This window comes from Cyanistes caeruleus, chromosome 5 (assembly GCF_971803275.1).
Source record: "Cyanistes caeruleus chromosome 5, bCyaCae1.hap1.1, whole genome shotgun sequence".
Lineage (NCBI taxonomy): Eukaryota > Metazoa > Chordata > Aves > Passeriformes > Paridae > Cyanistes > Cyanistes caeruleus.
The window spans coordinates 39,307,421-39,379,509 of record NC_141705.1 but is presented as its reverse complement, the minus strand read 5'-3'; the positions used below and the strand labels follow the sequence as shown (position 1 = coordinate 39,379,509).

Sequence of the window (72,089 nt, the reverse complement as noted above, 5' to 3'; positions counted from 1 at the left end):
GTGGCACAGCATTCTGCACTGAATCTGGAACTTTATCTCTGCCCCCTCCCACAAGCTAAATTTACTGTTAGTGAACCTTAGGTTGTGGTGATTTATTGTTAGTGAACCTTAGGTTGCGGTAATGAAAGTAATGCCACTTGAAATTCACACAAGTGGGTTTCAAACGCAACTTCATATGGCATTTACCCCGAAAGCTGTAAAAACATTGCCCACTAAAATGTACTTCATTAGAAGTTACCCTGAATAGGTGAGCTTTTGTTCCGAAATGATACTCGATATAAATCTCTCTGCCATGTAAGTCTCTGGAGAAGAACTGTCTTTGTCTCTCACTGGTGACAGACACCCTTTTAACCAGCCACATGCTGGGCACCAGAGCTGGGGCTGCCTCCTCCCTAGGGGTGTGTGAGGGCTGGGCTTGCAGCTCCAGCTCCTCCTGAGGGTCAGCCAAAGGATGACCATGCCAATGCCATGCCTTCTCGCTGCTGTCAGGAGCTAACCCCAGCTGGCCCTGCTGCCTCTTTCTAATCACCACAAGGCTACATGAAACTGTGACAGGCAATGTAGCTTGCCTCTGAGTGACATTTTACTGCGAGAGTTAACAGCAATGATTTCAGACACAAGACTTCTCTGAGGTTTGACTACTCTGATTTTCAAGCTATCTAGGTACACTCCTGAGTATTATCTCTCAGACATTCTGCCTTTGCTAACTAAATTTATCAGATCTAGTCCACCAAATCTGTTTCAGGGTCCAGTAAAGAAATTTTTACCCCCAAGATCCCTTGAAGAATCACTTCTGTCACAGCCAGAGTAGGTATTTTACCCAAACGGAAAGTGTGTGGAGAGCCAGGGCTCCTCAATTCCCACAGTGTAACTTTATCACAGTCTGAACATCTAGATTTAATCATGAACTCCACCACCACTTGTATAGCATGAGGTGGGCACTCCAGCCCTGTGACTTGATGGAATGATGGCAAGAGCAGGCAAGGAGCCATGTCCTGCAAGGAGGGAACTGGGCAGGTTCTTTCACCAGCCGGGACCAAACTGCCCCCAGCAATAAGGTGATCAGTGTTTCATGCTCTGGGTTTTTCTACTCCCTTAGCCAAGCTCTGCTCTCACTTATTTATTAAATATCAAACTCAAAACCAGAAAATGCTACTGCTCCTTCTTCCCTCTTCTTTCCCATAGCAGAGACACAACCCCTCTGAGGTGTGCAAGAGCTTATCTAGGAACCAGCCCAGAAATACAGCACTGCTGTCCAGTGACAAGGAGTTCTTCTGCAAAATGGACCAGACAACAGAGGGGCATGAAGTTCAATCTCCCGGACAGCTGCACTGTTGCTTGTCTCCTAAACCCTCAGCTCCCAAATCAGGAGGGAGATCCCTCCCCACTCTGAGAGATGGCTTGGTGTGGGGAAAGCCCATAGCTCTGCAGATCTCTCTGGGTGATTGTTTTCCCCTGCCAAGCACACCCTCTCGACTCTCCCTGAGAGATTTTGGTCAAAAGTTTAGCACCAACAGACAAAAAGGGTGAAATAACGTGCTGTGAGGTGAATGGAAATGCAAAGTAAAACTATCAGAGCAGTTCAAAAGCAAGAACAAAATGCTCTCAGCCCAAGCTGATGGTTTACCCAGCTGCTCAGAAGTTCTACCTGGAGCCTAACCCTCCCTTGGATTTTGTCACCTGCACCTAAGACAGCAAACAAACACCAGCCTAGCTGGCACACAACCACCCAGAGCCATGGAAAAGCAACCACGGGGGAAACTCACCTTGCAACTGCTCTGCCCGTCTTTGGTCTGCTCAGGGGCTGGCCCAGGGAGCTGGACAGAGAAGGAGCAGGGAAAGGAGAAGAAGCCTTTGGTATTTCTCCAGTCAGATCCCAAAGATTGGTGAGGAAGGCTGGAGACTCCCCCTTAAAGCTGAACTCCACCTTACCCCAGTATCACATGATGGTGCTCTACGGAGTAGATCCTGAAAATCACACTGCAAGCACATCACCTTTAAACTGCACAGCTGGGGGTGGGTTGCCTAGTAATTCCGAAAGACATGCAATTAAATATTGAAACAAAAGAGGGGGGCTGGGGGCAGAGCGCAGGGAAAAGCTCAGGGAGGGAGACAGTTTCAAATCGGTCTGTTTCATTTTGTCTGCAAGTTATTGCCATCTTGTGGTCAAATAAAGATGGAAATAGAAACTGTTGGAAAGGGGACGAGGAAGAGATTTTAAGCACACGGAGCAAGTCACGAAGTTTGAGTTTGGCTTTTTAAACCAGTAGCTTCTGGTCTGCGTTTATCATGAATAGCTATGACTGGACCAATAAAAATTGCCAAGTTGCTGAAACACCTTGCTGTCTCACAAAAAGCACTGCCCTGATCTACTTCAATGGGCATAAAAGACACAGTAAGTTGGGAAGTCTGTGAGAAGTTACCCTGATAAATGTAAGCAATACTTTGAAAATGCCTTTACAAAAACCTGTAGACTGTAATAGGAGTTTATATTTCCTGGAAAACAGAAGTTCTCTAGTTCGTCCAAGGTTCCAGACTGAATTTTCTTGTGTAAGGAGCTGTATGCTCTTACATTCTTACCCTCAGCCATGCACCTATTATATGGCAACACAATTGTGTAATGAATAACTCTCAATTGAGAAACTAGGTTAATTATAACTAAAAAATTAGTTGCACAGCATCAATGCTTGCGACGTTTTTTTGGTAGAAGAGCTGCACAGGAAGAGTTGGGAACCCAGAGTAAGGCTGACGTTTACGCTATATTTATAGGAGCTCAGCTCAACTGCATTGTAATTGCAGTCCTCGAGGTACAAGAGAAAACTGCAGGCACACTGCAAGGTTGCTGTAAACTAGTAGCTGTGGTGCTGCTGACATTTTAAGAGCAGAAGCCAGAAGGAAAGTGCAGGCTGTATATAATATCTCTCAAGAACTACAGTCCTATGTGGGTCATTAGCATGTGTCTGTCTTTGAGCAAAGCAAAGGTAGGTATGCTCAGGCAGGGATCCAAGCTGAAGGTCTCATAAAGAGCATATTTCTGTCTGAAGCAGTGACACTTTTGAACATGTATAACTGAGACCTCTCATTGCTATGGATGTGGAATGATTCATCCATACTACAGAAAAAGAGAGTTGTCCAATAAAGATATTTTTAAGGGCAATAGGCTATTGCAAGGCAGAGAAAAAGCCTTTTTTGTTATGCCAGGATGTTCCCACTACTTCCCTGTAATGTTCTCACCCATATGGTCAAATCAGCTATTAAAAAAATAAGAATAGGCATTCAGAATTCTGTGATACAGAATTGTTGTACTCTGCCAACAGGTATCCCAGGCAGAGATACATTTTTAAGACCAGTTCAGAACAGGAGACTCGAGTTTACCTGGCAAGCTGGAGAGCTGCAAGGGTGGCTTCTGTGGGAAGACTACACCCATGTTGAACAGAACATCTGACCAAAATGGACCCACTACTGGCCAGAGCAGAGATTCCCACCCTGCTACCTGTGGTGAGAACCATGGTGACAGAAGTTGCTCCCCTGCAGCCTATGCAGGGCCTGCATTTGGTGGAGCAGTTATCCTTGCTGTGGTCCACAGGAGCAGTCTGTTCCTGAAGGACTGCAACCCATGGCAAGGACCCATGCTGGAGCAGGGGAACATCGTGAGGAGGGAGGAGTGGCAGAGACAAAGGATGAGGAACTGACCAGAACTCCCATTCCCTGTTCCCCTGCACCACTCAGAGGGGAAGGAATATAGAGCTATTGGGAGGCAAGAGTGATGTTTGGGAAGACAGGGATGAAGGGAACTGGGAATTTTGCCTTTGTTTCTCACCATCCTATTCTAGATATAGATTTCAATAATATACAACAGAGTCATTCATTTACTATCCTAGCAAAATGCCAATTATTCAGAAATTTCTGAATTTTCAGATACATATGATCTTCTTTCTCCTCCATTTTGTCATTAGTCATGAAGATCTCCCTTTCAGCCACAAATGAAGTGATTCAGAATACTTCACTTTTTAATGGTTAATACATACACAAATTTCAAACTTTTTAATGGTTAATACACACATGAATTCCAAACATTGCATAAACATGGGAAAAGCAAACCTCTGTTTCTCACAATGCCTCTGTTACACCATACAAATATAAGAATTACCTATAAAAGATCAAAGATAGAGCCTATGTGTCACTCAGTGACCTGAACTCACAGTGATAACAACAAATATTCATAGGATTATTCCCACTGCAGAAAGATGCAAGGTCAGGCTTTGAACAGTGCAGTGAAGCAATGGAAAGGGACTGCCTTGGTCCCTGAGTCTTTCAAAAATGTGCTTGCTACATATATGTATATATGTATATGTATATTTATATATACATAAATATAAATATAAATATAAATATAAATATAAATAGAAATAGAAATAGAAATAGAAATAGAAATAGAAATAGAAATAGAAATAGAAATAGAAATAGAAATAGAAATAGAAATAGAAATAGAAATATATGCACACATGCTATAACCCCAGCCTTGCTACAAGCATTCTGCTTCACCATACTGTTGTGTGTCCACCTCAGATGACTAAATCTGTTGGAGCTATATCAGTCTTCTCTGGAGCATTTCACATACATGTGAGCAGTAATACATGTCAACACTAAAATATAATCACTCTAATAAACAGATACTGACTCTTTCCAAACTTTCCATTATAGCCATATAAAACACATTTTGTGCATCAGATATGCTCCGCAGGAAAGTCAGGCATTAGCAGGTCCTGGCTATTCTGTGCATCTCCAGTCTCAACAGCAAGCTGATGGTCTCTATCTGCAGCTCCAAGCTCACAAAGATGTCAGATAATTCCTCCTAACTCTTATTTTACTGATGGTGACTGTCAGGACATGAGAACACTGGAGCAGTGAGACAACCATTGTGTTAAAGATTATCCTCTTCCAGGGAATAAATTTTTCAGTACGTCAAAGGCACCCTGGATTGGAAGACTGTGTGTATGTTTGTTTGTTTGTATGAAGGCATGGCATCGCAAAAAGAGAGTAAGTACAATGAACAAGTATTTCAACAAAGGAAATAGAACAGTCTGAGTAAAAGAATACTGAAATGTTTTGAAGCAAAAGCATTGAGAAGCGAACGAGACATTTTTTAAAAAAATATATAGAAAAAATAGATCAAGACATAAATCCATTAAAATTCTTTCTCATTGCAAAACTCAAAAATAGAAAAGATTTCATAAAGTGAGGCTGTTGCTTTCATTGCCCTGTCTTGTCATGTGTTCAGGCAATGCAATCCCTCCTTAAAACTTAAAATCCAGTAAGTGCAAGAACACCAGGAGGGTCATTTGTACCTTCTGCTCTGTATAAAACAAACTGAAGTCACTACTATGGAAATGAATGGAAACACTTTCTGAAGGGTTTTTAAACTTTATTTTTTATTGTTTTTATATTCTAATAATGAACATCATTGTCATTGCCATTTAAATGCATTTCACATTACTCTGTTCAAAGATAAGGGAACTTACAGTCATTGGGGCAAAATTCTGTCATCAGTAGCCTTAATAGGCCTTTTGCTGTTGAGCATAATTTGAATTGCAGCAAATTCTCTCTTTGGCTGAAGAAATGTTTATTCTGACATAACTGCATTTGACACCAAACATAACAACACTTCATTTGACTGCTAATGTCACAAACCCAAAAAAGCCGCATGAGTGATTATGTTGTTTATCTCTGCTGACAGTCTTGCTGCTACAGCTCTGTCTTCAACAATACAGACTAGCTGACTAGTGTAAATCTATCCTGATCACGTGAAATTTTGCTTAAAGGCTGCTTGAGCTATAACCTAAATTATGTCCACCTGGCAAAAATACTAAGTCACGTCTTCTGCTATGGCCACCCTACTGCATCCATTCAGGACTCAAACTCCTGTACACTCATACACAAGGTCTCATCTGGCTTCAGATGAAGCAGAAATAGACCCCACACATGAACATCCAGACAGTCAATGTGTATAACACCAGCCAAAAAATGTGATGACACATTAGGAAACAAAACTTACTAATTATAGGCTCACCCTTGGAAGTATTTTATTAGCTAACCATCAGGTGTCCTGCTTTCATTACTAAGACATCTCAACCATTGCTGCCTTCCCAGAAGTCCAAGGCTTGCTGCCTTATGCAAGCTAAGAATCTGTGGAAGGGATGGAAGAAGCCAGACATTAGTGGTATTTTTTAATTGTGTTTTATTAGAATTTTTCTGGGCATGAAGTGGCCTGGTGAAGGATTTTAACCAACACAAATGCTTTTATGTATCTCACAAAATCTCTCAAATTCTGTAGTAGCTATGTCCTACCACTTACACTGTTTTGCCCATGGATAGGTTCTCCATTGTTAGCAGATTTTCTGATAACATTAGACTTTGTCTCATGGCAAACTTTGATGGTTGACTGCATGCTGTGGAATTGGATGTTAATTACTTTAGACCTTCGGTTTTGTGACACTTACCAGTTCTTACAGATTTCCATTGGAGCTTTGAGACTTCCTTTTTTCCTTTAGAGGCTAAATTCTCTTAGATATTGGAATGATTCTCCCAAAAGAAAAATACATTTGGTACTGCTGTAAGAAACATGACAAAACTAATTTGTATTCATATAGACACAGAGTTTTCCCCTGTGTTTTCTTTTGTGTCCTTCTGACTCAGGAATCCCAGCCTTCTCTCTCTAATGCACCATTTTCCCCCAGCTCCTCCAGAGGTGGCATCTTTCATCACCATCTCTTACTTCCTCGAGGACTCCTCTATGGTTTTCACAACCCTATGGTAGCTTGTTTCTAGGGAACTTGTACTATGATTTGCTGTCACTCCTGATACTTCATATCTCTAATGGCCATACCTTTTCTATCTCTAGATTACTGATTTCATTATTCAGTGGTATTACTGGCAAGACAGAGGTACACAAACAGTGAAAAGGAAAAAATTATAATGGTCTGAATTGTAATTGTCTCTGATGTGTGCAGGTATCAGGGGTGAAATGTACAGATACAGTTGAGAAAAATCTGGTGCTATTTACAGGTCTGTGGGGAATAAAACAAACAAACAAACAAACAATCTCACACCTGCCAGTACATTACTGGCTGATGAACCCTCTTGAAATAAGATAACCAACAAAAAAAGTACAGTATTTTATTCTTAGAGAGAATTGCTTTGAGGAAGGAATACTCGTCTTACTGACTGCTCCTGCTAAGAAGCACATATTTTCTGGAGGCTCCTTGGGAAACTGTACTAGGTGAGCTTAGAAATGGCTTAACCAGATGGCAGGCTGTTTGTACCTTTATGAAGGTACAATGGCATCCCACATAAATCACACTTGTGCAGTGTAAGAAACTTTAATTTCCCACTGGGCTCTGCCAGCAAATTTAGATATCTTTTTAAAGACAATATCAGTCTTCTGTAGCCAGCAGTTTCCATAGAAAGATGTAGTGTCTTAAAAACTTCATTTTTTTCCAGGTGAGACCTTCCACTTCAAGCAGTGGGGCCAGCAATGTGGGAAGCTCCCCTAGAACAAGAGAAGTAGGGAAAGTCTAAATCGCCCCCATCATGTGTTAGAGCCATAGCGGGTTTCTATCTATAGGTCAAAAATTTGCGTGAAAGGCTTCAAAACCATCAGTGTTAGGTGGGAAGATGGTCAAAAATGCTAAGAACAGCTGCTCAGGCCTAAAAAGGATTAATTCTGTTCTCCGTTGTGACTAACAGGGGAGTTGTGTTAATACGATGAGATGGATTGGCACGTCACTTCCACCCGGCAGCTCCCTGTGCTCCACTTGCACATGCAGTGATTCACCAGCAGTGGGTGGTGAATTATGCAGAAGCAGGCAAAAGAAGATGGGATGAAATCTTCAAAAGAAGATAGGGTGAAATCTTCTTTGCCATCCTGAGCTCATCTGCTGAAGATGATTTGTTCCTGCATCTCCCCATGAGTATTTTCCCAATACCCAAGTTAAATAAGGAACCTACCTGGACTTTAGATAGGTTATTTTACAACATGATTGATCTAGTTATTTAGTCTTTGTGTGGTACAGTCTTTCACAGGCTAATTATACCCACAGCTTTTCTGCAGTGCCGTGTTAATATCAACTGTCAAAGTAGCACCTTGGCAAATGGGAACGTCATTACACTTCTTTGTCGGATTCTGCCACTTGTGCTCCCAAGGACCTGCACGTCACTGAGTTCTCCTGTAGCTCTGTAATAGGACTATGATCAACGACTCTTCTTGCGCTAGAAGATAACAGCTGGTGAGAATAGCAGGGTTTGTCTTTCCATGCTTTCTACTATGACATACCAAACAATTTTTAGGCTTTAAAATATTGCTCAAGTAAGAAAATGCCATGCTTTCCCATTGATTGTTCAGATAAAATTAAAACCACCCTTCAGATATTTTGCTCTATAAGAACAGAACTCAGTTTTTCGGTAAGAAAAACTGTTTGGGGGAAATCCATCTCCTTCCACCTGTTCTAAAATAAAAATTAAAGGGCATTTGAGCAGCACGGACAAGAACCTCGGGAGCTCCGCTCCGGCCGAAGCGAGGGGAGCTCTGATCAGCGCTGCCAGTCTGCGCTCGCACCTCGCTATGTCCCGAGACTCGCAGCGCGTTTCACCTTTGCACAGCGCCGTGCCCCGAGCGCCGGCTGAGGAACCGAGAGCATCCCGCAAGCACCGGCGAGCGCGGGCTGTATTTACCGTCTCGCTGTATTTCCATGGAAACTCTGTTTGTCACCCCGTGCAGCGCCGAAATACCGGGCTCCGGGGCTGCCTGGAGCGGCCTCCCGAAACGCGCCCGCGCTGCAGCCCCAGTCCCGGCCCCGCCGAGCGGGCGGCGGCTGCGGCAGCGGCGGCGGCACCCCCGGCCCCGGGGCCCGGCCCTGTGCCGCGGGCGAGCCCCGGCGCCGCCGCAGCCCCCGCGTAAGATGCGCCGCCAGCCCGGGGGGCTGCGCGCCTCCCCCCGCTGCCCGCTCCGCCCGCCCGTGCCGGAGCCGTGCGTGCGGAGCGGAGCCGCCGCCTCGCCGCGCCCGCCGCCCCTCCTGCCCGCGGGGCGCCCGCAGCGGGACACGCGCGCAGGGAACGCGGGGCGGGCGCGGAGCCGCCACGGCCAGCTCGGCTCGGCTCGGCTCGGCTCGCTCCTGCTCGGCTCGGCTCGGCTCAGCCTGGTCCTGCTCAGGTCGGTTCTGCTCAGCTCGGCGCGGCTCCCCTCCCCTCCCCTCCGCTCCCCTCCCCTCCCCTCGCGGGGCGGCCGCGCAAGTTTGCGCGGGGCCCCGCCCTGCCAGCAAGCGCGCGGGGATGCGGGGAGCGCAGCAGCGCCGGGGGTGCCGCTGCCGCGGGGCGCCCGCGGCTCGGGCTGCGAGCGAGAGCGCGGTGTCGGACGCGGGGCGGTGCAGAGTGCTTCCCAAGGGAGGCGTAGAAAGGCAAAAATAACAGTCGTTCCCCTTTTGGGGTGGTTTGGCGCTTTTGCGAGCCGGGAGCTGCTGTGCTCCCTGGGGAGAAAAAAACATAAAAATTTAACCGTGCGATTCAAGTTTTCTGTTCTGGCCAGCAAATAGCCCGTTACGTTCCGTAGCATTTCCTTGGAGCTGGACGTACAATGTTATTAGTCGGCCTTGGCACAATTTGGGAAGTTGTATTCTTCTTTTTCGGGATAATGTTGCAGTTCTTTTGGTGAGATAGAGAAATAGGCATGCCATCAATGTGTACAAAAAATCCTTTTTTCTGGACTTCTGAAGTAACTTCAATCTGTTGAACACTTCCAGGTTCTCGGGCTAGTTTTTGCTGTTGCACATTATGAACAAGAACATGAGAATCAGCAGCTTTTCATCTTTAGCTTGTGAATGCAACCCTTCTGAGGTTTCAGATTTTGTCTCGAATGTTATCCGTCTGTATTGATGTGAGGGCTTTATTTCTCAGGTAACAACACAGCTCAGTGCTTTCCTAAAGCTTTGGTGGTCGTGCAGTAACTGCCACTCACATTAACTATTTTCATCTATGTAGATGCTTAAGAACCTTCTCTGACTTTTTCTGTGCAGTCTTGGTACTTCTCCAGCATTATGAGGCCAGAAAGGTTGTACTTCTTACAAATTAACACAATGTGCTTCCTCCTTGTATGTGCTCACCATGGGGTTTTTGGGGATATTTTGCAGGGTTTTTGTTTTTTGCGTGTTTTGGGGTTTTTTTTTTCTGTTCTTTTTCTTCTTTTAACATAGAGAAAGGTCATCCAAGACTGTAAATTGTTCCCAGCTATAAAGATTAATTGCCCTGTTGCAAGGATTGAACTGACTGGACTGCACAACGACCAGCCAGTCAGAGATAAGTTAATAGGTATTCATATTGTGGGATATAAGCTCTTATCCATGAATAAACCTTAATATAAGTATCTCATCTAATTGAAGGAACATTTCCTGAAAAAAACAATTGCCTTTAGAGGATGATGGTTGCCTGCCTAACTTTTGTGTTCTTGAAAATTTCCCTTTAAATATGTAGAGGAAAAGAAATATCCGGCCTGTTAACTGTTCTAAATGATGATTTAGGGATTTTGTGATTTAAATGATAGCTTTAAGTGAAAAAATGATGTTCAGTACAAGATATTAGACATGTTGAATTAGCACAGGTTATCTGGTGCCTCTAACTCATCTAAATGTTAACTGCAATCATTTGACTCTTGCAGTAAATATTCAAATCTATCTCAGATCCTGCCACAAAACTGCAGTCTCTCCTAGTCTTGTGCAGCCTAGCCTCCTTCCTAAGGCATTCCACTGAAACTACATGAGACCTAGGCAAGCCCACACATGGGTATGGACTCCCATGGGTGTAGCTGAGCACAGTCAGGAATGTGTGGTGTGCAGACCAGCATTACTGGACCTCGTTTGCTTGACTGATTAGATGCAGGAGGTGAAAATGACCCAACTTTTGGAGCTGACAGCTAGAAAACCTCCAGCAGGTACCTTCAGATTGACTAAATTTGAGCTTTGAAAGCAGGTGCAAGAGCACCCTGGCACTATCGTGCATTTAGTTTAGAAATATACTTCAAATATGATGTGAAGGTTTTGAAAAGAGGCTGCATTACTTAATTCTGTTTTCCACAATGGGATTTTCAGGAATTTCCATTTCCCTGAAAGTTACGGCCACGTGCTGCACCAGGATTGACCAACCAACATGAGGGAGGGTGAGCGAATCTCCAAGAATAGAAGCAGCTGTTAAAACAAAGCAGGAAAATAAATGTCAGTAAGTGCACACAGCCTTGTGAAATCAGTGGCATGCTAAGATGAGTTTGGAGACTTGAGATCAATGATATGGGAGGAAAAATTCTGTTTGCATCTTTACTGCTGCTGGCACTCAGACTGACAGCAACTGGTTTCTTTTTGAGCAGGAGAGAAAACTCAGAGAGCAAAGAGATTGGCATGTTTTGAAATTAGGGGGGAAAGTCTACTTCCTTTTTACACATTCAAAATTAAAATAAAATTCTCTTTGGGCATTTTTTGCAAAGGGAGCTTGTACCAGCACAGCAGTTGTCTGTTGAAACCTGCAGATTATACTGTTATTCCTTCCCTCTCTGTCTTGCTGTCACTCTGGAACTGTGACTGTAGGAAGATGGTGCAGAAGGGGTTTCTGTGCACCACAGACTTTTGTGGTGCCCTGGGTGTCCAGCCAGGGTCTGAAGAGATGATTTTGTGACTTCTTCCAGTGCTCCTTCCTCATGGAAGTGAGGACACGTGGTAGGGAAGAGTTTGTCTGTCACCCAAGGCAGAAGGCAGCCATAGCACAGAAGGAATGGAGCTGCCAAGCCCATGCTGGACTTCAGAGGCACTCCTCATGCTAAACTTCTTCAGTACTGATGCATCTCAACAAAACATGTCTACTTAAGAAAACCAGAATATTTGCTTTTTGTTTTTAAAGAATTCTATTAAAAAACACAATGAATCCTTCTGCTAAATCCATACTGCAAGAGCTTTATGTGGAGGTGTAGAAATCCACAGAACCTGGCAACAATCTTTCACTTAAACCTTCAAAAAGAATTCAGTAAACATTAATTTATTAAACATGTTACAGTATAACACTATATAAATTTTTGTTCCTTGATCCTATTCTTAGTATTATATTACCTTATCCAGGGCAAAGGTTATGTAAAAAAAGTTACGTAGAGTTACATTTAGGAAATAGAAATTCCAGCAGATTTGGGAAAGACACTGTGGTGCACAGATCATACAATTTTCAGTTGGTTACTAGAAACTCAGAAATTAGCTCAGAAAAATTAAGTAATGAACTATCTACTGTATCAGCTAAGAGTTGTATAAGGAGAAGCCCACCAAAATTAAAACTTCTGATAAAAACAATGTAGAAATAGAGAAATTAGATCACTTTCAAAATCTCGAGTCTGCTCCTTTAAACTTGGTCTAGAGGCAAATGTAGTCTCAGCATTGTTTGTCTATCATATGGTTTTCCACCATTTCATAAAGACTAGAAGAAACTGAACAGAAATAATATGGATTAATGCTTCTTCTCATATGCACAAAATTATAATATTTAGGTTATCTAATTTCCTGTATTCAGTTCTTAATTCTATTTTAGCTGTTAAAAAGCACTTTAACATTGAGGCAAATTGGGAAGGCTGACTTCTTTTCACTGTTTTCCAACATAGTACCTGCAAGATCTTTTTATAGATATATACATACATTTCTACTCTTACTTGGAGGACCTTCACATCACAATACAGTTAGTAAACATTCTCAGGTTATTTTATGGTTTGAGCTTCCCTTTGCCTCAAACCATAACAGTAGGAACACATATGATATGAAGGAAGGAGCACATCTGCATGTGTGGAGGGAACCAAATAATACTATTGCACTTGGAAAATTTCAGTATGGTACAGCTGACAGAGGATTGCTACAGTCTTGAAGAGTCCTGCCTTTTTTAGGTGACAGATAAAGCCTTCTGCTCTATTTATGTGTGCTTTGGGTTTGTAGATCTTTTTTGTTTTCTCTTATGTAAGATCTCTAAACGTTAAGCAGTTTTGTAGAAGACATTGGCACTCTGGGGAATTTTGACTTTGAAACTCTAGTACATGCAAGTGCTTAAGATAAATGGAGGTTTGAACTGGATTCTCATGTCTTCCTCTTTGTTCTAAAATGAAAACTAATATATGAAGATTCAGTAGACAGAATAACTTTATGCTGATCTAGGTTTAACTCTAGATGATTCTGTGCTGAATAAGTAGCAGTTCACTGAATTTCCAAATGGCTCTGTGGAGTTTGCTTCCAGTTAATGCTGTCCTCTCTATATTACATCCAATTATTTGAGGTGTTTTTGAGTTTTCCTATCTGCTTGAGCACAGTTAAACTATATTCAGCACTTAGTAGAATATGTTTTCTATGCACACCACATTAGGAATTCCATCTTGGATTACTGACAGTGGATTTCCTGATCCTTTTTGAAAGCTCACACCTATTTTGTGTTAGTTCTCTACTAGCAAGGTAAGAAATACTGCTGCAGTTGTTAGCATATGCATTTTCAGGTTCTTTATAATTTGCAATGATATAATGATTAGGCATCTGCCCAGATGGTGACTGTAATTTCCTTACTCATATCAATGGGCTGTTATTCACACGAGTAATCTCACCGACTCGAGGTGTATTGCTTTTGTAGCTAACTGCTCCCTCATGGAAAGCCTGACAATATGTTCTGTAGCAAAGCACCGTTAAAAGGCAGCATCATAATGCAGACCTGTAAATTGCTGTTCTCCCACGTGAGCATCTAGGTAGGAGGCCTAGGAGTGCTGAACACCAAATGATAAAGCCTACTTAGCTAATTCATGTTGACCTGAAGTTACGCAGTATCTGCCTCACACTAGACTAACATCACAAGTAAATTATTTGCATTGAGGTGAAACAAGGTAAATTTATGTATTTTTACATTCTGATTAACAGCAATATCATCATTTCTTCAGATACTAATTAATGCCTTTCTCATTCTAAGCAGGACTATAAAATGGATTTAGGATTCAAAGACCGTAACAACAGGACACATACCAAGAACAACTCTGCTGCAACAAAGAATTTTTCTGCCTGGGAAGACTATAAGAGTAGTGTTGATGACATGCAGTACTTTCTTATTGGGCTGTACACACTTATAAGTCTGGCTGGCTTTGTGGGAAATCTTCTTATACTAATGGCCCTGCTAAAGTGCAAGCAGAAGACAGTAATAAACATTCTCATTGGAAACTTGGCCTTTTCTGACATCTTGGTTGTGCTGTTTTGTTCACCATTCACGCTGACATCAGTCCTGCTTGACCAATGGATGTTTGGCACTGTCATGTGCCATGTAATGCCCTTCCTCCAGTGTGCATCAGTCCTAGTTTCAACTTTGATGTTAATATCTATTGCTGCAGTCAGGTACCGTATGATAAAGTATCCCCTCTCTAGCAACCTCACAGCAAAACAAGGCTATTTCTTAATAGCGATCATTTGGGCCTTGGGCTTCACAATTTGCTCCCCTCTGCCAGTTTTCCATAAAACTGTGGACCTCAGCAAAACTCTGAATTTAGAGGGACTGGAGAACAGGCTGCTGTGCATCGAGTCGTGGCCTTCTGATTCCTACAGGATCGCCTTCACGATAGCCTTGCTGTTGATGCAGTACATCCTGCCGCTGGCGTGCCTGACCGCCAGTCACACCAGTGTCTGCAGGAGCATAGGTGCTAGGCTGTCAAACAAGGAAAACAAGTTTGAAGAAAAGGAGATGATAAACCTAACTCTTCATCCCTCTAAGAGCACTGGCCCACAGGTTCAACCCTCCAGATATTCCAGGTGGAGCCGTGCCTTTGGCAGGAGGCACCACAGAAGATACAGTAGAAAGACTTCAAGTGTGATGCCAGCTATTTCAAGGCATCATCAGGATACTCACTCCAGAGTTCCCCCAGAAACCTCTGACACAGAAAAAAGCCAGCTCTTTTCCTCCAGTAAATTAATCCCTGGGATCCCTATCTGTTTTGAAATGAAACCAGAAGAAAATACAGAGATCCAGAACATGATTACAGTATCCCAGTCCATCATCAGAATTAAGACAAGATCGAGGAGGGTTTTTTGCAGACTGACAGTGCTAATACTGGTTTTTGGCTTCAGTTGGATGCCTCTTCACCTTTTCCACATTGTGACAGATTTTAATGCCACTCTCATTTCCAACAGGCACTTTAAATTAGTATATTGCATATGCCATTTGTTGGGTATGATGTCCTGCTGCTTGAATCCCATCCTCTATGGGTTTCTTAACAACAGCATAAAAGCTGATTTAATGTCCCTTATTCCATGCTGCCAAATACCATGATTTTATGTGCCCCAAGATAAAGTAAATAAGTATGGCTTTCAAGCCTAGTGGCATATATAGTTGTAAAAGCTAAATTAGTTTAGTTTAGTTAGTCTGACTTGGTTGTGATTAGTGGCATTTTTTTGTGGATGGATAGTTCTACGGCTGCATGTATTTCTTGCCTTGGGCAGAAATACATGCATATGTTATAATGATGTTTTATCTGTTACATGTAGGAAATCATGCCCAGTGTACAAAACCAGAATACCATTTTCATTATCCAAATTGTTGGCAACCTGTACTTTGGAATTATACAGAATATATAATGAGTAATAAATGTGAGACAGACTACTTAGACATATCAGTATTAACTGTCATAAAACTATAATAAAATACATATCATTTACTAAATAATTATTGTTGAGACTATTTCAGTGCCAGCTTTGTTTTCTAATACAATTAAATCTCTCTTTCTGGATGTGATTAGGAAAATGTTTTTCCTTAACTCTTTGACTCATAGTTTGCAATATCTTTGCAAGATGCTTTATTGCTGATTCCTAGGTTGCCTTATTCCCTGGTATGGGTTTGAGGGTCATTGTTCTTGTCTAGATTGTTTCCATCACACTGTTTTTATCCAGTACAACCTATCTTTGATTTCCTCAGCCAATTTTCACTCTGGCTTGTCATTTTATGTAATTTTCATCCAGCCTGAATTTATCTATAGTTATGTCTTTATCCTAAATAAATGACACCCTGACATCAACACAGGTGATGACACCCCTGAACATACAACACATTTCTGATCAGAGTAAGCCTTCATTATCTAAGCAAATGATAGTGGAAAGAAAAAGAAAATGGAAACACAACAGGAATTTTTCTCTTCCTTTATCAAAATGCAAAAGCTTACTTCACTTTATTATAGTGGATCCACTTGGACCCACAATGCTGCTAAAGCTTACTGCACTTCATTATAGCCACTTGCTTTGGAAAGGTATAACAGCTTTCAAATAAACATGTGCTTGTGTGCCTTGACAGATTGGGGGTGGGGGGGGGGGGGGCGGGGGGAGGAGCAGAGCAGAGTATTTTTAAATTCAAGAAAGGCAAGTGCAGGGTCCTGCCCCTGGGGAGAAATAACCCCCTGCAGCAGGACAGGCTGAGGGCTGAGCTGCTGGAAAGCAGCTCTGCAGAGAAGGATGTGGGGATCCTGGTGGACAAGCTGTCCCTGAGCCAGCAGTGCCCTTGTGGCCCAGAGGCCAGTGGTGTCCTGGGATGCATTAGGAAGAGCATTCCAGCAGGTCAAGGGAGGTGATCCTGCCATTCTGCTCAGCTCTGGTGAGGCAGATCTGGAGTGCTGTGTGCAGTTCTGGGCTCCTCAGCACAAAAGAGACATGGAGCTTGTGGAGTGGATCCAGTGGAAGGCAACGAGGATGATGAAGGGACCGGAGCATCTCTCTTACGAGGACAGGCTGAGGGAGATGGGATTGTTCAGACTTGAGACGGGACAACTGAGAGGGGAACTCACCAATGTCTGTCAGTATCTGAAGAGAGGCTGACAAGAGGATGTTTCCAGGTTCTGCCAGTGGTGCAGAGCAATAGGACAAGAGGCAAGAGGCAGAAACTGGTGCACAGGAGGTTCCACCTGAACATGAGGAAGAACTTCCTTACTGTGTGGGTGACAGAGCACTGGAACAGGTTGCTCAGAGAGGCTGTGGAGTCTCCCTCACTGGAGATACTCAAGAACTGTCTGGACACAATCCTGTGTCGTGTACTCTGGGACGACCCTGCTTGAGCAGGGAGGCTGGATCAGATGTGACCCACTGCAGTTCCTTCCAGCCTGACCCATTCTGTCATTCTATGTATGAAAACACGTGTGCAAACACACAAATACACACACACACATACACATACGTTTTCTGCATGTCCCCTCCTTTTCTCCTTTTTAACCAGACCAGTACTTTTCCTTCCAAATTTAAATCACAGGTATTTTCCCTAAGTCATAATATATTTCATAGCACAAATGCAGTGTGTGTGTGTATATATGTATATACTTACCTGCCCCAGATTACTCTAATTTAATAATCCATCTCTGCCCTCAGGATTCAGTAAATATACAAAGCTTTTGCTTTGGGTTTTAAGCTGTAACACCTCTCCCCACTTATAGGTGGTGATTATTTCCTTTTCTCCACTAAGACTTTTTATCCAATAGGCTTTTTTGTATATAGCTTCTACTGAGAAATAAATTTATTATTTTTATAAATGGGTGGTTGGAAACAGTCATTGTGCACTTTTTTCCCTCAAGATATGTTGTTTCCAGATAGTCTTTAAAGTGAAAGCAGTTCTTTTATTTTGAAGCACCATCAACTTATTTTTTATCACAGTGTTATAATTCTGAGACCCTTCCTCCCCAAGCCATTAACTGCTACGGATTATTACATGCCAGCAGGTAATAGCTTCTCTCCTTAAAGAATTTTCTAACATCTAGTTCCCAGTAAACCATTGTTCTTTGTTGTCAGTAGTGATATACTTTAATAGTTTCTTCCTGGACATTGACTATTGCATTTTGCAGATTATTATATTCTAAGACCCTACCATATGTCACTTATCAGAGTACAAATGGTACAGAATAGATACTGCTGGAACAATAGATATTAAAATAGCTTTTTAAATGTTTTAAGTACTTTAAAAATATTTGTGACTAATCTTAGTATATAAATTTAGGAAAAAGTTAACTAAATCTAAACTCAGAACACAATTATGTAGTCTTACAGAAGTTACTGTAGCTTTTGTCCTCTTTCTGTCCACAAATTTTTGCATCACTGTAACATGTAATCTTATTTATACCATATGATATAGCCAAAGAGTATAAAAGGATAAGAAAGCAGTCACATTGTTTCAGCTTGAAATATTCCTTCTGAATTAATTTTTCCCAATTTACTGTTATCTTCCTTCCTATTTGCTGTTTATTTTCTATTCCTTGCATTCTTTCAGAATTTTAACTGTTTTAACTCCTACACTATTGACTGTTATTTATATATAAATTAAATGTTTATTTAGTAATTACTCTTTCAAGATCAAATTCTACTCACTCTGTACGGAAAACAGAATCATGCTAGGACTGTAATAAGGCCTTTCTCTAGTTTCTGAGTTGCACAAAGATCAGTCTGTATATTGGAGAGTTTACATTTATATCTATTTGCCTGGATGAAGTCAATAACTGTGCTCCCTACTCTTTACACTGATCAAAGCACAGCAAATTGTAATTTGGCAATAGAGAATTAAATCAAGACAGCTATTGAACTTCTTTAGTCCTGTGCCATATAAATCTGTCATCTTTTTTTAAGTCAATCAATAGTGGGAGAATGTGTATTTTCTTTTTATTTATAAAGCAATCGTTAGCATCCTATTTGGAAATTTCCAAAATATCCCTGTCTTTCCTCTGAAATGTTAAATAAAAATAAAACCACTTTTCTACCTTCCACTTTACTTCAACAGCCAGTGTAGCTTGGTCCCAGTATCAGCAAGGAATACATATGAAGCAGACAGGAGCAGTAGCAAGTGAAATCAGGCATTAGGCAATTCCCAAAGGAGTGACTTCTATGAAAGGGGTAAGAAACAACTGAACCATCCATTTAACATCCTCCCAGTCTTGAACATTTAAAAAAATAAAAAATAAAAAATTCTAAACACAAGGATATTTCCCCCCTGCTTCCTTATTAGGCCTCATCTGGTCTGAGCTGCAGTAGATGCTCCTGTGGCTTCATATCCAGCTGTGACTGGCAGTGTGGTGTTGTTTCCACATGTGTTGGGAAAACATTATCACAATATCCAATGACATTTTATCATTCTTACATGTGGACAGGTACATATACAGGTACAGAAATAGATAATGCTCACTTCCTAGAAAGCAAGGCACATAACAATGGATTTTCAAGTAGCACATATAGCCAAGTCCTTTGGCCAGCTACCCCTTATGTAACTAAAAATCTAAATAAATGGGAAGATAGGAGTTTTGTTTTGATGGCATCCACTAAATGCAATCAGGAAACAGCAGCTGCAGAGCCATGTATCCATTGGAGTTAGAAGAATGGATTGTAATGGTAGAGTAATTCTGCTCTATTAATTAGAAGAAAAAAAAAAAAAAGGCTCTGAGACAGCTGGTCCTTGTGTATGATGGATGTTAAAATTCTTAGGAAGGCTCACATAACATAAATTGTTTTTCTAGTTCTACAAAATAACATTGACAAAGTTGACTTTTGGCAGATGTCAAAGATTAAAATTCCCCTTTGCCCCTTCTCTTTCAGTGGAGTAAAAACAGATGCCCTGGCATGTCCAGGTCACTCCTGGGCCAGCCAGGCCAGTGACCATGGCTGATGTGAGATCTGCACGGGCTGACACTGCAGTGTATTTAGTGATGTTGCTGTGAAGAGGTTGGAGCCTCTGTGCTTCCTCACAGTGCCATGGCAGCAGAGTCTGGGAGATCTGTGCATGGCTGCCACAGGTTCAGAGCAGCTGCAGCCTCAGCAGGCAGCACAGAATCCTTACCCAGGTGGGGTACAGCCAGCTTTGGGCAGGGCTGTGGGGACTGGGGAGCTGGCACAGACACAGTGGGACAGGAAAACCACAGTGCTGCTCTACTGGCAGTTGGTTGCCCTGTTCCTGGAGCCTGGAAGCTCTCATGACCAAATGTTTCCTTTTCAGAAATATGAACACCTGAGAAAAGGGGAAAAAACAATCCATTGATCTGGAGATGTGTAAGAACCAAGCAAAGGAGCATAGTCAGGAAGAAAAGCATTCACTTCCAATCATGCTGAGATAGGACCCAGTTCTGTTGTGCAAAAGTATTAACAAACTAAAAAAGCCCTTCTGTTATCCATAGGGGTCTGTCAGCTATTACTGCACTTTTGAAAAAACAAAAAAACCAACCCCAAAAAAACCAGACATCAATAGATTTTCACAGCAGTCCCAATATCTCTCTACAGCATACAAGACAAACAGTATTAAACATCAGTCTCCAGAAAAATGGCTTTCATAAATACTGTTGGGTCCAGGAATTTAACCTTTTGTTTTGTTGAAAGTAAATTATGCCTATGCTATTTGGATTTAAAAGTTCTTGCCAGAAAATACATTAGTGCAATCTGGAACTGTCTTAGGGCAGTGGCAGGACTCTTGTCCTAGACATGTTGCTTCCTTTTTCCCCCACATGACTAGAATAATGGTATAAAATCATGATCCTCATGATTTTAAAGACAATTAAGTAAATTTTTGAACTGTTTTTGACCATATGAGGTCTCTGAGGTCCAGTTTCTTGTTCTTTTATTTCATGGGGTTTATTTTCACATACAATTAAATACAAACCCCTCGTATTCTTTTTTTCTACTAGAGCCTTTTACATGCAATATGTAATGAAGACTCCTGCAGTTGCTTGATTTTGATCAAAAAATACCTCTTTCTCAAAGGCATATTGCTTGAGAGTTGCCCTTACACTGAGGGTAGGTAGTGCTGTTGTTAATGTTCATATTCAGTTGAAGTAACTTTTCATAGGAAGAGAAACAGAAGAGAGAAAGAGAACTGAAAGCAGATCCACACTAACACTGCTTACCCACATTCTGCCAGTGACAAAGGAATGAATCAAAGCCAGGATCTTTTCAAGCACCCGCCACAAACAGTGAGTGTGTGACAGTACGACTGAACATTATTAATCCCACAGGTGACCCAGAAGCCTATTGTAAGTTCTTGAGTCTCAGGAAGTAACAGTTGTATGGGTTTAAGTGCCTTCAAAATTACCCCTCTCCAAATTTTCCTTTAATGCACAAGCATTTGCTTCCCAGCCATTTGATAAAGATAGGCTTGCTTAGATCACTCAGGGTGCTGAGTCATCATGCTGTGCCATTAAGACAATCTGTGTCATCATACTAGAGCATACACTTGGGCCAATGAATCTTACCACAACATCTATTTTTAAATCTCTCAAGCCCAGAGATAATAGAAATACGTGCTCTACCATGTTACCAGGATCTCCTGGCCCCCTTATTAAACTTCATCTCAATTGAAAAAAGAAAAAAAAAAAACACAAAAAAACCTGATGCTATTGTTACGATTTGCGACAGCAAAATAACGATACGAGACTCCGAGCCTCCATTGGAGGGCACACAGCGAAGGTTTATTAGAAACACACCCTTTTTATACAGTACTTTGGTACAATGGATATGATTGGTCATTTAGAACAACACCCCTTGACTGTTATTTCCAGGTAAATAACAAGTTAGAAAAACACCACCTGCTAATGGCTTTTCACCTTCCAAGGACTGTTTGGATTCCTCCTTATGATTTTCCAGGCCAGAGTGACAAAGTTGTGTACTTGACTTTCCCACATGCTCAAGCTAGTGCCTGAGGCCTGAAAATGTTTTATTTGACCACTGTCAATTCCCACATGATACAGCTTGTCCTTGGTAAAAAGTCTTAAATCCTGATTTCCTCAGAAAGACTATAACTGCAGGCAGGAAGATGTGGTCACAGTGTGTTTCTAAAAGCTGAGTTATGCATCAAAATGACAACATTGTTAGGAATCTAACATAACTATACAAGTGAGAGTTTTATTAATCTTGTTTTGTTCTAAAGAGAAAATATTGTAAACATTTTTAAAGTTATTAAATTACTTCATTACATGCTAATCTTAGGAAATATCATAAAACAAAATATTGTTACAATTCCAATTCAGTTAATTTGAACAAATATGAATGTTTCATTTTTCCCCTGTAGTCACATTAAGATGATCCTTTTAATAATAAGGCTTAAAAATAATCCTCTGGGAAGTTATTAGACTAGTGACTTGACATCTAAGACTCAAGTAGGTTGGCCCTACTCTTATATTCAGTTCATCAAATACTTGCTTTGTCTTAGCAGGAGAAGGCTCATATCTGTATCACTTGGAGATTAATTGGACATTTTTTGAGCAGGAAATATTTATTACTGTCCCTGTGAACAAAATTATTTTAAAGACACTGCTGGTGCAAAATTTCTCCAGAGGAGTAATGCTGTGATACAACAAGTAGCTGTTCATCTCTTCAGACTCAGTTGGAACCATAAAGACACAAAACCCAATTTATGAAGACCGTTAATTATAATTTTAACTATAAATCTATTTGGTTTTTTGGTTTGTTTTTTTTGTTGCTGAGAGAAAAATAGATAAACTAGGAGATAAATAAAACCATCCCTACTACAAGTAATTTTAGTGCCTCTTTCTGCCAGATTTTCATCTGATTTTCATCCAGATTTTCTTATGTTGAAAAAGGTGGTAATCTTACTCTGTTTTAACTCCTAATAATTCCTTTGGATGTATGAGGCTTTCTGCCAAATTGAGGTTCACTTAGAATTCATAAAGATTTTGACCTCTTGGCCAAAGGATTAAGAAGCTACACAAGAGGTCAGGAAATAAGCCAAATTTTTACTTTCTGCTGGCTTTGTGTTGTTTTTTGTTTCTTTTCTTTTCTTTTCTTTTTTGTGATGCTAGCACAACTGGGAAAAGTGCAAGCTGTTTACTGCAGGAAAATTAAACTTATTTTTATGTAACTACTGGGACCAAAAACAGGCGAAACAATTACGTATTTCTTAAGACTCCATCGGTTCCAAGGCACATCTCATAAAGGTAATTGTCTGAAGCCTCGATGATACATTCTCTTAATTAATATCCTGGAGTATGAGAACACATTTCAGATAGCATGGCCTGATCTGATCCTCACTGCAAATCACAATGGGTGAAATTCAGAACCTCATTCCTTCTGCAGAACTAAATTGCAATATGCTCGACTTGAGATTGCTCCTTAAGACCATTCAGGGACTGAAGCTTATTCAGGGCACAGTTTGTATCTTACTGGTTTTGTGGGATTCTGTTCCTCAGAAAAGCTGCTGCAAGGCCCTTTATGTCAGAAAAATTAGTTAGTTCCCAGGAGCTCTCAGGAGCACGCAACACCAATCTCCCCCTTGTACATCATCACACCTGCAGTCAGCAGGGGTCCTCAAGTGTTGTTCCTTTCACAGAAGAGATGGATGAAAAAAGCACTGAATGAGCCTGAAAACTCTGTGCTACTTGTTTTTCCTCTTGATCTGAAATAGTCTAAAATTGGAGACCTTCCAGAAAGTTGTGGAAGACACCTGTATGAGACTGCTACAGAGGGAACAAGGAATCACCTCACAGAGATGAAGTGGAATGAAGAAATCTGTCTATGCAGACTAGATAGTTAATTTAACTCATCCAGGATCCTAGAGTCTTACAAATTGTATGGGAAACTAATAATAAAAAAGAGAAGATCTTTGGATATGCAGTTTTGATTATTTTAAGACAAATTTATTTTAAGTCCTTGGAGTCTTATACATCATATATACGTATCTGATATGTGCTCTGACCAAAGCAACTTCACCTTGTGACACAGCTCCAGCACTAAACTACCCTTTGCTTATAAGCTATTCACTCCATTTTTGTTTTTCTATGTAGGGGTTTAACCCCAGCCAGCAGCTAAGTACCACACAGTTGCTGCTCACTCCTACACCAGTGGAACCAGAATCAGAAGGGTAAAAGGTAGAAAACTCACAGGCAGAGATGAAGACCTTTTTATAGGGAAAGCAAAAGACACACACACAAGCAAAGCAAAACAAGGAATGAATTCACTGCCTCCCATGGGTGTTCAGCCAGCTCCAGGAGAGCAGGGCCCCATCACATGTGTTGGTGATTTGGAAAGCCAAGCACCATTACTCCATATAGCCTCCCCTTTCTCCTTCCTCCCTGCAATTGGCATACAGAGCATGATGTCATTTGGTCTGGAATGTCCCTTTGGTCAGTTGGGGTCACCTGTCCTGGCTGTGTCTCCTCCCAGCCTCCCATGCACACCCACCTTCCTCACCAGCATGGCTGTACAAAAAGCAGAAAAGGCCTTGGCTCTGTGCAAGCCCTGCTCAGCAAGAACAAGAACATCTCTATGTTATCAACTCTGTTCAGCACAAATCCAAAACACAGCCCCATACCAGTCACTGGGAAGAAAATTAACTCTACCCCAACCAAATCAGCACATTCCATTACATGGCACAACAGGTCTGACCCTGATTAAAGATTCTGTCGAATTACTACCATGACAATGATTCAAGAGAATAGACCTAGAAAAAATTTTTTACATCTGTCAGAATGAGAGATTGACTAGATCATGATATCCCTAAAAAGCTATAGGAATACTGCAATGAATGTAGCACTTGTTCAAATACCTGAAAGGTAAAGGCTTCTTTTCCATACTTTGGTGGGTTTTTTTGCCAAAATACAACTTCCAGCCTGTGCCCTTAAGTAGGAGCATCTATAAAAGACAAGGCTATACTAAGAATTTTATGACCAACAAAAACAACACACAACCCTCCCCCCGCAAAAAGAAACCAAAAAAAAACCAAACAAAAAACCCCAACCAACCAAACAAACAAACAACAACAAGAAAAAAACAGGCTAGAAAAGGCTTTCATATAAAAAACACAAAATAAATTGATAATGATTTCTTTTCTTAGGTTACATTATTTACTGCAAGCACTGTAGCAAACGGATTTCTACTTTCCATGTATGGATTTCATGAGATAATGCTTAAAGTAAACCCATAATTTACAATGGTAAACAAGAACTAAAAAGCAGAGTTCATTCAGCTATTGCTAGAAATGCAAATAACCTTGCTGTTGATTGTTTACAGAAGAAATGAAGACAGCATCTGTTACTCTGTTTATGCAATAGCATTCATATAAAGATTTTATACATTCATTTTTAACAAATAAGAGGTAAAGTAATCATTCCTCATATAATTAGCCAGGCTGATTCTATGTTTGTATCACTTTATAAATTTATTCTTCATGATACATAATGTTATTTGAAGGATAGCAAAAAAGTAATAAATAATATGAAGGAAAAAAATTCCTGTTTCCTCCCTGAAACATTAACTTCTATTTTCATATTGTGTTATCAGTGTTTAAACCACACTAAGCACCCCAAAAGAAAGGGTCTTCATACATCTCTGGGATTTCCTTGGCAAAACCAATAGTAGTGCTAATCTGCATGTTAGTGGTGCTGTACAGAAAGTTGATTTCTATAATATTTTAGTGCTGTTTAACAACAGCCCTCCTTGCTAAGGAAGAAATAGAGCTAAGCTGCAACAGCATCCTTATTTTTCACTTTTTCTTTTTAAAAGTATAATCGGTCTTATTTATTTAAGATTAACATTCATGGTATCTATAGCACACTGGTAGGCATAATCTGATTTAAGCAGGTCTTGCATGACTTTTTCTGTAGCTTCATCTTCTGATCTTTCTGCTCCCAAGTTCACTAATAACAGAAGACTGTGAGAGCCCTCTCCTGGTGAACAAAATTTATCTCCCTGCAGATGCTGTTTGCCAACCAGAGATTCTGAGACAGATACTCCAGCTGTAAAAGAAGATAGCAATTATAATGTACTCTGAAGTTTTTAAATAATACTTTTCTTAAGTTAAAAAGTCACAAAACAAAGCCTTTATTTTCCAAATGCCATCTTATAAAGTGAAGCAGAAAGTCAAGGAAAATACTTCCCAGAAAACTGCAATCTACAAAGAAATACTACCTTCAATTTACATTCACACCACTACAAATTTTGCATGGCTAAGGTTGACACCCATCTGGAATGTTTTAAATAAAACTTCTTTAAAAGATTTTTTCATTCATGATAGGTATTGAGAAGGTTGTGTGCACAGTCAATCCCCAGACATGGAATGAATGAGTGAGCCAAGTCTGAAAACCCTGAAGCATCTAAAGGGAGCCTTGGGATCTTCTGAGGTTGGCAGTGGAGAGGAAGGCCCTAGGGGAACACATTCTCTTTCTCCTGCATAACCAACTAGAGACAGCCTGTGCTGAGTGCACAAGTTATTCTTTCATGCTACCAAAACTGAACCTTTTTCTAGGCATTCCCCTTTACTCCTAGCACACGTAGCCTGCCCACATTATTCAGAAAGGGGATATATTAAACACAGTATCCTTTCCCTGTCTATACTTGCTGTCCTTAATACCTATACTTGCAACATGAATTTGGCTTCTTCTCCTGCTGTGCTCTCCCCTTTCCCTGTAGCAAGAACTCAGTTTGGTTGAAACACTGTCTCTTTCACTTGCATTTCTTCTGCTGCTTATCCTCTTAGTCTGATTTAGTGTATTCATTATTTTAAGGATGGATGTTGTGTCTCTCTATTCCACCACTTTTGAGGCCTGAAAAGAATTTTAAGTTCAAACAATTTTAAGTTCAAATCAGACTGAGTCAGGGAACTACCAGACATGCTTGGGTCCAGCTTACTATCTAGAAAGCATCTCAGTACAGAGGCAAAGGCAGTTGAAGTAATGTTGACACAGTAAGAATGCACACTTAAAGTGAAGTTCCAAGTTTCTAGTTCCTAGTTTGAGAGCTTTGGGATATTCAGAGTCAACAAACACCCTTCCATCGCTGTGGCAGTGAAGCATTAAAGCAGTGATCACACCCCCATGTCTTGGGACCAGAGGACTCCACACAAAAGTTTCACAAATGTTCTTCTGGGAAGCAATGATGGCCCAAGCAGCCTCAAATGAACTCCCTGACCATTTGTATCAAAGTCACCTCAGCTGAAAGCTGAGCTTTATCCAGATTGAAAGGAACCCAGAGAGGTTTATGGGCCTGTTTTTCTGTGCACTAGCATAAATTGTGTTGCCTTATCTGAACAGTTTGCATGGAGATGGCAGAGGCTGGCTGTGTAGCAACTGCTAGTGGAAGAATTGTTCAGAAAACAAGGAGTTTAATATATGTACTTTGCTCTTGATGTTGACTCATGGTTGGTTAAGGTGTGGTGTGTAGTCAGTATAGCGAGTTGGAAAAGCTGTATTCACTGAAACTGTTACACACTGGATAACTTTTATGATAGGCAATATTCAATCAGTTATAAAAACAAGTGTTTCACAATATAAATTTTTCTGCTTGAAAAGGGAAGTTCTAATTTTTAGCTAGCACACAGTTGTTTTCCTGTGCAAGAAGGAAAACATGAGCAGTGAGTTATTACGTGGAAGAGCCTACCATGATTTCAGAGCCAAGCACTCCCAGTTCAGTTTGCACTAGCACTGCTATCTCTTGAAGAGCTCAAAGCAGCTGAAATACAATAAGGCCTCATTAAAAAGGAAATGCTTTTATATAAATATATAGCTTAGATTCCTATTTCAGATGATCTAATACAAGATCTCATATCCTCTGTTTCTTTTAGAGCAGCAAAGCACGTTAACCCTGCTATTTCTAGCTTCAGCTGTAAACTAGAATCCAGTGGTAGCAACAAGACATAGATGTCACTGGAAGAAGTAATGTTTGGAGGCAGCATAGTGCTGGCCAATTTGATCCCTAGGCTGCTATAGCTGAAATGTGCTGTAAAGATTCAAACTGACAGCTAGGAAGACACTTTTGTATGAAACAGATTTCAAGATTACTTTTTTTGTTTCATTTTTCACTGCCATTTTTTTTTTTCTACCCTAGAATTTTCCTTAAATAAACAAATATATTTTTGTCTTTGAAATTATTTGTAATTAAGGTTAAGCTCAAATGACACCAGTAGGTAGAGGGCTCATTGCTTGTCTGGAACTGAATAATTGCAGTAAAATATTGTACAAAGCAAACCACCTCAGAGAATTTGTAATCTAAAATGGAAAATGGGGCATATACTGTGCAAAGCTAAAAAAGATCAGTCTGAGGACTTATATCGCTAAGTGAGAGAACTCAAGAACTTGCTCTCAGCCATTAACCAGCCTTCCTGTATCAAAAAACTAACAGACAGATCATTGGTAATACTGAATAATTTCCAAATTATCATAGGAGCTTTGAGGACCCTACATTAATACACCTAAGGTGGGACAAGTTTTCAGAAATGGTAAATGCTCTGCAGACACCCCTGCAACCAGGCCAAAAGAAACCTTTGAAAAACCTCAAAGAGTGAACATATTTTTTGTTGACCTTCATTCTGGAGTTGAGAAGAAAGAGGCAGGCTCTGTTGGCTGCCACTTGCTTTTTGGAGCTGTGCTTACAGGCTCAACTCACACGCTTCACAGGCAAGTAAAGCAAAGTGAACGTTAACTTCCATTTTCCCACTTTCTTGAGGCCCTGGAGAAATGAAATCCAACTGTAGAAGTTTTGTCCCTCTCTCTCTGTTGCTGCACTACATCTAAGGGGAAATACTTGGGACCACTTCCCAGGTCTGATCTCACCTTCTTGTCACATCCGAATACCAGACCACAAGAGCAAGGCATGGAAGGTGATACAGAATAACAGGAGAACAAGACACAAGACATGACACCTAATGTACCATTTCTAAGTACAGCCAAGAAACCTAGTTCCAATCCCATTTATTTAATCTAGTAAAATTATTTTGGGTAAATCAGTGGAAGCACCAACTCACCTAGGTAGCAGGTAAAAAAAAAGAAAAAAGAAGTGACTTAGTTCCTTCTCTAATTCAGTAAACTCATAACAGTCTCATTCAGTAAACTAATGAGGTGTGTTATTTTAGAAGGGATTAGATGGGATTATTATTTTTAATCAATTAAGGTGTGGCAAATATTGTGCCATGCAGTCCTTTAAATTAATTGTATATTTTCATCTACAGTCACATGGGTCATGCTGATCATCTCTATTTATACAGAGCAGAAGAGATGATCTCTAGTTAGTTGAAACATACATTGCTAGCAAAAAGTTGGTGAACTTCATAAAAAGACCATGTTAATGAAAAGTTAGTAGAAGGCCTTAATTATCCCTTTGAATGATAACTACAGAAATGGGCTCTCACAGAAACTGCAAATTGCAAAGGGACACTATTAATACAAAGCATAATTATTCCGTAAATTTATTGTTAAAAGTATTGCAAAGGTCAAAATCTTTGTGATCTGCATCACTTAATAACAATCACAATAGCAACACAAGAGTACTTTCACACAAACCCCTTTTTTACACTTGCTAAGTGATAAAAGTACTTAATCATGATGTCACAGGCTCAGTTGTAAATTAGTCTAAAAAAAACCAATGCATGAATAAAATATTCTCTGACTGCCGCTTGGAGATTCTAAGCCACACCAGTTCCTGGTCTGATCCATTTATAAATGACTGCAAAATTCCATCTGAAACAGTTGAAGTTTTAAGCCAACACATGTTAAAAAAAACCCCACCATGTCTAATACTTTCTGATACAGTGTTTACAGAAAGCTAATGACAAATGACCAAGACAAAAAATATGATCATGATAATGAACTATTTCTCTGTGCATTTACAAGTTCAGTTCCTCTGAACCAATTAACTTAAGATAACAATTGGGCAGATTTGTCATAAACAAACAGCTATGCTGCTCATGGTACCTGCCTAACAAGGTCTGCCCAAGGATTTAAAATTTAACTCACTAAAATAATTCTTGTTTTGGAGTAAAATAGGGGACAAAAGTGTACCATTAAAAGCATTTTTTTTCTTGTAGAAACCAGTATAACTGGATGCCAGTGCAAGAACTAGATAAAGGAATTTATAAAAAAATTCTCATTTCTATCATCAATCTATTTCTGAATTAGACTGAGGTATTGCCCTTCTAATATAAAACATTTGAAGTTTAATGTCCAGTAATTCTATTTTAGGAAGCATTAGGCACTGTAACCCAGACTTTCAAATAGGGATAACACAAATAGGTTCCTTAGATATTTTTGAAGAAGTTTTAGATCAGTCACTAACCAGTAAAAATCTTAAATACCTTAAAGCTACATGGAAGTGGAGAGGAGAGGAAAAAGTCCCTATCAAAGATCCTGCTAAAACATAGTTTTAAAAGTTCACACAACAGCTATCAAACATATGAGACTAGACAGCTCAAGGTTTCTAGAAAATTGCTTCATTACAGATGAAAAATAGCACAAACAAAAAGAAAACAGCTATTTAAAGAGTGAGCCTCTTGCAGTAGATGATGTTTTTCTTTATACCAAGACATTCACTTCTTAATGGACGGGCATTTCAAACTGCTTCTTCCAATTACAGTACCCCAGTGAGAAGCATCAGGTAACATTAGAGAGAGCTTCAGCTGGTCTTCCCATTCCCCTCAGTGAAATGTATCCACCACAATTCTGTCTAACTGAATTGCTCAACAGAGCATCAAGAACCAAGCTGGGGCAAGTCATAGTGGGCATGGAAATGCCTTTTCATTTAAATTTTTGCGTGACAGGTATTCCTTGGTGATTCAAGGAAGCCATAAAGCTCTCCTGCCTCCTTGCAGTCACTGGTACAGTGCAACACCAACCATGGCCCACCCAGCTTGCTCTCTCCTTCTCACACCCCTGTGACCATTCAGGTTACATATGGCAATGCTATTTCTCACTCAGGTTCCTAGTTAAGCTGGTATTCATTTTAAAAATCCACTTTATTATGGACTTGCAGACTTCCCTTCTACCACCTCTGAAAAGGATGTTTTGCCATATTCGAATTGTTCAAAATCTGTTTGTTATAAGTTCACAAAAATTGCAACCCCAAAATATGGCTCATAGCATAAATGTTTATCTTTTAAAGTGCCTATTTTTGCCCTATCCTTAGGTAAACTTGCTTAAATTTTTCTTTTGCAATGGTGGATGGTAATAGCTGTGGATAAATGGGTTATTATTTGAAGTGTCAGATGAACGAAAAGTTTCATTGTGAAAGCAGCAAATGCCCACAAAGTAGAAAACTGGTTTTAATACATCAGTCTTTTACAAAGTGAAACCAAGTGTTCTTGATAGAAATTGTCACATTTAGGAATAGCCTTTCCTTGTAAAATCTGAAAATAAAAATATTGTGATCTATCAAAGATGATAAAACCAGCACCTTCCCAAACATCCTTATTTCTGAAAGAAAGAAGGCAAAATACGAAAAACCAAAAAATTATTAGGCAATTATTGAACTTGCATAACATTGTGTGAAACATTAGGGAAATTCTTTTCTAAGATGATAAAGTTATGTTTTCTCTCTATTTAGAGTAAAACACCTGCAATACCTTTATGCTCTTTATTATCAACAGAAACTCCTGAAATTATGCTGGTAAGTTGTTTCAACAGGATTTTTTTTAAAAGATGACAAAAAATATGACCAACTTCCCCTGCCAAATAGGGTAAAACTTCTCTTTCAAGTTAGTTAACCTGGGTTTTTAAAGGGTATTCCTCTGTTATAAAAATAAGCTTTTGTCCATCTCCTTCTAAGAACTCTGCCTGCAGAGATGTCACCTCCCTGTTTTCTAAGAAACATGGTCCTCATGACCTAAGAAAATGCTTCTCCTGACCATCTTGGAGAGAAATGTATGCACCTTTTTCAGTAATATAAATGCAAAATCTAATGATCACTACAACCACAGGAGCTAAATACAGAGAAAAGCCTCTCTGCACACTTCCTAGGGGCTGTTGTGACTCTTCAAAAGCCAGGAGCCACACGGAGTCACAAAGTCCACAAGACACTCTGCTTACATGTGTACAACAAACAGTAATATCCACACACTTCATCATGAGTCCTGTGTATTGATTATTTCTACTTGCCAACTGCTAAGTTAGGAGTAGCTGAAGTTGAAAGTAGAATCAAGCTGAAAGCCTGACAAAGAGAACTAGACCCTTGGTGAAGCCATGCTGGCTGCCTCAAATCACCTGCCTGTCCTCTATGGGCCTCTAAGCAGAGCTTCTAGAAGGATCTGTTCCATGACCTTCTCAGGCACAGAGAAGTGAAATGCATGCAATAGGATATAACACTGAAGCATCAGAAACAAAAACAAAAACAAAAAAGAGTTAAAACTTTCACAAAAAAAGTGAAAAAACACTCCTTTCAAAGTCACTCAAATTCTATTGTGTTGTAATTAAAAAAAAAATTTTAAAAATCATTAGAAACAAGAATAGCAAGTCAATTTAGCTCCTAGATTCCACATGATGCCATCCAATAAAACTGTATCTTCCTGCTCTAGCCTTGTTTCACTATACACTGATTGAGACTGCAGTATGGCATATGCCATTTTGAAACTCTTCCAATTAACTCTGGGAAATAAAAAAAACCCAAAAGGCAAACAAACAAATAAAAAAATTGAAGAAAAAATCAGATTATCTGCTTTTTCTTCTCATTTTTTGTGATAAAATGTACAGTCTGACTAATTGATCTGGTTTGCTTCTCTGCCTATACAAATGAAATTATTTCCAGAAGCTCATTAGGAGTAATAGCTGTCTGTAAACCAAAGGAGTGAAGGGTCAGCCAAGGTAACTGGTGTTACTAATTAGAGCCAAAACAAAAAAGTGAAATTAAAATTCATCTATGCATGTCTACACTTGCCCACACAAATCATTATTTAACAACAATATTTAATCATTAGTGTGACTTGAGTAGATTGTACACTTCATTGTACTTAAGTAGACACAGAACACTGAATCTAACTACCAGACCTACCTTTTAATGAAAAATCACCAAGAGTTATACAATTAATATGTTTCACAACAAACTTGCATTTTGGAGACATCCAGACACACAAGGCAGATTTCACAATAAATGCTTCTCTTTCTCAGGAGCTCTGAATTTTATTCTGAATATGGTATAAACTGATGGTGTGAATAACTAATTGAAGACTACTGCCTCTGTTCATTTGTCAGTAAAGCAAAGAAAATGATGATGCTGAGCATGATGAAGTGAATTTCAGGATTTCTTGGGGACAAGAGTACAGCTGAGTGACTACACAACTCAGTCACTGAATGGTGGACACTCCAAGATGGGTACATTGTTCACAACCTTGCGATGAGTTTCAAAGCTGACAGTTTCAAGACTGACTTGTGCTACAGCTTTAACTTAGGTAATTGTGATGCTTAACAATCCAGCTAGATTTATGGGAATTGTATTTCTCCCCTATATGTGAAAAATAGAAAGCAAATACAGTTTGAAGATATGTGATTTTCTGTTTTCTTGACACACCAGGAATCAAACGGACAATGTGGTTTCAAATAAGTGTTTGCTGTAAACAAACAACAAATTTCAGCTACAAGTTTCTAGGCCTGAATTTAATTGCAGAACTCAAACATCATTTGCAGGGAGTTACTAGATTATTTGCAAATCTCCTGGCAAATTTACTGTAGGGCCTTTCTGTGGATTGTTTGTACCTGATAACAGCAGACCCTCAAAACCTCGGATAAACTTCCAGCACCTCCAGATACAGTAAAGTCTCCCACAGTTGCCTGATGTCAGGAGACTTACAGATCACAAAGAATGGTGCCTGTGGACCCTCTCCTATAGGTTACATTTCAGCCTCATGAAGACACATAGTCGTATTCAAAATAGATTACAGGTTATCACTGTGTGGAACATTAAGATTTCTGAATGGGATGAACTTGACCCTTTCAGTTCTCAATAGCCCTCTATTTCCATATATGTTGTTACTGGACAGCATTCTGTCAGCCATACAAACCAGCTCTCTGTGATCCAAACACTGGGGGAAACACCTACACATGAATGGGTTTTAAATATGCTCTGGGGCAGGATTTTTTGTATCGGAAGGAGTAAGAGTTTTGCTGAAGGTGGTTCCAGACTCAGCACTACATAATCACTTGTAACTTCCACTTGTATCACACCATGATATAGTGCAGCAATTGTCAGTAACATTTTTGCACAGCTCCAAAAGAAATCATTCAATTTCACGAATTCACATCAATGGACAAGCACAGCTGGGTTGGAACCAGAATTGGCTTCAGCATTCAACAATTCAACACAACACACCAGCTTTTCTGCCCTGAAATACTGTTATGGAAGATGGAACTCAAAGTCATGGACTAAACAAAGTCAATGGACTTTTATAAGGATGGTCCATAGACTAAGGGTATGATATCTGTTTCTATAGATATAGATACAGATATAGATAAATACAGATATATCTCAAATGGCCAGAAAGATTATGGTGGTTAACTGGGATGTATTGGGACATGGGCATGATGCAAATGGTATGGAATAAGGAGTGGATACTGTCCTGGATTCATCTAGAATATAATTTTTTTTTTTTTTCCTAGTAGCTAGTACAGTCTATGTTTTATATCTAATATGAAAAAAAAAAGACTGAGGGCACACTGATTTTTTAGTTGTTGCTAAGTAGTGCTTACTTTATGTCAAGGACTTTTCAGTTTCCTGTGCTCTGCCAGTGACAGTGACATGCAAAAATGGTTCTGTTCTCTAGACATATAATTGCCTATCATACTATTTCAGTTAATGTCACTTCAGCTAATGCTGTTTTAGTTGCTTCTTATCCCCAGTTTTAATTATTTTTCCCTCTCCTGTCATTCAAAAGCAAAAGGCAAGGTAGAGAAACTAGCATCTTGAAACCATAATTATATTCTCTCAGGAAATACTGCCACCAGTAGCTACCTCTAGTTTTTTTAAAACTCAAGACATTTGGAATTACTAGAAAATGCAGTAAATATTTGGTTATTTCTGTACAGTTTTATGCAGTGGTACTTAATTTTAAAAACAATTTAGTTTTTTATTTTGCTTTAGCTCGAGTAGTGGAATTATGTTTCCCATGCATGCCATATTACAAGACAAATAATAAGGACCTGAATCCTCAGGAGCTGTAACTTGAAATACTGTCTTGACCGAACGCTGTCCCTAAAGAAAAGAAATGTTAAATCTTATTCCACACACATTAGTGCTAGCTTATGAAAGCTGAAAGCCTGGCTGGAGAGCTTTTTGGAACAGACTTTCTCTTGTAATGTTTTGCCTTTCTCCCACCTGTGTCAAACCAAGAACTTCTGGGTTCCTGGCCTGCCATGCAGGTAGAATGGTGAATTCAATACTGATGTGAATGCTTCTGAGCTTGCAGCCTGGAAGGCCATTTAGCCAGAAAAAAAACCCCAACAAACCACCAAATAAGTAACCTTTTACTTACCATGGCAGGAAATATATACTGGAGACAGGATTGCTCACAAGCAATTTGGGGCAGGGAACATGGTTTTTCCAAAGTCCCTCCAAAATAGCTTCCAAGTCTCTGTAGCAGTAAGCAAGAGGACTCAGAAACCTGATTTGTGTGACAAGCATCAGAGTTTGATTTTCTCAAATGTAATGTTATTTAATATAAAGACCTTCTATGAAATGAGTTTCAAATATTTCAAAATTGTTTTTATAAATAACTTCCTTTATTTTGTAAAGAAATCTCTTTTCCTGCTTTTTTATTCCAGAAACTTCTTGTTTGAGATTTCATAATTTCACAGGGAAGAAAACTAATGATGAATAACAACACCAGAGATCAGAGCCATAGCCTATTAGGTGTATCACTTAGTACAGCTGTCTTTTAATACCGTGAAAGTGTTTATACTAAAAAAAAATTTCTTCTTATCCTATTTTAAATACAAGAAGATACACAACAATTTTAAGTCTACTGAGGGTTTGTTGTTTTTTTCCAAAGTAATTCTCAGTAATCAGTAATACTCCAAAGAGTACCTTGCAAAAGATGTCATCACATTTGCTGTGTCAGGCCTTAGCTAGTGGGAAAATTGCCTTTGGTGGATGGGTGCAGTTATAGCACTTCAGAGCTATTCGGGAGCAGTTCTGAACATGGAGGCAGGATTTTGCAGGATTTCATCACCATCATTCAGTGCCATTAAACAGTGACACAGAGATCACTGAAAGTCTCTGCCTTGAGACAATTCCAGCTCCACACAACAGAATTTCATTACACAGCAGTCACTGTGGTACACAGTGATGGCTTTTACACTGGTAACATTCAGTAATGATTTAGACCACACTAATTGTTAAGTCTGTGCTCCCAGCGTTTCTTGCAATACAATCAATAATATTACAATTTTTTTTCTTTTCTAAATATTATTAATAAGGAGCTACTAGTACCCCATTTTTGTTACTGAGACTCCTCTGACAAAACAAATATTACTGTTTCCTAGGGTATGATATTTTTAAGGAATAAACACACTATTGAAAATGGGTTGAGCTACTTCCAAGTCTAAATGATTTTAGAGATTTTTTTTTACACTTTGCAGAGGATGAAATGATCCAAACTCTACCAATTATACACACCAAAAGCTGAAAAGAATGCAAGCTCATCCTTAGCTTCCTGTTTTTCTGAAAGGTTAATTCCTTTAAATAGGCACTAATGAAATCATAGGAAAAAAAATAGAAAACATTAGAGAGATCAAGGAGATAACCAGAATTATGATTGTTAAAGGTTTACAAGGAGAAGTTATATTTATTTAATAAGGAAATCCAAGCAATCAGCCAAATACGCCAAACCAAATTTAAAATAATGTGATTTTTGATACAGGTATATAGCAGTAAGCATGAACATATTTACCTAGACTATGCCCAGATCACTCTTGCAGACTCAGTTGGAAACTCAGAAGTATGCAAAATATCTACTGAAAAAAAAAATTAAATTGCAGGAGAGGTGAGACATGCTATGCTGCTACAGAATTTATGGGGATTGCGTGCTTTTAAACTGAAAATATCAGATAGCTGTACACATGTACATTTAAACTTTGCATAACACTGTGACATGTTGTGACAGTAGTAATGAGAAAGTCTATTCCAAGTTTCAAATAAAAAGGAATTAAAAATTAGTATGAAGAACAAAATCAGAAATTATTTGTAGCTTCACAGGCACCTGACAACACAATATGCCTGCCAGAGGAGCTGAGGAAAGCCTCCTGAGACCTGATGAAATCCCAGACAAGACTGAATTACTGGAGTCAGCTCATCTAAAATATTATACAGTATGTTCATGTAATAGCCTCAACTGCTGCAGCTACAGAGCCTGAAGATTGAAAAGGACAAGAAGGAAAAAAACACTTAAATAAGACAGATAGATTAAAAAATTATATGCTGTCCCTCAAATTTTAATGAAAACATTGAGATTTCAATCTTTTCATGTTTTTCTGTTTCTCACAGAACTATGATTATTTTTTAGCCTAACTCAGTAACCATCTTTGTATTGGCAGATAATTTTATCCTTATTTTTCCATTAGTGTATGTACAGTGAAAATATCCTGATATATCAAGGACATGTCAGATAAATTTACCGGAGATTAAATTCAATTCACTATTGAAAAAAAAAAAAGTCACAATAAAGTCTCACAAGAATAAAATTGTGAATTTTGGTTGCAACTTCACTAATGAGTATATTTGAATGGTTATAAGGAGGAATTTTTCAAATGGATACCCAGACAAGCTAAACAGAAGTTTAAGCAGAGGCAGAAGGGTTTATTCTCTAAGTTTCAGGCATGTTTCCCAGATATATCTGCCCCCACACTGAACTTCTGATCATTTTATCTGAGCATTAAGCCACTGGGCACACCACGGGCTCCATGGAAACTGTGGGTACCAGAGAATCTGCTGAAAATCTTTGTGTATTGACATTCTCACATGCAACCTGACTGGAATAATTTGGTCCAGAAAGGTGTCTGCAAAACAGAGCACCTAAAGAATCTAGTACAAAAGATTCTCTTTTCTTTGCTGAAGATGCCATGCTATACACTGACAGCATGTTATACTGTAGCCCCATTTCTGATTCTTCTCTCCAGAAAGTTTTAAACCTACATATTTCTGCAGACGATATCTTGAAACTGGAAACTTGCAGAGTATGCTACATAGCTCCTGTGTTACCATGGACTTGCAAAAGGTGAAGCATGGTACAGTGCACCAGAGAGCCTCTTCAAAATCTAAACAAATGAAGCAGCCAGAGCTCTCATTTAAAAAGGTTAAAGAGATGGATAAAAGGAGGCCCTGTCAAAAGGAACAAGTGGTCTTCTGATGTACTGATTAGCAGCAGGAATCCATTAGGAAGAGCTTGAGTGTAATTAGAATGGAGAGATTAAAAGAAATACAATAGTAGAAGCATTTAGAAAAAAAAATACGAATTGCAGAAATAGGTAGCCTGCAGCATAATCAAAGGACCATGTAGTAGGTGTTTTTAGTAGTTTCTTGTGCACTATAGATTAGAAATGATTGCAAACCATGTAGGAAAGAGTGAGTTATATAAATAGGTGTTTCTATCATACCTTTTCTTAGTCTGTAAGCAGAAAAATTACAGGTATCAGTGAAAAATGCATTAGTATCTATGGCATAAGTAAAACCAAATGTACTGATCATAAGAAATGTAAAGAAAATTTCAGGTAAATGCTAGAAATTCTGGAGCACAGGTTTTAAAACTTGGATTTATTTCAAGTTCTCTTGAGTCATTTAAGTTGAAATTTGTAGAAATACTACCTCAGCCATGAGTGTTCACAGTCTGTAAACTGTGGACATAAACAATGGCATTGAATTGACAGGATTTTAATGCCAAAGCATAAGCCTAACTAAATGAAAAGCAACCCGCATTCTATTTATGAACTCAGTATACAGCAAATATTAATGAATGCACCCTCAGATTTGCTGAAGCTCAGTCAGACACCCACCCGTGACAACAATGAGCTCAACTGTCAGCCAATTTATTCTCCTAAAGGTTGATTTAAAAATAACACAAGTTATGTATCAGTTTCAGTACTTCATAATTCTTACCCAATTTATTTATATTTAAACAATACCGTTTCCTTCATATCACCATCACTTGAGAAGATCTGACCTTGGCATATGTAGGAAGAGACTGGAATTCCTAGGAACATATCATTAATGTGGAAGTTTGAAATTAAATATACATTAAGTGAATCAGGGGGCTATATCCTTTATTCATTAAGATAACAGAACATGCAAAAAACACCAATTTAAGCAAGGTTATCTTAAAAAATCCATTTCACAACTGCAAGCATAACTGCTATTTTCTATTTCTACTGTACTGCTTGGTCTTATTGATAACATGGAATATACTCAAGAAACTCTACATGTGTCTCTCCACTAAAGCCCTGCTACAGATGCATTCAGACTGTGGCAGATCCTGAGACTGACTGCCCATTGTCCTCTCACTGATACAGTGTCCCTTGTGTGTTATCTTTTTTTTTCCTCATTTCTAAATGCAGTTGTTAACTGCTTTAACCTTTAGCTGATTCCCTTGAACTCAGGAAATTTGTATTTTGTTACAACTAAGCTAAACACAATTTTAAATTCCATTTTTATCAATGCAGTTATAACACCATAAATGAGATTTTTAAGAATATTCATAAATCAGTCTAAAACTTATGTCAATTGGTCTAATTCATGACGTAAAAATGTTAGAATTTCTGAAAAGCTGATACATGCTATTGTAGTTGTAATAGGGCCTCCTTCTTAGAATTGTATGGCTACTGTATCCCAAGTACTGTACTGTAGTCACTGCTGTATAATATTTAATATAATATTTTGTAGTAAATAGAATTTAATAGCAAATCAGTTCAAGGATGAAATAATTAAACTGTACTTGGTAAATCTACTTTATTTTGCATCACTGAACACTGTAAGAAGGACTGTCATAGCCAGATATCCCTTTATTATAATTTATGCATTTGTAATAGCATCAGTAAAATTAATGCAAAAAATGCAAATTAAGATCCAGTTATTAACATGCCAAATTTGGATTTGTGTATCCATATCTGCCACCTCCCCAGGATAAATACATGACTTAGGAAAACTTACACAGCAATTATTCCACACAGCTGTCAAAACATTTTGCAAAAGATCCTTTTTAGATGGAGACAGTGAAGTACTAAAAAGCAAAAAAAAAAAAAAGTTTCCAGATTACACACTATTTAAAGAACAAGATCAGACTGGAAATCAATGCACATTTAGACTGAGTACTTTTTGGTTTGTAACTAGGTCATCGGATTAAATGCATCATCACCCAGGGGTCTCATTACAGTCAGTGGCAGAAGACCAGCTGAAAGGCCCCTTGGAGCTGCCCATTAAGTGTGTCTTCAGAGTCTGGGTTTCCTTCTCACAGTTACAATTTAAAATTTACTGTGGGTACCTTTCAGCTCCAGGTTCTGCATCAGCCATGACCTGCAGCTCAGAAGTAAATCCAGCTGTACATCTGCTTCCAACCTAGCATTTCTTTGTGAAATGAAAGCTAGATGGAGACCACAGCAGTTTCTCTGTGGTGTTTTGATGGGAAGGCCATATCTATTCACATTCCCAAGCATGCATGCTCTAAAGCCTCCAAGCTGTTCATGCAAATGAAGAAAGAATCGACAAATTATATTTTTTCATCTCTCATTTGCACTCATGAGTGGGCCCCATAGTCACAGACCTTATTGCCTGACTTCTTTCAGCACCCCTCAGTTAAATGTGAGTTTCTGGTCCCAAGAAGATTTGAACAGTATTAAAACAGACCTATTCCCCAGTTTGCTACTATGATTCCTGTGCTGTTTGATGGCATACCTCAGAATCTATTTACTCGGATGGACTATTTAAAATTCCATGCTCAGTTTCCTGTCTGTGACTGCTACATCCTAAATTATTAGATTAAAAACCAAAATTGCTGCTGTCACTGCCATCTGTAGCAGTTCTGTAAATCTATGAAAGTTTTATTGCAAGTGCACAAACAGGTAATGTTCCAATACAAGCTGAATGAAGACTTTGCTTTAGATAATACTACTTTCCTTGTATGTATTTCAGTAAAAGATTTGGGGGCCTGCTGCTTAGGGCCAACCTTTAATATGTTTCTTTATATATTGTAAGAGTTAACAGCATCTGAAGAGCAAGAAGTGCTAAGAGCTAAAGATGGTGTCTCCTTCGAGCGTGTGGTGTCTGGAGCCGAACAGGCACAAGTGGTTTTGTAGGTGATGATCTGCTCTGAGGTGCCACAGCAGCATTGCTGCCACAGATCTTTGGGGTTTTCTGCTTTGGCGATGTCTGCAAGCCTGAGAGTTACACTCTCCGGTAACTTCTGATTTTGGACTTCCCAGAGGCTGTTTCTGCTCCCAAGGGAAAGGTTTTCTCACACAGGTTGGCACCTTTTTCTTGACTTTGTTCCATTTTCTTCAGCTCAGCAAGTCTCCTTCTTTGCATAGGCACCACTTGATGGAATTTCTCCATCATAATTATCACCAGGTTCTTGGACTACTACTTTTTCTTTTATCTCGACCTCATGGGTTAAGATAAAGATTAAGCCCCATTAATTTTAGCTGCCAAAGCAGTCACTGTAGCTGCTGCCAAGAGATTATCCAGTCCCTGATCAGGTTTCATCCCGTGCTCTGGGGCCGCACCTTCGCCATGACAGCGGCAGCTCGGAACCGCGGCCCGGCCCGCTCGGGGCGCCGCGGAACGCCCGGAGCGCCGCCGCGCGCCCGCCCGGAGCGCTGAGGCTGCTGCACCGCGGCGCCGGAAGGAGGCTCGCTGGCCATGGTGCGTGTGGCGGGCCGGGGATGGGGACGGGCATGGGGGCAGGGACAGGAGAAGGGGCACGGGTGCGGTTCCCGCAGCCTGCGCTTCTCCGGACGGCGGTGGCTGCTCACGCCGTGCTCCCCGCCCCTTCATTCCCTCCGGGAGTGGCTTCACCAGGCCGCGGGAGTCTGCAGCGAGTCCGCTGGCGGGCCGGTGGCCCTGTGGGCCGATACGGGCGGTGAGCCGACCTTGCATTTAAAAACTGCTGCGTTTCCTCCCCCAGGGGTTTGCGTCCTTTTGGGCCTTCCCGGCAGGGCGGCCCCGGGTGGGGGGAAGCACGGTCCGCTGTGGGGCAGGGGGGAGGTGCTGCCGCCGGAGATTTCCCGAGGTGCTCAGAGTAGTTTTGCCTTTAACACCATCTCTTTTTTCCGCATCCCTAAGCACTGATGTTATCCTAGAGAACTGGATGTACTATAGTCTCCGTTTGTTGATGGCAGGAAATCCCCCTTGCTTTCAGGTGTTTCTTTTGGGTGCAGTTAAATAGCATATTATTGCATAAAGCCTTTCAGTTCTGTTCAAGTACTTTCTTACCAGAAAGTAGGATAACTTAGAGTAGCATTGCTGTACTTTGGAAATTCGTGAATGGTATTCCCTCTCTGTGTAGTATGAAAGGGAGGAGAATGAAAGCCTCTGGCTGGTCTCTGGTGTGAGGCATTCCAATGATCCCTTGGGAGAAACAAGAAAATTGCTTTTATTACGTTGTATAAATTACATGAGGCTCTTGTCAGAAACCCAGATAGAAGCTTGAATGGGGACATTTTTCGGCAAAGGTACTGAGAGCTAACCTTAGTTTCCTAGCTGTAGAGTTCTACAAAGTGGGTATTTTGACAGTAGTCACTATGTCAGATTTCCTGTGCTCTAGGGGTTTTGTTACAGCATGTACTGGCTTCAAGTAATTTTGTTATTGAAGTGGGTGAAATTGATAATGTGTTACTGAAAGTTAAGGGCTTTATTAGATATCAGTGACCTTTTAAGTCTTCACCAAGCTGTGTATGTCTTTCTTCCCTTTGCTGTTTTACCCAGCCTTAATAGTGCTTAGTATCTTTGATTTCTTTTCAGCCAAAGTTACGAAAACCTCAAGGAGGGAAGCAAGAGAAAAAAGTTATCCATCCCTACAGCAGAAAAGCTGCACAACTTGCGAGGGATGTACACAAACAGGAGAAGAAAGAAAAGTAAGTTGACTGCAAAACCTCTGTACAGACCAAAGAATAACATCACAAAGAATATTTCTTATTTGTGGTAGTTGACATGGACTGTTATGCTGATAGAACCATAAATAACAGAAAGGCCTGCATAACTTAATACTGCTGCTGGGCCATGTGAAATGGCAGGTTTACATACATTAAATCAGGTTATACAAAGTGTGTAGTTCTGCTGCTTGACTCTGGGTGTTGTCCTTAAAAGCTAGATTTCTTGCCTTTGGTAATCTGAGTAGCACAATGCTGATGATTGCACATGAAGGTATGTCACCTACTTTGACTTTACTTCAAGTTCAGTAAGAATCCTGTTTAGGGGCTAGCTGCTTCTGCTAAAATGCTGAGTGAACAGAAAAAAAACCCCAGAAACCTTCCTGCAGAAGACAGACTTCTGAATAAAACTGTATAGTTAACTCCTTTTTGGTGCTGTTCTGCTGTTCCATGGCAAGTTTGTTTTTCTGCTTTTGAGTTTTACTTCCCCCTCTCACAGAGGGAAAAAACAGCTGGTGAAGACTGGTCTTTAATTTACATTGTCTCAGCTTGCTTGCTATGCATAACTGTGTTTATTTAGGAAGTTACTCAAGCTAGCTTAAGCATTTTCCATCTTAGTATAGCACTATATAAGCTGTATTACGCTGTATAAATTGTAGTGTCTGGATGGACTGTGTGAGCCCAAATACTCATTTGTCTGAAGGTGTCAAAATGGAAACTCCTGGTCCAGAGAGTGTGCAGTTTTGTTGTTAGGATTGATGTAGAACCTTATCCACAGCAGTTGCACTGTTGCTTTCACTACAAGGAGGGGCCTTTGCTGCCACAGTGGGGTCATGTAGCCTCCAGCAGAGATGCTGCAAGAGTTCACAAGTAGCATGTATTGAGGATTGGGCCGTTCTTTAATCTGCAAGTTTACCCTGCTTTTTTGTATTTTTTCTGTGCTCTCTGACTATTGATTTTAAATTTTTATTGCAGATTATTTTCCTACTGCTAAATTGACCGCTTTGTCCCTTAGTTCTCTCACCTTGTGTCTTAACAGCTACTCACAGCTCTTAATCACAAAAGATGCCTTAATCTTACTTGATTCTTAGTGCTTGCATTTGTGACTTCACCATACAGAAAAACATGCACAAGAAAACTTAGTGAGGGAGCTGTACTTACTAATTATTCATTATGACTTGGCAAAATCTCAAAAACTCAAATCTTTTAGTGACAGTCTCATGTGGTTAGAGTTACACTGATGGGGACACCAGTGCTGATGTTTCTTCTTGGAGTGTTACTGTAAGTCCTCTTGCAACAGCAGAAGGTTGAAAGGCTGTGCTGAAACTGAGGCAATATCCACTGCTCTCCCCTCGTCCATCCAGTTGTTGCATAACAGAAGGAAATCAAGTTGGTCAAACATGATCTTTAATAAATCCATGCTGACTGCTCCTGATCACATCCTTGTCCTGCATGTGGATAGAGATGGCCTCCAGAATGAGGTGCTCCATTGCCTTTGCAGTGATTTAGGTGGGCTGACTGGCCAGTAGTTCCCTAGGTTCTTCTTCTTGCCATCTTGGAGGACCAGGGTGACATCTGTTTTCTTCCAGTCCTCAGGCAGCTCTCCTCATGTTCATGACCTTTCAAAGATAATTGTAAGCAGTTTAGCCATAGTTTCCACCAGTTTCCTTGGCACTCAGTGGATACATCCCTCAGGGCCCTTGGCTTTGTGGATGTCAGGTTTGCTTGGGTGTTCTCTAACCCAGCCCTCCTTGGCCAAGGGAGAGTCTTCGTTCTGACATTCCTTAATCCTGGTCAGAGATTCCTGGGGGCTGCTCATGGCAGTGAAGGCCCACATAAAGAAGGTGTCTGGTATTTCTGCCTTCACTGGTCTCTGTTGTCAGGGTTCCCTTCAGTTCAGTAAGAAACTCACATCAGCCTTAGTTTTCCTTTGTATTTGAAGAAACCCTTCCTTGCTATTTCAATCTAGGCTGATTGTAAAAGATGTAACCTTTTATTTTGCATAGGGAAGCCATTCCACCAAGAATAGTATGTCAGTTCTGACCATCCACAGCATATTGTGATAGCAAAATGATCTTATATTTTATATCTTTATATCTTATAAATAAGAGTTCTACATCTTATGCTTCTGGGGCCTGAACGGTTAATTAACTTTCTGTACTTCGTAGATCACTTGAGTTGTGGTGTTCTAAAAATTAGTTGCATTAAAAACATACTCCATTTGTCTATATTCTATTTTCTGTATTGTCTTGGCTTGAAGAGCAATTTAATTTGAAAGACATGAATAATGTTGATTTTATTTTTCCTGTTAGTTTTTTTTAAAGACTTGGTAAGGGTTCCAGTTTCTTTTGAATCTCTGTTGTCTAAACGACCACCTTGGTAAATTCTCTGGGTTTTTTTTTTAATATTGGGAATTAAATATGGGTTGAACTTTTTATTGTAATTACTTAGCTTTCAGTTTCTGTAATATTATAGTGAGGCTTGGACTCATTTTGCATTTGTCTGAAAAAGGCAAGATAAATTTCTGATGCTGTGAATGGAGGAAAGCTTTCCACTCCTACACTCTACACTCACACCAGTTTTGTTCTTCCGCATTGCTTCTGCAGGTCTATTAAATGTCTTTAAACAATTTTCCAAATTGCTTCTATTGAATGACAGCCCTGTTCTCTGGTAGAAGGTTAATACATCATTTGGTGGTAAATAGGAGAAGCTGCCTTGTAATCTCTACAGAATTTTTTTCCTTAGTCCCTTCTTCAAATCTCATACTTTTTTGACCATGCTTGTTACTGTGTAGAAGTAAGTTGTCTGAAGTATGAATAGGACACAAAACTAGAAACAGAATTCTCAATGTGATCTCACCAGGTCTGAGTAAAGGGGATAATTTTTCTGTACAGGCTAGTGCACTTCTGCAGAATGGAAAAACTGAATTAGAGTAGTCAGTGAATGCAGGAAGTCCATAGAGTTTGTCTGTACTATTTTTATTAAGCTGTGGATTTCCTTGCCAGAGTATGCTCTAATTGGCTGGCTAAATTTGTGCAGTAACACTTTTGAACATACATACATTTTATCTCTTGATTACTATTAAACACAAAGGTGTAGGGTGTAGGAAGCCCTTGACTGGCATGTTATTGGAGGGTGAGAATATCTTATAGAAGTACCAGTTAATGCTTTTAGTTTTGTGTGATTTGTTTATTTTGCTTTGCTTGTTTCAGTTTGGTTGGGTTTTGTTTGTTTTTTTTCCTTTGGTACTTGTCTGGAGACAGGATTCAGGACTGGAGACAGTTTAGGCTTCAATTTCCTTATTAACTTTCCTATAGGATGGAAGTAAAGAAATAAATACTGTGAATGTTCCTGATTATGTTACACAGGAAAGAAAATTGCACTAAGTTATGAGTTGAATATTCCAGCATCTTTTGCTGGAAGGAGATAGTAATAAGGGGTGGATATTATCCACAAGGAATTTCAATATTTAAAATGCACTGGGAAAAAGGAGAGAGAAATTCTGCATGAAGTTGCAGAAGTCTTTTATGGGCTCCATTTTCCACTCTTCACTGCAAGCATTTGTAACGAAATATGACAGCAGTTAGAAGTTTACTGTCCAGAAACTGTGACTGCACTACAAAAGACCAATCTTAACCATAATAAGAGAAGACAGACCAATTGCTTTTAGAAAATTGTCTACAATCTTAAATCATCTTGTTCACTTAAATTACACCTTTTTCTTGCCTGCATCCCTCTCCTCTCAATTTTCTTCAAGGTCTAATGAGCAGCGACAACTTCCAGTGTATTACTGCCAATTTATTCTCTCTTAATCTACATGTGAATCCTTATTCCTTTAGGCAGCTTGTTTGCTCTGTTAAATAATTACATGAATATTTTTATGAGACAGCAATAGCTGCTTCACTGGCAGTAGCAGAATGTTAGTCAGTAGAACACTGACTTTTCTACACTTTAGGAAACCAGATCATAGTGGGAAATTTATGAAACTTCTGTAGTAGTCTACATATATTATGTACATATATTACCTAGATATGTAGCTAGATAGCTAGATCTTTGGTAGCTAAAGCTAATCTAGCTGTGCTTTTTTTTTTCCTGTTGTTTTACCTCCTGAGTCAAAGCAGACCCATTCTATTGCACAATAAATTGCTTAGGAATACATTTTCATCACAAATAACACAAGTCTAATACTTGTTCTGAGATATGAGAGCTAAGGAGTTGTTACAGTGGTGGGGTGGGAAGTGACCTTGTGGGAATAAGCAACCTTCAAATGTCTCCCAGTAGAACTGTGTTTGCTTTTTCTGAAGTTTTCCCCTGTCTAACCTCCTAATCTTTCTTGACCCACTGTGCTTCTACTTGCATTGCTTGCAGCAGTGATGCTTTGTGACATGTTCTTGCAGATTCTTCATGAGGAAAAACTGTTAGCTTTTAGAATTATTTATTTTGAAAAGCCTGTCTTAGTTTTCAGAGCCACAGAGGACATTTGTATGTGTGGATATTATTGGGGAAAAATACTGAGTTTGTAATCTGATTTGGGAAATACTTATACATTGTTAGCGTTTAGAGTAGAGCAATTTAATACAATATCTGAGATAAAGAGGTGCTAAAGGAACATGTAGAATTTACTTTTTAAGTACTTAGTAGGCATCAAGAAAACCACTAATCATTCTTATTAATACTCATTGCTTAAGTAAAGGTTTTCTGGAAGGTGGGTGAAGAAGAAAATCATCAAGAAACAACAGCCTGGCACAAGATTGTATCCCTGGTCTTAACCTCTCCTTCCCCTAAGTAAAAGCTATTACTGATTGTGTGGAAGGAGAGGAAGTTTCTTTGACTCACCTGATTTGATTAGCCTCCCCACTAATGCTATTGTCTTCTAGCAGTCACTGAGGTGAGGTTTTTATGAAAAGTACAATAAGGCAACATCCAAGCCTATCATTCATTATTTCTCATACTGAAATTTGTTGTGTGCACCAGGAGAGTGAAGGTTTTTCTTCCAGAAGAAAATGGTGGTTCTGTACTTTGCTGCTTTTATAAATAAATGATTTGGTGGCCATAACAGGTGCAGATGGTAGTTTGTAGTGTTTTAGAATGTAGATGTGTGACATGATCCTGTTTAGGCAGCTTTCCTAGATGCCATTGTACTTTTCTCTGTGGCAAAGCTTTGCAGACAGGCTTGTCTGGCAGTGTTGCCTTGCAGAGTTCCCAGCAGGGGTTGCTGGTGTGGAGTTCCACTGAGTGCAGTATGCATCCTTTTCTTGGACACTGCTACCATCCAAAGCTCCCTCCTGTAAGTCCTCTGAGGATAAAAGCCTGCTCAGCTTTTATTGCCCAGCTTCTTCTACACATGCTGGGGTATCCATACAATTAAAAATTTCATTAATATGTTAGTGGAATTCTCAGCAGCTCACACATGCTGTGTATTTCCTTGTACATGGCTTTTAGACAGTCTTCAGAGGATTAAATACTTCTTGAAAAATCTAATATTTATTTAATAATGTAGGTTTGTGGACATGTAACACAAGTATGTTTGTCTCTGGAAGGTAAGGGGTTCATCTTTTGATCCCAGTTTTTGTGGTAGGTGACAGACTTCTGTGCTCTGAGTTACTTCAGTTAGCTCTAAAATACTCATTAAGTTCTACAGAGTGAAAGGAATTTAATAAAGGAGCACAATAGCTTTGAACAGTGCTGAATTTCAGCATTATTCATTCTTTGTCAATTACAGCCTTTATGATTTACTTAATCCATTACCAAATTTCCTATTTAATAATAAAAAGTCAATTTCATGAGAGATCCTTGAATATATACGCTGAATATGCATGGCTAGGGTATTTTTTCTAGTGACAAATTTTGTACTTACCCAATAATGTCTTGTTTTTCCTTTCTAGAAACAACAGAAAATTGCAACATCTTTTGATGCAGATTGCATCTCACACCTTGAGCATGACAAAAGAGCATGAGGCGCAGGATTTCCTATTAGAGAACTTGTTTTTTTTGGGAACTCCTGATTAGGATGAAAATTAATCCTAAATAGAACTGTTTACCCATATCCCATAGAGCACAGAAGGCTTTTGAGTATCCTGCCAGAGATTCAAGTGGACTTAAAAGTACTGTGAGACAGAGCTGGGTTTTTTTTTCATCTTCTTTAATGAAGTTGTTAATTTTGGTTTCTTAGCACATTAACTTACTGTTTGCTAAGCACAAACTTTAATTATTGCAAGTTTTAAGGTGACAGAATGGTATTTTTCATATTGCCTGCTTGATTTGAAGGAATGCAGTGTAATGAAATCTCCCAACTCATTAGACATATCAGAGGAATATCAGAAATACTTAAGGAAATTGTGACAGTGCAGCTCTTTGGTGAAATAAATTCCTTTTGCACTCAGAGAAAAATTTTGCATCTTTTTTTCTTCCAAGAAGCTGTTTAGCTTAATAGGTAAACTGGACACATTTCAGATAGTAGTTTTACTAGAAAGTAGATATTTTAGATGAAACAGAAGTTTTACATTGTTTGGAATTTGTCAAATATTTCTATTTGAAATTTTACCTTGACTTTCACTATGACTGAAAAAAATCCCAACTTTTTAAGAATAAAATTAAGGTCATTATTTATATGGTACTCATTCCTGGCTAACATACCTGGTTTTTCTCTGCTAGGTTGAAGACTGACAAAGCTTTGCGTTTAAGCATTATTGGTAAGCAGAAACTTTTATTAGTGACTACAGTATTCAGTTTCTTGGAGATTCTAAGTTTCACCAACTTTTTAGACATCCAATTAGAGCTTCTTTTTCTGAAATGGGATTTTGCAGTCTACAAATAGACTTGACTGAAATAGTGAAATACCTGACATGTTCACTTAATCTGTAGAGGATTAAATTTGGGGCTGAGCATAGCTAATCTTTAGTCACTGTACACAACAGCAAGGCAGTATAGACCAAATGAGTGTTTTGTACATCTGTACACATATTTATTGTATTTGTAATACAAATACAATTAAGCTTTTATAATTGCTTGTAAAAGAAGATGATATATGTAGGTTAAAGGACACATTGTGTTAGCAAATAAATCCAAAACTTTGAGACACAACCTGGAATATTTGTCTCTTCCATATGATTGATCCTGCATCTTTTCAATTTAATCTGTTTAAAAACAGATGTGCCTATCAGGACTCTTACTCAGCCACTCTGTTGGCTTTTTTTCCCCTTTCTAAGCTTCCTAATCAATTGATATAGTGATATTTTAATTAATTTCCACTAAAACAAAGCCTAACTTTTTTTTTTTTTTTTCCTGTAAGGAAAGTATAAAATAAACCTGAAACGATGTGGGAATGTTTCTATTACAGCTGCCTTCATATGTGGTACCCACAGTATCAGAGCCTATGATGCCATTCAAAATCTTGAAAAATGGAGGGAGGGAGGGGGCATTTGAAAAACTTTGAGAAACTTTAATCTGTATTGATGCTACAGTGTAACCATTAATGTTAAATTTATTCTTGTAGGAGAAAAACTGCAATGGTTTCAAAGTCACCTTGACCCCAGTAAAATTGAGTACACAAAGAAGGAAGCTGGTGAACTAATTGAAAAGTAAGACTGGTGTTAAAAACCTTGACTTGTCTTTAAAAATAATGGATGATGACTCAGGAGGACTTTTATATATTCCTATTAATAATATCAAGTAATTGATTCTGTTGCTACTGACAAATATTGAGACATTTATACAGTCATACTAGAATTATTCAAATAAGTCGTATTTAGTTTCTTTTTTTTAAGTTATTGAAGTATATCCCTAGTTTTGTAGTATGTGGAGGTCTTCAAATGATTTGGACAGTAGTAGTAACATGCACTTGCTTGTTAGGTTGTTTATTCTGTGACACCTGAACATGCAGATTTTATACTAGTTACTCCTTGAGTCTCCAATAAATAAAGAAAATAAATTAGAAAATAACTACAATTAGTAAAATAATTTATCAGAGTAATTCTGTTTAAAATTGTTTTTGTATGATTGCATTATTATGCATTTTATTTCTTTCAGTTATATGTGTCGATTCAATGCTGAATTGGAGCAGATTGAATTACAAAACAGCATTAAAGGCAGACAAGGAATACAGCACGCTTCAAGGGAAGCTGTCATCAAGCAGACAATAGAACGTGAAAGACAACTCTATGAGGGCTATGGAATAGGTATGTAAAAGCATTAGAAAGCATTCAGTCCTCACCTGAATGCTCACCTGCTCACAAGGCCAGAATCTAAGCAAACTTTCTGGGCATTGTCCTTATTTTTCTCTCTCAAGAAATTAACCTAAGTGCTAGGTGTGCCTTGGAGTTACTTGGGAGGAGGGCCACGGTGAAGAGAAGGAGAAAAAACGATGGTGGAGATCTTGTATATTCTACTTTTGCCTTTGTGCATCTTTCCTAGCACTGTATTTTCAGTGCAGGCATCTATAACCTATTTTTGAAACTAAAGTGAGCTTTTAATGCACCTGCCTTGAATACAAATTATGTTCAGCTTGTTTGGACCTTCCTTTGATAGTTGGAACTAGGCTGAAGGGAAGCAGCAATAGTTTGGTGAAGTAAGGAAGAAAGAAAAAGAGATAATGAAAATGCAGAAAGCAGAATTGTTTGGGGATAGTCAAGATAAGCAGTGGAGTGTTTGTATTTTGCTTTAACCAGTAATGTGCATGTTGAAGCTGAGTTAATGCTAAAGTATTATCCAGACATAACTGGTCCTTCTAATAGTAAAATATGTTGTGGAAAGCATGAAAAGTCTACATTATTTTGTAGTTAGGATACAAAGCACAGCAAGGTTTGGGTTGCGTGTAATATTCCCTGGTCAGCTGTCCTAGCTGTGTCCCCTTCCAGCTCCTTGTTCACTCTGCCTCCTCGCTGGTGGGCTGAGGTGAGGAGCAGAAAAAGGGCCTTGGATCTGTGCAAGCCCAGCTCAAGACTAATGAAAGCATCTTGTTTTCATCAACACCGTTTCCAGCTAATCAAAAGTGCAGTCCTATACTAGCTACTTCAGAGAAAATTAATTCTACCCTGGCCTAAATCAGCACACCCTGATATGTATTGTACAGATCAAGGAAATTAATGGCTTTAAAGTTTTGTCAGTGCAGCCTACAGAGGCAGAGGCATTTAGAAATATCTCTATGACTTAATCCCTTAGAAAGAGGGGGGAAAAGTAGTAAGAAAAATAGATTCTGTGATTGTCATCAAACAGCTCAATTGTTAAATTTTAGTTCTTTTTTTCCTTACTGCTTTGTGGAAAGCTGATAGAAAAAGGCAGTAGGGCTAGAGAAAAAGATGTCAAATGCACAAGCACAACAGAAAAATAATGAAGAAGCTAGAAATATTGTAGGCAAAATTTGAGGTTATTATAGAATTAGTAAGTAAAGCATTCAGAGAGCACAGTGCAACTTCACATATTAAATATACTTTCAAATCATTCATTATTTGTTACCACAGCTGCTGCAGGGTTTGCTCTCTGTCTAAGACATTGTTCATTCAGAGAAAATAGTTGCTGCTAAGTACTATAGCAACTAAATACTGTAATTAGAGATTGGGCATAAATGGAAATCAGCTGGAAACAGTGCTTTTATGTTTTGGCTCATTATTAGTCCTAGAAGCTTTAGTAAGCTTTTATAACTGACTTAGATTTGTTGGGTTTTTTTCCCCCCCCTGTTCTTGAACTCAGTTATTTCTTGTATGCATGTGCATTTGCTATGAAGAGACTGGATTATATGTATTCTTTTCATTTAGGAAAGTACTTAAATTTGATGCAGTCTATTTGTATCATAGAATCAATTAGGTTGGAAAAGACTTCCAAGATCATTAAGTCCAACCTTTGACCAAACATTGCCATGTCAACTAGACCATAGCACTAAGTGCCACATCCAGTCATTTCTTGAACACTTTTCAGGCTACTGATTCCTGTCACTTCCTTGGGCAACTCATTCCAATGCTCAACCACCACTTCAGTGTAAAAACCTCTGTCATGATGTCCAGTATGAATCTTACCTAGCTGTAGCTTGAGGGCATTTCTTCTTGTCCTGTCAAGTATATACGTAAATGAAAAACTAATCCTTTACAGAATGTAAAAATTTGTTTACAAAAGTGGTAGACATCCTGAAATAAACTTTTTTAAAACTATTGTTTTTAAACAAACAATAGCTATACAGAGAACATTATTAGTGATGTAGTTGAGGTTTAGCAGCTCCTTGTCACTTACTCCTTAAATATATCTACAGTAGTTTTACTGCAGTTTTTTCCTTGTTTTAATTTTGTGTACTAGGGTTTTTTGTTTAGTCTGGTCTTACATGTTTATAGCAAAGCTATTGAAAGGTAATGCTAGATAATTGTTTATTTTTTTGTAACCCAGGGTTGGCATGTTTTCAGTGGAAAAGCATCATAATTATTTCATGTGAACATCATCCATTTTTGATAATTTGCTTCTAATTACCTTGCATGTTCTCTCAGATGCATAATACTAATCTTGGGGGAAAGTGGCTTTTAAAACTAAATACACCAGTTTTGTTAATTAGTTCTGGAGGCTTCACATTACAGGGAAATCAATTTAATTCAGATGAAAGCTGTATCATTCCATGTATCTGCTAATGTAACTTCTGTACTGTTCATTAGCCACTGTTTTCTGTAGTGATCATTATTGTATAACGGAACAATTTTTTGCCTAAAAAGCACCTACAGTTTCCTTCTTTTTTAACAGACTGATTGTTCTTGCTCAAAAGAAAGAAAAGTAAAACTATCTGAAAGGGTCAGAAACATTTAAAGTTGTTTACTTAAATCTTTCACTGCTGTTTTGCTAAGCATGTAAATTGTTGAATACTTTGTCTTAGACATGCCAGACAATAATCTACTCCCAAAAATACTGTGTTCATTTCTTTCCCACTAACTCCTGTTCCATATTTCTCTCTTACATTTTTTCTATCTTTAGTTCAAAAAAACATGCTCCTCTTAACATTTTAAAGCAAAGGAAGGAGTTCACAAGCAGCAGCAAAAACCATGACATTGGTGCATGCTAGGATGAGATGCAGCTGAGTTAGACAAATGTTACTAATCCAGCATAATTTAGAAAATCAGTTACTGTGCAGTATATAATTACTTTATTTCTACACACAGTTCTATTCTTAATCTGGCAAGTCAGTAGTTTTTATTGTGTAACATATTGTAAACACACATGTAAGCGTAGCTTTAAAATTTTTCCACTGCCAATGCAGTAAAGATGAATTCAGTGCCAAATCTTGGGTTTGTCACAGAATCTTCTCTCTTCAGAGTGCCTGCTTTCTCATGGTGTTGGTGTGCCCCAGATGATAGGCTAGATAAAACTGTTAGAATATTTTCTTTGGAGAAGATCTACATAACTTAGACCCAGTAAATGTTTTTTTTTAAAAAAAAGAGAAAAACAAGTGAAAGGGCTTCATTTGAAAGTCTTGTCATTTAGTCCTGGTTTGTCTGACAAGAACACTGAACTGTATGTTCAATCCATGCTTTGATAAAAGAAACAAATACAAATCTCAGCATGGTGCCACTTGTGCCAAACTCAGTGTTTACAACTAGAGGCAAACAGAGTGGCATTGATTGCTCCTTGTAAAATACCAACTGGGATGTTCCAGCGCTTGGCACTGTGCTGCCATGAGTGCAGTTCTAGGGACTGCAGAGAGAGCAACAGCAACTATGGCTTTATTTGAAGGCTTTATTGGGAAAGCCTAATGTGGTATGGATATTTGGCATGGATTGTGGCATGAACCAAGGAATCAGCAGACCAAAAAAGCATTAGGCAAATTTTTCTTTGCCTTGCCTTGCCCAGCTGTGAACAGTATCACCTCATCTGCTTACCAAGGGGCAGTCTGCAGAAATCACTGTAATTGTTACCAAAACATTTTACATACATTATTGTTCTTCAGTTGGTAACTTCATAACCAAGTGTGAAAGGAAGGAATAATTTTATGAATAATAAGGACTGTCTTGCCACAAAGATAAATGGTACAGGTATCATCATCCCACGTTTTGTAGTAGCAAAATCATCCGTAATCCTGCATAGATAGCATGATCTTATTTATTACTGTAAAACTTGAGGAAATTGATAGATGAACAAAGGCAGATCTGTTTGTTCAAGGACAGTATAAAAGTTGCTTTAATGCCAGAATTTTAAGAGCTAAAATAAAATTAATGTAATGCTGCAGAGGTAGAAAACATCTGTCTTGTGAAAAGCCTGATGGCTGTGAAGTCTGTACAGTTCATAGACAGTTATGATGTGTTTTATAGTGTGGGAAGATGTCAAAGCTCCTAAACTCCATATATTAGTGGTGATGCTAAACATGGGCTGCTTGTAACACTGCAGGACCGACCAGGAAAAGAATGACACTGAACCAAGGCAAAGCAGCTTTGGCATCTTGTTGTAAAAATCTGCTTAAGTTTATAAATTACAGTCTAGTAGGAAGATTTTGGCTACTCCAGGAGGAAAAAAGCAAAATGGTCTGTTCCACAGGTCTAAATACAAAATACCTGCCTTCCTTTTTACAAGCAAAGGTAATGCAGATTTGTAGTATTATTTATTTGTATTATTATTTATTTTAATATTTGTATATATGTATGGCAGGTTTCTTTTAGAGCAGTTTGTCTGCAATGGAAAGAGGATATGTAGCCATTTTGGTTAGAGGCCATTTAGCTCACATTTCTTCCTTTGAAATAAGACTCACTTGAATAATGTAACACATCTAATAAAATTTCTTTCCCATTAGAAATCCCAGACATTATGAACAGAAAGCATCTTAAATTTTTCAGGTAGGTTTGTTATTATCACTTATAATCTATTTTATCTGCAAAATACTGTTTCTGAAGTTAACCTGTTGTCTTTCTTCATAAAAAAAGTAACTTACGCAAAACTGCCAAGGAATTTGTCTTTTTGAAAAGCAGAGTAGGTATGGCGCTGCTATTTTGGCATTTCTTAGCTGTTACAAGCTGAACACTTGTGCCAGTTATTAACTAAAACATTGGAAGATTTAGATTCAACAGTTAGAATGCCATTTCTGTAACTTAAATAACCTTTTTCCTCAATATTCTCAGATATTTTACCTAAAATGATGACTTCAGCTGTTCACAGTAGTGTTGGTATGTGTGTATATACTAGTAGAAAATCTTAAATGAATTTACTACTTGCATCCAGTTAAAAGATCTGGGAGTTGTGAAACTTGCTGCTGGCTCATCTGGGCCAGCATGTTGGTGTGTCCTGGTAGTAGTAGATGGAGTGAACATTTTTGCTGACAGCCTATCAAATGAAATACTTTAAAGAAAAAAAACAACAACTTAGGAATGCTTGTGTTGCAAGGATGTATCACTGACTTGCAGGGATGATAGCCAGAAGCCATACTTACAGATGTTGGAATAAAGCCAGAAATCCCAAATAAAAGGGATCAGGGACATCAGATAGAGGTGTTGTTGTATTGCCTTGTTAAAGGAAAAACATATCTTATAATTGGCAAATACTGTCTTTGCCCTTGAGAAAAATTATCCATGAAGTGCACTTACTATAATGAAGAAAGCATTCTATTAAATGAGCACTGGGTTTGATTTATATTTGAAACAACCCTTTCTCCTTCTTGGAGCCTTTTGAAATGATACACTCACCATGTGAATGAATGCTTACTAACCCTTTGTGCTCTCTTGAAGTCAGTCATACAACATGTTAACGTTTACCATAAATCATGAGGGAACTTACATACATGTTATGTTGCATATGCAAATCAAGCATCCAGGTGAAGAAGCTCTCCTGACCTGTTTTTCTGTTGCTTACCAGACTGCACGTTGAATAAGGCAAACCTAAAAGCAAGTGGCCAAAAGTAACTGAGGGTACAGTAAGTCTATGGGAATAAAGTGAAAAATATATTTTTGTTTCAGAATATCACATCTGAAAGTATTTATTTCTTCATAGAAAAATTACAGCTTCAGTAGTGCACAAAATCAGGTGAAATCTTTGGTGCTTATTCATATCACAGGGGGACAGAGGGTAACTTAGAAAAGCAGCCTCACTTGAGTTAGCATCTTCTGAGGAAATCAGAATTAACTCTGCCATGCCTTCCTTTCTATTGGTAATTGGTTTTCATTACTTATTTTTTTCTCTTTAAGAGAGTGGGATGGTGATCTGAGGAAACTGCCAAACATCAAAATGAAAAAGCTCTCAGTTAGGGATGCTGCCTTCAGTCACCTTGTGGTGACAGATGCAGAAGCAAAAGAAGACTTGAATGAAGAGGAAGACGTGGGCCCTGATGAGCAGCAGCCGATTCAAGAGCTGAAATAGTAAAGGGAATTGTTAGAAACCTATTTTAGTTTTCACTGGAAAAAGAAATAAAATTTAACTATATTTCTAAAAGCTTTGTTAGTTGCTTTTTTATTATCTCTGTACCTATGGTAAAGAGTAAACAATATTACTGGGTAAAGCTGTATATTACTGGATAAAATTTTTTGACTATAAATAAATACTTAAAATCTTAATCGTGTAAGTTTATGTCTTGAAATCCTGACTAACTGAGTCCATTTTCTGTCTAGATTCAGACTGGAAAACTTTGTGGTCAGAAATCCTTACCTTTTTGTGGTAATTGCAATAATCTGTTAAACATGAGGAACTCTTCTCTTGTACCTTCGTTTCTTTGAGAATCTGTGTCAGGATCATAGAGAGCTGGAAATGCTTCAATAAAATACTGAGTATTTTATGTTTTGTCAAGGGAATTTGAAAGAGTTACTGTCCTCAGCAATGTGTATTGCAGAATTCAGATAAAAAGCCAATCAAAGTCCCCACAGACCATTTTTAAATATATCTTAGTCCATTTTTTTTCTCTAACCCTTCTGTGGAAAATTGAATTGAAGCCGCTCACGACTTTTCAATAGCAGGCTTGCTTTATGAAGCAACCCTTAGATGCTTTTAAATGTGTCTTTCAGGAAAGTTCTTAGCAGATTATTACTTTAAAAGCTGTAAAATGAATAAAAAGGGAAAAAGGGCAAGGGCAAAACGAGGGATAATTTCACAGCAGGCATTAAGTAGGACATCTCAGTGCGTATTAGAGTGTCTGGGCACGGAAGTCACAGCTCAGCTGAACTGTCTACACATGGCAGTAGTCACAGCTCAGATGCCTGTTAATTATGTGGAAATAATTATTCCTGGTGGATGATCTTTCTAGTACATGATCCCTTCTTACTTCTGTGTGCTAAACAATCAAGTCTTTGTTACAGTAAATAGTTATGTAGGTTTCCCAGATTTCTTTTACAGACATCCAAGTGTGTATTTTCATAGCTGTGCAGCAAGACTTGCTGATGAGTGTGAGTTTGTTAATGTGTATATTAAATTCTTCCCTCTTTACAGATAGGCTTGTGCTACCCTTTCATGTTACAGGAAACCAGTCTGTTTAGTTTATATAGAACTAACAACTGTCCTCCTTAAATGATTCTAAAGAATAACTTTTACAGACCTGGAGCATGGGTGGGTAATGTAATTCATCTTCAGGTGCCTGCAAGTCTTAAACCTGGGTAGAGGTCTTGGCCTGTGACACCTGCCACACCTCCAGGCCATCACATCACTGCTTTATGTTTGTGTTTGAGAGATCAGTGTGCTGAAGTTCATGGCAGGCATTTTGTATTTTTATATCTTCGTTAAATTGTGCTGTGTGGCAGAATGTATCTTGTTTTGATTTATAAAACTTGAGGTGTTAAACTGTGGTAGAAGCTGAGCCAGGGTAATTGGACTGAACTAAACTTGTGTATGTGGTTGTTTCAGTGCTTTGACAGATTCTGCATTTGGAAGTTCATTTTGAATTTCTGCTTGTATACAAAGTCTGATGTTTGAGATTGCAAGTAAAAACACTGAGTCACTTTCCCATGACACTGTGTAAAATATGGAAGAAAAATGAGCAGGTAACTCAGTAACTGGAAGCTGTCATAGTAATTACAGTATATTAGGCTGACATCCTGGTGAGTGCTTCAAAAGATTGTCATGCAAAGTTATGAAGAATGAGATATTCTATTTTCTCAGCAGAAAAAAGTTCTCTGCATAAGGAACCTTCCAGGTTAGTTTTCCAGTAAAGGACAGTAAAATGCTTACAGTAGTTAGGTCAAATTGGCTTGTTTGATCAATCTCAGCATGATACAATGCATACATTTATCTTTCTATCTTTCAGCTCTTTCAAGAGCAAAAATTCATTATAGCCAATTTCCAGACTTCCACAAAAGAAGCAAGTTTCATGAAGGTAAGAGACACTTGCTAATGAGGTTCTGTGATTTATGCTCTGCAGTTTAAGCTGTTGTCTTAAAATCACCTGCCAAAGTCCTGTGCAGGGTTCTTCTTATGAAACTGAACATAAGCTAATGGTAAGACACCATAATGGTCCTGGTAATCAAGTTACCTAAGCCTTGACTGCTTGATTTCAAACACTGTCCAATTTTATTAAAATGGAGGGTTTAATATGTAACTAGTTACCTGTTACGAAGGAAAAATAGAACTAATCAAATGATTAGACTAAAATGACAGCATTAGTTTAAAAACATAATTTCTACATAGTAAATTTAGCAATAACAATATTGCTAAATAAAAATGGAAGCATCCAACTAATGCCAGCTCTTATTCAAGTTCACACAATTAATGAAGACAGTGCCATGCTGATTTGAAAACTGATAAAGTGATGATGCCCATTGCTAAGATATCAAGTGTTAAAAAAAAATCTTATCTATACTTTTTAATTAAATATTCTTTTTCCCTAGCTCTCAAAATTTGGTAGCAAACCTAGAGATAAATTGGCACTTCTTCTTTAAAGCTTTTGCCTGAATTTCTAGACTGACTTTTTTTTCTGAATTCTGCCACTTTGCATTTCACTTCTATGCTGTTTGTGAGCCATTATTAAAGTTTGTTGATCATGTTGTTTACCATATTCCCAGGTATGTGCATATACAGATGTAATGATCCATGTTTCATTATAGAAGTACCTCCTCAAATTATTAGTGATTTACTTAACACACTTAAAAATTACTGTGACCTATCTTCTTTGGCTTTTATTTGGAATAGTGCTGATTACTTTATTTTCATATATATTAGTATATATATTCATATATAGTCCTGTGGTTCAGTTAGTATCAGTTACAGGTATCTGCAAAGAGCAAAAGGGTAAGTTTGTCCCAGGGTCTGTGTTCTCCAGCAGACTGGAATCATTCTGTTCTCAGTCAAGGTTATTTTTTTGAGCTCTGTGTCATAGGTAGCAGAAATGTGGTACACCAGTGTTTTTGGCAAGTTCTTTGACAATTTTTTTGACTTCTAGGAAAGTTCATTCTGCTTCACAAAGCAGAACAGCCTTAATATTTTATTGGCTGGGATGTGTGTATACAGACATCAAACTAAACAGAAATGTGCTTTGTGTTCTAACAGTACCCTTCATGAAGAGATTCAGATTCTTGTGTGGAAAGCAAAAAGGCTTAGGGACCCATACCTCTGCTCTCTTAATTATGAAACCAAATTTGGCTCCACCTTTCCACGTGCTAATAAATGGAAATTAATATAGCTTTACTACTGTAACTTCTTTGGTGATGCTATTTCTTCTGTATCTTGCAGGGATTTGTGAATCCATTTGGATTTTACATAGTGAGCTAGTTAGGGAAGCTTTAAGAACATGAACAAGTGGCTAGCCTTGGATGTACAGAATGAAATTTGTTAGAACATTACTTCTGTGTTTTGAACATACATTCTTACCAATCATCAGCCATGTGACGACTTATTCCAGCTAGAATTGTGGCATTTTGAAACTTAGCCCACTCTCTCCCCAGCTGACCATCTAGGAGAACAATACAGGGTAGGTGGATCTGTACAAAACTAAATCTGGACTTTGGTTGGAACACTGTTTTTGTCAAGCTAAAATATTTTCTTTGGTTTTACACTTCACAGAATGCACAGGCTTTTTCTTTTTTTTTTTAAATAATGCAAACATGCAATGTTCCTTTTCATTTTAAAAAATGTCTTTAGGGTTTTCAAAAAGGAGAAAACCTCACCAAGTCACAGTATAAAATAATACAAAAAGGAACATGATCCATGCTGACAATCTGAGCTGGAATTAGCTTTAAAGTATGTAACTGTCCAGCCCATATTTAAAGCTTTTATGTGTTGGACATTCAAAAATCCACTATAACTGTTTGTACCAAGGTACTGCTTTCCTTAGGAAATTTTCATCTTACCTTGCTGGAGCCAAAACCCAGTGCTAGCTGTCTGTTATTCTATGGATGCAAAACCAGGTCCTTTCTAGGCTTCCTTATAGGGTTGAAGCCTGCAAGTTAAGCAACTATAAGTCCTTTCAAGTGTTTTTGTACTATGAGGTAGTTTCCTGAGCATTCTGCCAAGATGGGGTAAAAGCAGCCCCTTGCAGCTTAGCAGGTTTATCAGTATTAGGTAAGCAACTGAATATATTGTTCACCTTTCTTGCAAGAGTGTGGTCTTGCCAATTCATGTTCAGCATGTGACACTCTAGGTAACAAGGTGACAAATGTAGAATACTGCAGTACTTTGAGTAATTTGTTTAATACAAATACATTTTTTCACAACATTAAGCAGATACATTATTTTTGTTTCCCTTACCTTCTGTCTTCCAGTACACATTCACCCACAAAAACATACACTTTTTCTTTTGCAAAAGAGAGGGAGTTAAACAAATAACACAAACTTGTAGTTCCGAATATTATATACAGTAAAATATTTTCATCAGAATGTAAGTTTCATTGCATTATTGGAAATTATAAACTGTTCTGGAGATGGGGAATTATTATTTTTTCTACACAACAAAAATAAACACTACTGTCAGAGCAGTGTGTGAATGGCACAGTTGGACTAGTCAAGAATCTTTGTAATGCTACTGATAGTCAAAAGTAGTATGTTTATGCCAGTTTGAAATAAACTTTATAATGCTTTTAACTTAAAAACAGGAAAAGAAATGTGCATGTTCACAGGAGTGAATACAGGAGTATCTTTTTTAAACTTCCAGTTCTGACCTGCACCAAATTACTTCTACCTACCTTTATTAAAACTTGGTTTAAACAAGACTGCAGATTAAGCTGTTCTTGCTAATGGCAGCTCAGAGCCAGGTTCTGCCCTTGTGGGTTTAGCCAGGCCAAATTTCACAGCATATTTGCCAGAGCTGCACTGTGGCTACACAGGACTTTGATACGGTTCTTTATTTGAGATAGCATCTTCATTAAAAAGTCTTTAGACTTCACCTTAAAACCTTCAGTATACTGTTCTGTTTAGTGTATTTGTTGGTTTTTGGTTTTTTTTTTCAGGATAGAATACTGTGGTTAATAAATTAATACAGAAAATTGTACTTTGTGTGGGAATGGAAAAGTATTGGTTGATAAGCATCTGTCTAGTTTCTCTATCCGTGTACTTTCCTTATTACTGAAGACCAGAATCCAAGGCATGGTGGTATGAATAGCTCCTTGCCCTCTTGAAGAGGTTGTACCCTGCTTCAGAAACAAATTCCAATCCTGCATGAAATCCCTGAAAGCTCTAGAAAATCCAATGCATCTAAGAAGAGAAAGGGATGCACAGGCTAACACTGTAATGCTTTAAAAGGTTAAAGGCTGCTTCAAGCCAGCCGAAATCTCTCTTGCTGGTGACTTGTCTCATTGTCCATCTCAGCAGACAGTGTTCAATTTTGCTCCTTTTCCTGCTGTCCACATTCAGTATTTCCAAGGGAGAGGAGGAATTTCAACTGAAGTCTTTCTGCTTTCTTTTATTTAACTGTAAACTCAGTTGCATATATAGTTACTTGAGTGCCAGAACAGTGTTTGAAGGCATTGGTATAAAAATTTTCACGTTGTTTTTTCTGTTGCTGACTCTTCAGTGTGTTTTTAAAAAAATGTAAAATGCTACAGTTCTGCTTTCAGAATCTTCAGGTATTTTCTTCTTCGAGGTGAATTTTATACTAGTTCAAGAAAAAAACCCCAATGTGAATTACTTTCCAGTAAGCTGACAAAGTACAGGATAAAGTACTTTCAGTGGGGCCATGGTGCTACCACAGTCAAAGAAGAAGCTGGCTAAAGAAGCAGGGTTACTTTCACTTAGTAAGAAACTATTATTTCAGAAAGCTCTTAATTTATCCTTCATAATAATGTTCATTGTCAATAAATTTTGCTGATTCCACAGGTTTATTGTAAACATCTTTCCAAACATTCAGATGAAGTTAGTAATTTTAAGTGTCAGCTATCATGAGATTTACCTTTTAATGGGTAGCTTTTTGAAAACCATGCCATTGCAGACTATTTTAAGCATGTGCAGTTACAAACATTCCTTAGCTGTGTCATCATGCTCTGAAGACCTTCTGCTCCTCCACAATTTTAAATGGAAAAATGATTTGGTTTCTCTTGTATGTTATTTCAATTAAGAAGCTGCTACAATTGGAAGTTGCAGTTGTATAGTTGGGAAATTATTTTATATAAAAAGTATGTGCCATTACATAAAAAAATTCAACGTTAATCTGACTCACCTGGAGTAACTTACAGCAAATATTGACATGTATTGAGGACCCATTCAAGCACCAATATTTTGTGTCCTGTCTAGCCAGATAACAATCACTTAGTCACAGCCAAATTACAAGAGCAATTCCAATACAAAAGAGTATAATGATCTGATTAAAGACACATTTCTTGCTAACACTGCTACTTCTAGTATTCCCTGAGCCTTAAGCCAGTAAACATTCACAAAGGAATACCTAGTATATGAATTCCAATACATCTTAGGCACAGCAGCCTGGATATTTGCAAGAATGGGATGATTCGGTTACTTCACTGTAAATATTTGAGTGTATAAAGAGAAAATTTACCAGCAGAAACTTCAAGGCTTCTGTAGAACTCTAGTTGACACGTGTGGCACATACCTCTCCTTTAAGTGAATCTCTACTCTCCTGTCCTCATTATCTGATTCTTTATTTGCCTTTTTGCTTTTCTTCCTTTACTAAATACAAGATTAAAAAAAGAACTTTTAACTTCTTTTTAAAATACACATTATGTTCAAGCCCCAGACTTGCCCACACCAGTACATAACTACTCTGAGTCAATACTTGCTCTTGTGTCCTTGTAGTAAACACCACAGTTTTGCAAAGTGAATCACAAATTTGGTTCTTTATATATAATTCACCCTGTTGGACACAGTATTATATCTACATTCATTTATCTATTGCACCTTTTAATGCTATTCACACTTCATTTTTATATGCCAGTGCTCAAAACACAAAATTAACGACTGTTGAACCTCTAACACCTTAAGTTTACCTGTACAGAAGGAAACAATTGATTTTTTTTTCAGTCAGGAAGATAAAAACTAGCTTTTTAGAACAAGGAGATAAAAACTAATGTTTTCTTAAGATATGTAGGTAGGCATGTTCTCTTCAATCTACCTTTCTGTATCATGAATCTTAAAAAATAAAACCAAAAGTAGCTTCCATCTTCAGTATGTGTCATCCTTTTTCAGACCTTTGATAATAGACAATTTACTTCTGTGTAATTCTGCAGTAAACTGGTTTTTTTTTCTTTTTTTCATTTACAGTTCTGCCTTAATAATTTGTGTATCCAATTTATTCCTAATTCCCTCCTATAAAGTAAAATACACAGCGGAGCTGCTCTTCTAAATGCATATCTACATATTCTCTCCTTCCTGTACTTCTCTGACATTTAACAAAACTGTCTGTAGCTTACAGAGACATGAGTTTATTCTGGTTGGAACTGCTTGCTTTTCAAAAATCCAGCCATACTTAAAAACATCTGGTTCAAATATCCGTAGTTGACACAGCTGCCCAAACACTCAGGCTCCGCTACAGTCACATGAAGGTGTTACTGTACGAGGCTTAGAGAGGGAGTGCTGAAATACAGCTCTCTGTACTTCTGTTAATGCCTATAACTTGGATTGGTACCCTTTGAAGCGTGTCTTTGAAAAGGTAAATAGCAAATACAATTTTTAGTAGTAAACAGATGAAAGGTTTTGTGTCTTCTGTAAACAAAATCATCGTATCACTTCTGTTGCCTACTTTCCCAGCCAGCCCAGTTAGGAAAAAAAAAAGTACATTGTCACATTGGTTTGGCATTGTCTGTTAAACCTGTTCTCTATTGCACTTTCTACACTTCCACTTTCACTACACTTGCTGACTAGCTGCAAAACTACGTCACGAACGGTCACATTCCATACAGTAACAAGTTGCTTTGCTGGATCCATTTTCCTTGTACGGTTTTGGTTTTTGTAGGGGGTATTTTTTTGTTGTTTGGTCAGGGTCTTTTTTTAACTGAAAAAATGCACAGTCATTTCTACTTTCTTGTAGCATTTGTAGTGTAGCAAACACTACGGCTTACTCTGCAAGGAAGAAGCAACGCTGTCCGTGTCAAACTGGCATGACCTCCGACGTCGCCTCTTCCGCCGCCGGCTGAGAGTTTGTACCTGTCTGTGCTACTGGCACCACCACTGCGTCCTTCACCTCCGAGGGCTGAGTGCACGGAGAGCTTTTCTCCTCCAGTTTTTTGATGGTGTCTGGGCAGTTCTGAACAAAGATCACTCTGTTGTAGGCTTTCAGCCTGCGCCACAGCTGGACGTAGACCTTGCACTGCACATACATGAAGACCAGGCCTCCTGTGAATCCAATGGCCACCACAACGAGTTTTGTCCAAAATGGCCATTCGAGAACACCTTTGAAATAGAAAGTTTATGTTATACATTGAATATCAAGCACTGAGTTTCAGTAATGCACATTGAAAAGAAGCCACTTGCTAAGAATGCCCAGGTACGTACACGCTATTGGGGCAGTTGTGGCTCTAGAAAATAGACAGGGTTTCCTATTCCATAAGCTGGCCAAGAAACTGCCCATGGAATAGGAAACTGCTTCCCATTTTTCACTGATTTGACCACCATTTGGTCAAATGAAAAACTAAAAACCACTCTCAAAGGCTTTCTTCCAGGATTTCTTCTGCCTTTTAACATTAAAGATAGTCTGCTGCTGCTTCTGTGATAATGTAGGAAGCATCTTTTTTTATTCACTGGTATGGGACAGAAAGTTTTCTATCTTTCACTTTTTTTCCAGGGTTGACATATTTTCAGACTTGAACTTTACCAGGAGAAAGAAAGGTCAGGTGAACCTAGACCTGTTTCTTCAAGCAGAATAAATTTATGTGAAACTTGATTCTCGACCACTATAAGTAGGGAATCAAGATACAATGTAACTTCTAGAATATTTTAAATATATTTTAAATTGTTTTTTCTATTAACCTGTGTCAAGTTTAGCAATTACAGGGTTTGTATCATATACTTCCCTAATGAGAAAAAAAAAACCCAACCCTTTAAATAATTTGAGACATCCATTTAAAATGGGATTTTTAAACTCAGAATATTAAGAGTAATAAATATAATATTAAAATTTTTCATGGCTTTCAATTTTTCTCCTTCTCAAAATACTTTCGTAAAGTGTTTTTTCTCCAGTGCTTACAGTCTTTGTCTTGGCAATTCACATTTAAAGAGAGAAAATGGAGAAGAAAGCAAACTACATATATGTCTGTCTTATTCCCCACAAATACTTATTTGCTTTTGTAAAAGTAACAAAAGTAACCCTGCAACAAGCAAATTTTAGGGCAAAAGCTCCCTCTTCACACTAACTTCTGTATATTGTAAGTAGCTCCAGGGAATCTCTCTGTCCATTTTTTAGAGTAAAGAATCAGCCATTACATTTGGCAAATACTGAATGCTACACAAATCATAAATACTTTTTGAGCCTACTAGGAATAATTAACATGATTCTTTTGCATTGTGTGTAACAACAAAAATCCCTGTTAGCTGTTTTGTTATGTAAATTCAGCTAATCTACAGAAATAGCTTCTCCCTTGTAATGAGTAGGGTGATGTAGTTGTACTCATAAATAGAAGTTCAAAGCCATTCCTAGTCCTGTCCTCTGGGCCAGGTTTTTGAGATAAAAGACAAGGTTACCCATTTTGAAAGAATGCAAAACAAGACTTTGTAGTGTGTATTCATCTGTGACTTACTGAGGCTTGTTGCTTGTTTTCCTCTCTAAGGCAAGAAAGGCAAGCATCAGGAGTATTATCAAATATTTATCTAACCAGCAAATCACAAAGCTCCACCTGTTTTGTTTTCCACGTTAACTTTGGAATATGACACAAAGCCAGAGACCTTTGTTCCTCTAGGGTGCTTAAAATAAATTCAGATCAAGACTCAGAAGTAGTTACATTTAGGATATGTTTATATTTTCCACATACACCAAGTGTGGCTCCTAGTGACATTAAGCACGCATTTTGTTACACGTGGCCAGTTGGATTTTCAGTATCTCTCCAGATGCAGGCTCCGTGACTTCTCTGTTTCAGTGCTAACCAATAAATACAGCTGGAACATGGACATTCACAGTGAAATTCTATTTGAAAGGACACAGGAATGGCTTTCCATGCTACTCAAGTCTCACAAGAAGGACTAATACAACCAGAAAACAGTCTCTTGGCAATTCGTATTAGGAAGGTTGCTAATGAAGAGGCTCTGTCGTACCTTACTTCCTATCAAGGTTCAAGTGATTAATATAAATAAATTACTATTTAAGGATCTGAACTTGCACTGAGCTGTTTGAACTTGACTCATCTTTTTTCCTGAGCTTTAGAATTACCTAGATAATGGGAGATTAACCCAGGAAGAACCAGCAGGCTAGTTAAGCTGTTGTAATGATTACACAAAGTAGAGTTCTCTCTGCTGGGGCATAAAGTAAGATTTTCAAACTGACACATTCAGGAACTTCTGCACTAAAGCCTTTGGTGTAGCCATGTGAGCTGTTATTTAAGAACAGAGTGTGACTGGTTACAGAGCTGCCTTTCAAAGCCAGGCACTGTATTATCAGCAGCACTGAAGAAGGTAAAAGATACTTACCATTATCATTGCCTTGTTTAATTTCTTCAGCAGTTCTGTCAATTAAAACATACAATGACCAAACAACACAGGTAATTGCAATTATATGGAATGTGACTGAACACACAATTTTTCTCCTCTCACTTGTTGTCATCTGTAATTTCTCCCACTGAAATAAAAAAAATAAAAAAAAAAATTTAAAAAGTCTCACTTGTAAAATTATACATTAAACTGATTAGGCCATTGTGGCTCTTCCTACCAAAACCACAAGCAGTAATAAAATTAACAAATCCTTTAGTTTTAGTAATATGCATTACAGGAGGGTGTCAATTGTCCCTGTAAAATTCACCATGATCTCATTTTCACAGATTCAGAGGAATGAAGAACACTGTTCTGTCTGCTTGTGAATGATATCTTAAGTAATTTCATTACAGTACAGCCTTAACATGTTAATAGACAGGTAAAAATATTAATATTTACTCTAAATTTGCATTTCTGGTGGTGAGAGAAGAAAAAGCTCAAACATTTGTCTGTAATATGTATTAAAATTATAGGAATGCAGTTATGTAACAGTCTTCCCATAGAACAAAAGCATAGGAAATGCAACTGCATTGAGGATTAAATTCAATAAACTCGAAAAGATGATTACATGGAAATGATCATATATGATAGCAGGCAAATAGCCTCATTAATGTAAGGAGGATCTTCCAGGCACGTGTTTGTGAATTACAGTGCTAAATCCTGGCTTAAGTTAAGGCTATTTTAAGATGAAATAGGCTATTCTCTGCAACTGAACAATGCAGCCCTTGAGGCGATTTTTTGTAATCTCACTTGTGACATGGGTTTTTCTTCCAGCACTTCTTCAAAACAAAACCCTTCTCTCCTAAAACATTTGCCTTTGAAAACAGATGAAAGAACAGGGCACTTAAAAGCAAAAAGCCTCAGCTGTGATGGATAATCACGGAGTCAGTACTGGCATCTGAGGAAGGAAAGCAGTACAAAGCATGAGCTGTGAGTGCCACCTCCCTGTGGTCCTGTGAACATTGGGCTGAGCTGCACTCAGCTCAGTGCCACAGCACTGCTGCCACCTGCTACAGCTAGGACAGCATCCCTGGCCACTGCAGAGCACTGCCATGCTGCACATTTACTGCCAAGCTGTGAGTTTGTCTTGGTTTTCCTTGTTTAGGTTTTTGGATTGTTCTGGTTTCATTAGCTGTTTTCACTATTTGGGATTTTTTAAAATTTTCTTTCAAGGAAATAAGAAATTTTTCTAAATTCCTTAAGGTTAGGGCTGGGGATGCCATCCAAGCTAGATGTTTAGCCTTTAACCTGGACCAACATAACCATTCTGCTTTGAATACTCTTTGCTGTCATGTTACATTTTGAAGGGGCACAGCTGCAGTAAAACCTGAGATGGGACACTGCCATGTCACCAAGGGGAATAAATCTCAGAAATACTTCTTCCTGCTTGTAGAGCAGGACATACCAAGCCAAACAAACTCCAGTCCTTGATGGCAGTTAAATCTTGCATGTTTTAGAGCTGTTGCCTCAAAACACAATCTCTACAACATTTTCTAGCCCTTGTCAAAATCCTATGAATCATAGAATATTTTTGTGTTGGAAGAGACCTTAAGGGTCATCCAGTCCAACCCCCTGCAATGAGCAGGCACATCTGCAATTGCACCAGCTTGCTTAGAGCCTCATCTAACCTGACCATAATGTTTCCCATGATGGGGCACTTGCCACTTCCCTGGGCAATCTGTTCCACTGTTTCACCATTCTCATCATAAGAAGTTTCTTCTCAGTCTAGTCTGGATATACCCTTTTTTTGGTTTGGTTTTGTTGGGTTTTTTTTGTTTCCTTTTGTTTTTGTTTTTTTTTTTGTTTAAAATCATTATCCCTTATACTACTATTGTAAGTAGCCCTGCTAAAATGTTTGCTCCATCCTTCTTACAGGCCCCATTTAGGTACTGGACGGGTGCAATAAAGTCTTGGAGACTTATTTTCTCCAGGCTGAGCAACCCTAGCTGCCAGCTTTTCCTCATAGGAGAGGTGCCTCTGCCCTCTGATCATTTTTTGTGGCCTCTTCTGGACTCTCTCCAACATGACCTGGGTGGGCACCATTGCTGGATGCAGCATTCCTGGTGGAGTCTCTCTAGAATCACTTCTCCCATGCTTCACAAAGTATAGATAACAGTTTAGAAAAATGTAAGTACTTCCTGAGTAATTTATAAAGAGTCACAGTCATTGTTTTAGTCATTGTCTTATTTATTAGCTGAGACCTCATTTCAGTTTCTTATACATCTACTTTTAAGTGAAAACTAAGCTTACTTGCTGAGTTTTGTATGGCATTCCAGAAAAATGGGAGATTAAAAAAAAAAATATGAAAAAACCCTTTTGTTTTGGTTTTAAGTAATAAAACCCCAAAAGTTTATATTCATTATAGTTCATGTAGATAATATTCAGTGGTCAGGCCAGAGAGTATGTGGCATTATCACAGTCTCGTATCATTACAGTCACCAGTAACACAGCCTCTGACCTAGAAAGGCTCACTTCTTTTTGCAGTGAAAATTCAATTCAAGTCTTGTAACAGACTTTCTTTCCAAAGAAAGAACCCTTTTCCTTTTCCAGATAGAAGAAAGGGTTTTACCTCAACCCTTCACTTACCTGTGGATGCTTTGTTAGAGATCAACATAGAACACAATGAAGAATGGGTTGTTCTTAAACAGATTTTGTCTGTTATCTCAGCTTTAATGTTACACCATTTGGTCTGTTGGAGAGCAGACTCAGCATAATTTTCACTGTCATGTATACATGCAGTCTCTTTTTACTCTCTAACACACTCAAAAGCCTCAGTGTAGATCTGAATGCCCAAAGACAAATGCTGGTCCCATTAGTCTAAATGTAAACATTTTGTAGGTGGAAAAAACCCAGACAAAATCAACCAACCCAGAGACAGGATAGGTAAATACAGGTTCAAGCTCACAGAATTCTGCTGAGATTTACAAGAGAGGAAGGAGAGGAAGCCAGCAGAAATTGGCTGAAGCAGGCCCTTCTGCTAACATCCCGTGATCAAACCCAGCCAGAAGCAAGCCAAGGCCTACTGGGCTCTGCTTCCTCCAGCTGGCCCCTTTTCCTCTCCCACAAGCCAGCCTCCTTGCCTTGCCTGCCTATCCTATCCACACACACCTTACCACACCAGACAGAAGGTGGCTGCCGAGACACTGGGAGAGGTCACCAGGGTATGCCAGGGCGATTATGGGAATGGAAGACTGTGCAGAATATCACATACTCCCAGTTTGGGATACAGGAAAGGAATAAGGTCCAAGGAGAGACTGTCTGTCAGACAGACACCTGGGAGCATTTTACAGCTCTCAGTGTGCCCCAAAGCTGCTCTTTTGTTTTGCCCTGCCCTTGCTGCAATCACAGTTCTCTCAACTACGGTGATGGGGGGCTGAACTCAGAAGGAAAAATGCAGCTAAGCTTTGTGCTGTCCTTCTGGTGATCCCAGTGATAGCTGACATAACTTCTCCATCCTATTCATATATTTTAGGTTGGCTGAACAGAGAGTACTTTGTGAATACAGTCATGCTCTACTAGATGAGTGATGTTAGTAGATGAGCCAGCAATTTATGTTGTCCTGGAGCAGAAATGTGCAATATCCTATTTTAGGATTTTTGCAATACGTTTATATCAAAAAATTAACTGTTAGCTATAGCACAGACTTGCTTGGACAAAAGCACAGTTATGTGAAATAAAAATTGCTTGAAAATCCGTAACAAAGGATGAGACAACAATATACTGAACAATGAAAGCATCAGGCCCTTTTACTTGTGCTTTGTCGTCCAGGACTTGATACATCCTAAACTTGTGTGGGGAAGTTTGGCAGGCGCTACCTTTTATGTCACACAGCACATCAATGCCTCCTTAACCTCTGATAAATTCATCCCTGCTGTGTTTTGAAGCTCCTGCAGTTTTCACGGCTTTCCACATTCATAATAGCAAGATAAAAATAAATTGTGTCATGTTTTATTATCTTGATCAGTGATCGCCAAGAAAATACAGCAATCATGTTAATGATACTGTGACATGCCATGGATAGAATATCAGATGCTACAAGAACAGAAAAACAGCACAAAATTAAGTACACAGATGCGATTTTCCTTGGAAACTTAGATGTTAATGCTCTAAAGGTGCACAAGAGAATGTAACAAGAGAAATAAATGGAAGACTACAGCAGGAGGAGACATCTATAATGACTTGCAAATTACTGAGTCACTAAATTCATAGAAGAACCTGTAGCTTTTGCACAGCCCCCTACAAAACA

General features: G+C 38.7%; 4 protein-coding genes and 1 long non-coding RNA gene across 7 annotated transcripts in view; 2 read left to right on the top strand and 3 right to left on the bottom strand.

Annotated features, from left to right (window-relative positions):
• NPY1R (neuropeptide Y receptor Y1) overlaps positions 1 to 3,199 on the bottom strand; it is an 8,731-nt gene extending 5,532 nt beyond the window's left edge. Inside the window, exon 1 of the mRNA XM_023924909.2 lies at positions 1,767 to 3,199. The gene's annotated coding sequence lies outside the window, so the exon portion shown is untranslated. The remainder of the gene's footprint in view (positions 1 to 1,766) is intronic.
• Positions 3,200 to 9,089: 5,890 nt separating this feature from the next.
• On the top strand, positions 9,090 to 17,355 carry NPY5R (neuropeptide Y receptor Y5). Of its 3 annotated transcripts, none has more exons than XM_086890381.1 (2): positions 9,090 to 9,208; positions 14,014 to 17,355. In XM_086890381.1, exon 2 carries the CDS (start codon positions 14,023 to 14,025, stop codon positions 15,352 to 15,354), a length of 1,332 nt encoding a protein of 443 aa, XP_086746507.1. In that variant the 5' UTR covers positions 9,090 to 9,208; positions 14,014 to 14,022; the 3' UTR covers positions 15,355 to 17,355. The 3 variants fall into 3 exon arrangements, with proteins under 3 accessions (XP_086746507.1, XP_023780678.2, XP_023780679.2); XM_023924910.2 differs by lacking the exon at positions 9,090 to 9,208 and adding an exon at positions 11,136 to 11,262 and having other exon boundaries at positions 14,011 to 15,744; XM_023924911.2 differs by lacking the exon at positions 9,090 to 9,208 and adding an exon at positions 11,193 to 11,262 and having other exon boundaries at positions 14,014 to 15,438.
• Positions 17,356 to 25,525: 8,170 nt separating this feature from the next.
• On the bottom strand, positions 25,526 to 41,522 carry LOC147653058 (uncharacterized). Its single transcript, XR_015287196.1, has 4 exons — positions 40,255 to 41,522; positions 39,924 to 39,993; positions 36,676 to 36,739; positions 25,526 to 25,774 (listed from the first exon to the last, which is right to left on the bottom strand). It is a non-coding gene; the product is annotated as an uncharacterized LOC147653058 (long non-coding RNA).
• A 1-nt stretch (position 41,523) lies between these two features.
• On the top strand, positions 41,524 to 57,357 carry TMA16 (translation machinery associated 16 homolog; the record flags this gene model as incomplete). Its single annotated transcript, XM_086890436.1, has 7 exons — positions 41,524 to 41,847; positions 42,729 to 42,841; positions 49,511 to 49,548; positions 50,352 to 50,436; positions 50,885 to 51,033; positions 55,608 to 55,650; positions 56,992 to 57,357. Coding segments are annotated over 7 exons (924 nt in total), but the record flags the coding sequence as incomplete, so codon positions are not given.
• Positions 57,358 to 61,636: 4,279 nt separating this feature from the next.
• Positions 61,637 to 72,089, bottom strand: part of MARCHF1 (membrane associated ring-CH-type finger 1) — a 130,249-nt gene continuing 119,796 nt past the window's right edge. The window contains 2 exon segments of the mRNA XM_086890382.1: positions 61,637 to 65,557; positions 67,784 to 67,931. Of these exon segments, the coding sequence (XP_086746508.1) occupies positions 65,256 to 65,557; positions 67,784 to 67,931 (450 nt within the window). The 3' untranslated portion in view covers positions 61,637 to 65,255.